Raw genomic sequence first — 69,891 nt, forward strand, 5'->3', positions numbered from 1 at the left:
GCCATCAGGTTTGAAGCAGAACTTTTCCTGGAACAGGCTTCACTCAGTAGGCTTTAAAACTGATGTTGCAATAAAGGGGCCCTGGCAATAGAATTTTACTGCAATAAAATACTGACAAAGGTCTATATTGGGATAAGTAATTTAAAAAACTTATTTGTACTATTTAGACTCTTAATTTGTTAAAACTGAAAATACTTTTGTTGATCTCACTTTCGTATTGATTCTGTTTGTTTACTCTGTACGCTCAACACAGATACTGGGGGCAATATGCTTTGTGTTCTGATTTTTCTGGATTTCCAGAACCACAGGGCTCAGGAGGGATGGGAAGGAAAGGCTTGCCAACACTAACTAGGAACACCATGAAAGCATTTCTAATCCTGTAGATGTGATGACACTTGCATTAACCCACAGTCCTTGGCTGAGAAATAACTTTAACCATCACTGTGGTAGTTGAACACTGCAGCAGGAGACAGGAGATGTTTTGTTCTGTTTTCCAGCTCCCTTACTGAAGCTGTCAGCAATGGGTAGCAGCTGGCAGAGGAAGGTTTAAATGCCTGTGTGTCTGTGGGAGTTGCCTGACACCACCAGTACTTAACAAAGCCTCTTTGCTGTGGAGCAGCTGCTGCTCCAACGCTGTGTCCTGGTGTAGTTCCTGTGAGCTCTGACAGCTCACCTGGCAAACACTGGCACAGGGTAACCTGGGGGTTTGGCACTGGCTTTGCAGCCAGTTCAGGCTTTGTGTACTTGGGAGAGGTGAAAGGAGAGTGTGGGACAGCTCTGAGGAACTGGCCACACTTCAGTTGTATCTAAGGAGTAACTGTAAATCTCTAACTCCTCTGCACAGAGGGCATGTCACACACATAACTGCCTGCATGAATATGCGTCTTCTTGGGCAGCTTGAATTCCATACTCTGAAGACATAAGCCTGTTTGGGTCTCTGTAAGCCATCAGTGGATTAAATCCAGTAGCTGTGCTTCAGTCGAGCAACAACAAGTGCAGCCTCCACCCATCTTCCTTTTATCTGGCACCTGTTAGACATCAATATTCCACTTCACATGTACTCTTCCTCTGTGGGGATCCTCACAGCCTTAACTTTTTTTCTAGGCTATAAAAAGTTGACCGAGGCTGCCAGTGACTGTTAAGTGCTACTCTCTCCCCCTATCAAATCCACCCATGGCTGGGGCTGGATACATTCCCATACAGAGCTCTGGGCTTCTCGAGGCAGCAGAAGTGGCTCTGTGTCACCACCACTGCCACACTGTGCAGGAGACACTTTTGGACCTGTGAGGGTACCAGGCTGACAATTTAGTGGTTTGAATTTTATGAAGATAGAATTCTCTTTCCTCACCGGTTTTAGGTGCAAACTAGAAAGTGGTAGCAGTTGATGTGGTTCACTAAAAACCCCAGTTGTGCTAAAGGCAGAGTTTGAAGCATTCAGAGAAGTTGGGCTCCCTTCATTGTTGAAGCATATGCTAATTACAGAAAAGACTTCTTGTGCTTGATCTTAAGGGATTTTTAAAGTCATTCTCTAGTAATAAGAGGATGATTTGGTAACTGGAAAGACTTTACTGCATCTCTGTGTGGTTAACAGTGGATCTTCTGATTACATTAAGTAAATTATTCTGGGATAACACCAAGTGTGGCCTGGCAATTACAGAACAGGGGAGATGATCTTTCAGGTGCCTCTCTTCTCCCATGGTGGTGAGATTTGTCTCTTCACATCCATCCTAATGAGTTTTCTGAACTCACTCTAACAAATTTTGGTGCCGCTATCTACTGGTTGTATATGGTGCAAAATTTGGGCCCAGATGTTGCCTTCCCTCCCAGCAAAGGAGGAGCAGGGCCCTTTTCCTTCTCAGAGCAACTTTGTGCTAGCAAGTGGATTGAACCCTGCCTAATTCCAAGGAAATGAAAATCAGATCACTGAATGCAATAGTGTAAAGTAGTTTGAAGCTTGCTTTCACTGAGAGCTGTTAATACATAAAAACTGTAGGAAACCAGTCCATTTTAGACAAACAGCTTTTTGGCTTCCATTGGTATTTCACATAAGTAAAACTCTGGGAACTCATCATCCTGGCAGTGAAGTTTAGTGGTGTCTGATCAAATGCAATCCATTCTTAATCAGACAGGAAAGTTATTAATGGTAAGAGGCAGTAATGGATAAATCTTGCAGGATGTTTCATGGCCCTGCCAAGTATTTGCCTACTACTGGCTTTGGGCTGAAGTTGCACCAGGGTGTGAGCTGGAAGGCTGTTGAAGAATGTCCTGGAATGGATTCACACTTCTGTGTGGTGACATTTGGGATGCAATGGTCGCTGCTTGTGGAGCATTGGCAGAGCTGTTGGTTGTAGTCTGGGATGAGAAATTCTCTAAGGTGGGTAATTAACCTGCTTCTGGTGAACTATTTTGTGGAGAAAAACGGGCTTTTGGGGGAGTAAAAAACACATAGATTCCCTTACATGGGCATTGTAGCAGCCTACCTCTAGGAATAATATTGTTCACTGTAAAATTTAGCAGTGTTACAACAATAGTGGGGTTTTGATACCTGTGTGTTTTAAAGGCCATCCCAGAGGAAAGCTCTGAGGTACAGAGCAGAGAGCACTTGGCTGTTTCATTGGATCTTAATAAGGCTAAAAGGCTGTAGAACCTAGAAATCACATTGTGACTGGCATATCTTCATTTATTAGAGGAGCATTTGAGGTTGTTAGGATATATTGAATGGTTTTAAGATCAATAAATAACTTATTAAATATTTAAGGCCAGATTAGAGTCCCAGTTCAATTACCAGTGAGCCGAATGTTGTAGCTGTTCATAGAGACGGTGCAAAGATCTGAGAATGTGAATGTACTGACAGGTCTGTTGCAGGCAGAACTGCATGAGAATAACCCTTCTCCTCACAGCATTTTATTGTGTGCTGAATTTGTACTGTTTCTAGCAAACTAAGTAGTTAATGAGAGCAGCTTTACATTCCACATTGAAAGAAATTTGTTAGATTGAGAAAAAGGTGTCTTTCAAAACAGTGTGTCTATTTTAGTGAGCTCAGCCAAGGAAGCCCCAGCACTGAAATGTTAGATAAGGGCTAAAGTCCCATTGCTGGGATGTGTTTGAAATCAGACCTGGATCTGTGTTTCACACACGATATGATGCGATTTCACCCCACCTAATTTCACTTCTTTCAGGTGCTCCTGAATCTTAAAACTCCCAATTTTGGGAAGAACTGACTCTAGCTGATGTGATTCTGTGCCATCTTGGAGGTATGGTTGAAGAACCACCTGGATGAGCAACCCCTGGTAGGGAAGGAGAAGAGCATGGCAGGGCAATAGCAATAATGACTCAGTGCAATACTCAGTGGAGGCAGTGAATTCTCAAGTTTATTGAGCAGGGTCTTCCTTCATGAGGTTGAAATCCCTTAAAAGCTCCCAAATGGCATTACAACTTCTGTCTAGTGTCCCTTTTTTTCTTCAGTCTTGGAGCTCTGATTACCCACATCATCCCTGCTGAAACTAAATCAATTACCATGGAAAAGGGAATATCCTGAGAAAGCAATAGCGCTGGTCTCCAGTGAGCAGTGGATGAAGTGTTGTCTGTCTGCTGGAAGGTTTCTCCCTACACCTGGGTTATTTCTGTGCCTTATTCTTGCTAAAGGTAACTTGTCTCTGGAAGGTTTTTGGTGACCATAGAGTTCTTGCTGATCTTTAACTTGGACACTTTTGCAAGGGGATGACACTTGAGAGCATGCTGGATTTTGACAATATTTGCTCTTTCAATTTCTCTCATGAATGCCACTTCTTTCTTCCTAAATACACAGAAAGGAAATTCACAGGGGCTTCACTGTATTTTAACAAATCACATTGACTAATGTGTCAGTTCTCTACAGGCAGAATCCAGAACACGCTTGCAGCAGCAGGGTCTCACCTCTTACACCAGAACACATTTACATCTTTTTTTCTGTTGCCCGTAAGCAGCAGAACAGTTCTCCCTGGTTGTTCTTCACCTTCATTTCTGTTTTTTTCATGTTGGCCAAACTGCTAATGGACTTCTCAGTTCCCTCACACAATTCGAGTACCATTGGGCTCTCCAGGCAACATCTGCTATGGTGTAGTTACGACCTTGAATATTCTGCTGTATTTCAACCATGGAAGCTGTAGTAGAGGAGACTCTGCTGGAGATACCTGTTCCCAAAGCTACACCAATGCAATGATCTCCACCCGCAGCTGCAGGGGAGATACGGGTTTTTAAACAGTGCAGATGCAGCCTTAGAATTGCCACCACTATGTCTTCAGCCTTTAGATTGCAGTGTGAGGCTGCAGGAGTGTGGATAACCCTGGTAGAGGCAGGACTGCTGTGTGTACAGGACAGTAAGAGATAATGGCAAGCCTTCTGCAATAACTTGTAATTCCATTGATCAGTAGTAAACGATGTACAAATAAAACTTGATGAAATGTATTTTATGTGAAGAAAAAAAATAATGTAAGAACTGTATATTGTATTAGCAGCTTTGTGTATAAAATGGCATTTTGGCAATCAGAGTCTAATATATTTAAAACTTTTTTTTAAAAAAAGGATATTTGATATTGTATGGAATTGACTTTGTTGCTACTGTAAGTATGAAGATGGTTTCTTAACATGTTGAAGCAATGCATAAAATCTTAAACTTTATGTAAAACTCATGCCAAAAGCGTGTTTGACAGTATTAGCACCTGACTCAGTGTCTTTAATAGAGATATTGAATTTTTTAATTTAAAAATTAAATTAAATTTCTTTTAATAATACAAAAATGCCACTGAAATTTATTGGTTTTGGGTTTGTTTGTTTTGTTTTGCTTTTTAATTGGTTTAAGTTTTGGCACTCTGTTAAATATCTCTGCCTCTCAGCTGTCTACAACCAGGGGCTGCCTAGAAGAGGAAATCTAGGCAGTGGGCGTGTGTAACCTTTTGTTTCAAATGCAGAGCTCAGGAAGCGTTTGGACAATGCTCTCAGGAACTCTTGGTTCTGCCCTGTGCATGGCCGGAAATCGGACTTTGATGATGCTTGGGGATCCCTTCCACCACAGAATATGCCGTGATTCTGTGAACTGGCGGCAGCTGGAGCTGGAGACAAGCTGGAAAGCCAAAGCTGTGCCTGCCTTCCGTGGGAGAGTTCAAGGCTGTAGCTCCAGCATTTGTTAGCACCCATCAGTACGAGCGCCCTTCTCCGAGGGCTTTTATTCTGTTCGGGGTAAAAGCTCCGTGATTCCTGCCCGTACTCCGAAGGTCGGCAGGGCTGTCCCCAGCCGGGGAGCTCCCTTGATGGCCGGCAGGGCTCGGGGCAGGGCTGTCCCCAGCCGGGGAGCTCCGTCGCGGTCCCTCCCGGGGGAGGCGGTGTCTCCCTGCCGGAGCCAACGGCGGCGCGGGGCGGGGAAGCGGCAGCGGCGGCCGCGCTGTTTGGATTCAAACTCGCCGTAAAGCGCTCGCCGGGCTCGGTGCAGCGCTCCGGCCATGGCCAACGCGTCGCAGTGTCTGGAGGAGGGCTCGGGGCGCTGGCCGCCGCCGGCCGGGCCGTACAGCGAGGCGCAGCGCCTGGCGCTGGAGGAGCTGGTGGCGGGCGGCCCCGAGGCGCTGCGCGCTTTCCTGCGGCGGGAGCAGCTGCCGCCCTTCCTGTCGGAGCCCGAGGTGCAGGACATCGCTCGGGCCGCGCTGCCGCCCGCCGCGGGCCCGGAGCCGGCGGCCGAGTCCTCGGCCGGCTCGTCGCTCGACGCCTCGTCGCTCACCTACTTCCCCGAGCGCTCGGACCTGGAGCCGCCGGCGCTGGAGCTGGGCTGGCCGGGCTTCGCCAGCGGCGCCTTCCGCGGGCTGACGCGGGTGGAGGCGCATTTCCAGCCCGGCTGCGGGGACAGCATCTACGGCTGCAAGGAGGCGGTGCGGCGGCAGATCCGCTCCGCCCGACAGGTGAGTGCCCGCTCCCGCCCTGCCCTGCCCGGGGTCCCTCTCCCCTGGGTCTGCGAGCACATCAAAAATGGGCACCGGCACCACTAAGTGTTGCCACGGGGCATCGAGCGAAGCCAAGTGGCTTTAAAACCCTTGCCGAGCAGACAGTATCTCATTAAGGAAGACAACCTCGAAACTACAGGAAAAGTGGCACTCCCTTTGTTGTACCTGCGAGCCTTTCCTTTCCCGGCTGCTCTGGAGCTGATGTGCCAAGAGCTCCCCGGCCCGCAGCGCTGCTGCCGTGGCCAGCACAGCCGCTGTATCCAGCTGATCCTGCTTTCACGCTGAGCAAGAGTCTCCTACTCAAGGTTCCCCACTGATGTGCTCTGCCAGACAGGTTCGCTTGCAGAAACCTCCTACTGTCCTTTAAAGGGTGTGACACAGAAAAAGGCTCTTCTATAAAAGAAGGTTATCTACAGATATAACACCTGGATTGTATTTCCCTTCCTTAGCTCACTAATTGCCCCCAAGTGACGTATAGAACGGCTTTCGACCGGACTTTCCTCCTACGGGAGCGGCCGCTTTTGTTCTGATTCACTGTATGGCTTGAAAATCACGTGGCGTAGGAACCTGTAACTGTTCCCTGTAACTCATTGCATTCCCGGAGTTTATAGCCTCCAACTGTAATCCCCGGCCGGGAACCACCCTTCTCCTTAGCAGCCATTCCATTGGCTCAGCTAAAATTTAAATGTGCATCTTCCTTTTTGGGTGGCCAGATGAAGCAATCCCGGCCTCTTTGTGTAACGCGCACGGCACAACCTGAATCAGCAACCGAGTTTAGTTTCTACTCCCTTGCGAGGGCAGAAGCTTGGGGAGTGTGTGAGCGTGACATGAACGACGGGCTCCTGGCCAGAAACGGTCACAGGGGAAGCTCTGTTCTCAAATAATCCCTACAGGTATATGAGACCACTCTGGTGACTCGAGTGAACACCATAAAGCTGTTCTTGTTTGTAGTATTGTTCCTTGCAACATCCTGCCAAACACCTTTCCTGACACTGGCCCAAGAACAAGGCAAGCTGCTCCTGCCTCATTTATGACTGTGCCTGATCCAGGGAGCATTTTTTTGTGGACATAAATGATATTTTTGACACCCTAAAATTTACTGAATGTCAGATTCTGTGTGATACTTCTCAGTCATTTCTGAGTTCCTCAAGTTAGTGTGAGGACTGGGAAAACTTGAGATGCTGCATAATTTCTTCTCTAACTAATGCACTCAAATGCAGTTAGTTAAGTGACTGCTGCAATCTTGTCCTTGCTATCCTGAATGCATAAATAGAAAAAAGGGTTTTCTCTCTTTCCTCTAAATATTTTGGGCAAAACTATTTCTTTTTCAGCTGCTAATTCTGGGACTAGAGCTCAAACGTGCTGTGAATTGAGCTGTCATAGGAAGGCATCAGTGTTCCCAAGGATTTAGTGTGAATTCTTTTGTTTTCAGGGGTGGTTTTCTTACTTGTCTGGTCTTGTCAAAAACATCTTATTGGTTTTTAATCTTCTTCAACCCTTAAACAAGTGATTGGGTGGCAAGAAGCTCAGGAGGCACGCAAGAAGCACTAACATAAAGTAGCTTTATCTAGAAATACCCATGTGCTTGTGCATGTTATATGTCAGAACTGAGCCAAACAGAACCAGTCCCTTAGGGAGCAGGACAGAGGTGGGAATGCAAAGTTCAGCCTGTTCCTGTGGGAAAGGTTTTCTGTGAGTACAGGCCATGCCACACACAGAGCAGCTGTGTTGCATGCTTACACACCTTGGGTGTGCTGCAGCAGCCTCCATCTGATAAGGACAGGTGCCAGGTACCCACAGTGGTTGTAGTGTCGTTGTTTTTTATGCTGTTTTAATAGAAAAGGGAAAAACTCAAGTCATAAAGCTGAATCCTTTATGCCTTTGTGTCCCTACACAGAAGTGGTTTTGAAGGGTGAAAACTCTAGCACCAAATCAATGTGTGAGTTGGCTCTGAATCAGCTATAGAGATGGTTCTTAAATGTGATATTCCCAACTTGGGATTTGCCTTTTTGAAAGAACTGTTGGGTGAGTGGAGGGATTTCCTATGAAGATAAGGAATAGAAACTCAGTAAGAATATAGAAACTAGGAAGAGTCTGGCAGTCAGCTGGGGTTTGTGAGATCTGACAGCAAGGAGGCCATTTGAGCTAATTCTCCTGTCGCTGTTTGAAACACTGAGCGAACAGGTGTGGAGATGATTTGTCTGGAGTCCAGATTCTGCTGTGATAGCTTCCCCAGTGTGGCCACATTACAGGGGATTGTGCAGGAAAGAAGGCTGTGCAAATGTACAAATGCAGCAGTCAGAAATAAAACCTCTTCAGGCCAATGCTTTGCATGCTGGGGCACAGTGAATTTACAGGAGTGTTGTGGGAATATAGAAATCTTTTATAACTTGCTAGGGCCTGTGCAGCAGGACAAGGAAATGTGCATGAGACTCTGATGATGGCAGCAGGAGAAAATGGCTGGGGGAGACAGTGGCCTTGTGTAAAATAAATCCCTCGAGTAAGTGGTGTGACTTTCCTTTCAGGTGATTGCCCTTGTGATGGATTCCTTCACAGACATTGAGATCTTCAGTGACCTTCAGGATGCCTATAACAACCGCCAAGTCCCTGTCTATATCCTTCTTGACCAGGAATTTGTACCCCATTTCTTGGAAATGTGCAACAATTTGGGAGTTTGTCCTGAGCAGGAAAGTGTAAGTACTAAATTAGGGTCAGTGTGGTTTTTTTTTATTTTTGTAGTACATATCATGTGTGATACTTACATACATACATTAGGCATATCAAAGACAGCTGTCTATAAAGCATCAGACTGCCTTGAAAGGCTAAAGCAAGCTGTCTGTTGCCCAGACGTAGGAGCTACAACCATGATGTGCACCAGCCCAGTGTGCTCTGTGCACTGAGATCCCTGTCCTGAGGGTGCAGCAATTTTAAGAGATGTAATTTTGCAGTATTTAAGTAGCTTTATTCTTTGGCTCAAGGAGCTACTTGCTAAGGAAAACAGAAACGTGGGAAGCTAAAGGGTGGTACAGCTCTGGTATCATCTGCTTTCTTTCCTAATACTTTTCTTTTAAAAGGGTTTGGATGATGTGAGCCAGGTGATTCACTTAGATGGTGTGAACATAAACGGACATGGCTGTGTTATGGCTTGGCTTGGATAGGCTTATGCTCACTTCAGTAAAAGCTTCTCTGGAGAGGGAAAAACACTACTGCCTTTCTGGGCAGTAAGTAATTGGAACTGACTGTTCTCACCTAATCCAAAAACAATTTAGCACTGCGTGACTAAAAACACTAATATATAGGCTGTATAAAAAGTGAATTTCATTCCTATCTTCTATACTGTGCATAGCTGCTTTTAAGTAGAATTGCTAATCAAAAAATTTTGGAAATTGACTTAAATTTGGTGTTACTTTTTTCCTTTCTTTTCTGAACCAGATGATGAGAGTTCGAACTCTTACAGGGAGCACGTACTACATGAGGTCAGGTGCCAAAATTGTTGGGAAAGCCAAGGAGAAGTTCATGTTAATTGATGGCATTAGAGTGGCAACAGGCTCCTACAGGCAAGTATTGGGGTCTGCTGGTGCCCAGTGAAGCTGTAGAAAGAGAGATTTGCTGCAAATAGATGTATTAACTTTGCTGTTTGCCCAGTGTTGTTGAGTGCCAATGGCACATGGACTAGCTGAGTCAAAGTGGGGCTGACACCCCACTGAAAACACCTTTGGAAAACTGGTTTATACAACTTGTTGCTAGCAGAGAGCTTGGCCACGACTAAATAGAGTTCTTCCTGCAGAAGGGAATAGTGCCTTGCTGTGCCTTGCCTTGCCTTATTTTTGAGTCTTGCTGTCTGTAGCTATACTGTTGAAATGCACTGGAGATTAACTGTGAGCCTTGGTTTGTTTTCAACAGTTTCACATGGTGTGATGGGAAGCTGAACAGCAGCAACTTGCTGGTGTTGTCAGGTCAAGTGGTTGAACATTTTGACCTCCAGTTCAGGATTCTTTATGCTCAGTCTCTGCCCATCAGCCCAAAGCAACCATCCAGCTGCAGGAACAGTGACATGTTTAATCCCGTGCTGAACAGAACAGGATCCTCTAAAGAATATACTGTAGAAGGCAATTTGAGAGCAGAATTTGCCAGACTGTCTAGCACTCCGAAAAAATTGCTGGAAAAAACAGAACAGACTGAATATACTCCTGCAGGAAAGCTTTGTAGCCTGGGGCATTCTTGCCTGTGTGAAGAGGAGTTGTTTAGCAATCAAGTGGCTACAGCGGAGCAGAAAAGTGCATCAACTCAAACTGGCCCGTGGAAAGAGATGGTAGCTGTGACCAAATGTAATGCAGCCACTCAGGCCAGTGCTGCCACAGCAGACACTAGCACTCAGGCTTCTGTCACGGCCAGAGCGACAGGCACTCAGACATCAATTTTGCTGAAGACTGCAGTGACACAGACAAAGGAAGAGGAGGGCACAGAAACACCTCTCCTTCCCAGAAAGTTGTCAAAAGAAGAGTATTTTCTGTCTGGAAAGGCTGTATCCACTTCTAGTCTGCGATCGTTGTCTTCATCATCATCCCAGTGCTCTCTTGCAAGTTCTACGGGTTCAATATCCTCTCTCAGGTCCTTTGAATATTCCAGTAGTCACAGGGCACAATATTTCCAAAAACTGCACAAAGAGAGGCAATTCCACTACTCCACGATCAGGTCGAAGCTGAGCCACATGGTGGATATCCTGTCCCGGCGGGGCCGTGTCCCTGTGAGCCACGTGGCACAGTACCCTGGCAGGTGCAGCCTAAAGCACAGGCGGGACATCAGCACCAGCCTGCGCAGCCTCCGTGATGCCTCGCTCTTCTCTCTGAATAAATGATTCCTGCCCTGGCCACACGACACACAAACCCCAGTCTCAAGTTGCTGTCACTTTGTACCTAAAGATTCTTCCCCTTCCGTCCAGCACTTTTTTGATATGCGTGTACACCACTCTCCAGCACTTTGTTTTATACTATGCAATGTAAATGATGAAAAAGAGGAATTATGTAGTAACTACTTGCAGGTTCCTCTTGTATGCGTTAGTGGTGATGAGCATTTTAATTCTGGGTATTTAACCTCAAAACTGAGCTTGCTTTCCAGGATTGCTAATGCCCTAGTTTTAATTTATATAAACTTGGAAAAATCTGAGACACATGAAACTTCCTCAGAGTGGCTTTGGAGATCTATCTTATATCAAGGAATCCTCAATCTTTTTTTCCAATATTGGCTTTTATTTCTACTTTATCTTTGACATGAGAGGAATCAGCCATTAAAAAGAGCCGTAAAGCTGATTTTATTTTAACTTCTGTGATATATATGTTACTCTTCCACTAAAGTTACAAAGAGTCTGTTGAAACAGTTGCAGGTTATCTTCACTGTATTGCTTTTCCATTGTTTAGGCCTTCTGAAACAGAATGAGCTAACTAGCCCTTTAGTTAGATCATGCTCTTGTGCATTTGTTTAGAGATATTATATATTTGTGTGTATATGTGTGCTTCCTTTTTTGCAGTGAGCTCCAAGGTGAGACAATCACTGAGGGCATGTGACAAAGCCCCTGTCCAAAAATAAACTGACAAACTCCCTACAGAATGTTATGGGTTATGTTGGGTAATGTTAATTTACAAGTAACTGTAGGAGTTAAATAAACATTTTTCCCTTTTTAACTGTGGTGTCTGAAATGTTTTTTCCTGCTCTACCATGTTTCCACTACTAACTTGGTTTGAGGAGCTAAAGTGCCCCTCTAGTTTTTGAAGATACTTCCAATATTGAGTAGACCTGAGGCCTGGCTGCTTTGCAAAGCCTTTATCTGACTGTTTGCAGATTTCTGTGCATATCTGTGCTTGCTGGGTCTTCTACCTGAGCAGTGTGTGCAGTCTCTCCCTGAGATCTGACCTGTACTGTTTTTCCTTAGACCTGCTTCTCAGTACTTCAGTGGCCAACCACACTGAATTCTGCCAAACCAAATCAGGTTATCTATTTTTTTATTTTTTTTATTTAGGGGCTTGTGTGTCCAGTAGATGGCACATTTCAGCTCTTGTCTTGAATATTGAATGAGTGAATAAAAATATCCGTAACTCCTAAAGGCTTCAAGTGTTGAGAACAACTAACTTCAGCATTTCTGTCTGAAATCTCTTGAAAAAGAGGTTTAGCTACTTTCATTATTTGGATTTCAAAGCAGCCACTCCTTCACTAAAGGTGGAGGTGGGGAAAAAAGTTCTGTCTGCACTTGTTCAAAATGATAAGGTAGTTTATTGCTTGAGTCGTGGATCTGGAACACTGGCAGCAAACCAGGCTGCAGGGAGGGAACCAAGATTACATCACTGACACCAATATCGTGTTGTATTTTTAAGAGCTCAAGTCTTGCAGTTCTTAAATGTATATAAAATCACCTTGTTCTACGCTTTTTAACTTTACAGTACCGTGTAGCCGTTAAGATACTCTACTGGGAACAAGAAACAGTTTACAAATAAACTCCTTTTTGCCATGGGGTTTTCACTTGATCATCGCCGAGCTTTGTTTTCTGTTTATTTGGCATTTTAAATCGGGATGACTAAGTGACTAAGCGTCGGCGCTTGGTGCTTTCCTGCTGGGGCCATTTGCCCTCTCCAGCTTTAGGAGCAGCCTTTTGATCCGGGCCGGGTAGCAGGTCCGGGGCTGGGCTGATCCTTCCTCCTTAGCGGTTGGCGCTGCTGCGGGCGCTTCCCTGGGCGTGGGGAAGGCTGCGGGCTGTGCCACCCGTGACTGTCCCGTGGGCGAGCGGCCGGGAGGAGCGCAGCGGGGCGGGAGGTGCGGAGGAGAGCGCGGAGCGCTATAAAGAGCCGGGGCAGCGCCGGGGCGCTCCGGCCATGGCCAACGCGTCGCAGTGTCTGGAGGAGGGCTCGGGGCGCTGGCCGCCGCCGGCCGGGCCGTACAGCGAGGCGCAGCGCCTGGCGCTGGAGGAGCTGGTGGCGGGCGGCCCCGAGGCGCTGCGCGCTTTCCTGCGGCGGGAGCAGCTGCCGCCCTTCCTGTCGGAGCCCGAGGTGCAGGACATCGCTCGGGCCGCGCTGCCGCCCGCCGCGGGCCCGGAGCCGGCGGCCGAGCCCTCGGCCGGCTCGTCGCTCGACGCCTCGTCGCTCACCTACTTCCCCGAGCGCTCGGACCTGGAGCCGCCGGCGCTGGAGCTGGGCTGGCCGGGCTTCGCCAGCGGCGCCTTCCGCGGGCTGACGCGGGTGGAGGCGCATTTCCAGCCCGGCTGCGGGGACAGCATCTACGGCTGCAAGGAGGCGGTGCGGCGGCAGATCCGCTCCGCCCGACAGGTGAGTGCCCGCTCCCGCCTGCGCGGCTTCCCGGGGCCACCTCGTCCCGCCCCGCTTCGCTTGCTCTTACACAACCTTCCTTTTTTAATTACTCTGCTGTTCCGTATCGCTTCATGTCTTTTCCACCGTGTTTTGTAGTTATTTTTAAAATAGGCTTGTTATTAGCCGGCTTCCCCCCCACCATACTGCTGAAAACCGAGTGCGAGCTCTCCGGGCTCTGCTCAGTTCCCTCAGGGAGTTGCCCCATGAGCGGTACATGCCGAGCGTGCCCGTTCCCTGCTCTCTGAAATAGCCATTGCTTCCCCATCCTCCGGTGGATCCACGGCAAGCCCTGGGATTCAGCCCATGGGGAAGATCTGTGGCGGTAGGATCTGGCTCTCGGATGTTTTACTCAGATCTTGACTTGAAATATGAGAATCTGAATAATAAGGTGAAGACGAACCTGACTTTTCTCTTCAACAGAGAGGCGAGATGTAAAGAGCAGTCAGACAATGGTGGTTTTGGGTTTTCTTACTGTTTCTTTTCATGGTTGAAAACTTGAAAGAACGGAAAACTGTAGCATTAGAAGTAAGCTCACCTTTTTCTTCTGGCAGTGCTCATGAGGAAAAGACATCTATTCTCAAGAAGGAAAAACCCTCCTGCTTAGGAAGAGATCAAATTTCCTACCATAGGGCAAAGCCAGGGTTCTAGGTCTATCTCAGTGTGAGGAAGAATACTCTGTATCATAGAAGACTGTACTATGTTCCATAACCACATGGAAAAAAGGCAGGAGGAATATTTAATTTGAAAGCCAAATTTCTCATGTACCAGCTCCCTTGTGATGCTGTGGAAACAGCCTAATGGTTACTTCTGCAACTCGTTTCAGATGATTGCCCTGGTTATGGATTCCTTCACAGATACCGATATCTTCACAGACCTCTTGGAAGCCTGTAGGCAACGGCAAGTTAAAGTGTATATCCTTCTAGATCAGTCTTCCTTTTCCCACTTTCTAAAAATGTGCAAGGATCTGGGAGTTGACCTTGAGCAGGAAAAGGTGAGCCTTGTCATATTTACAGGGGTGGGAAACTGATCCTCTCACGACTGTCATCTTTGAGCTGTCAAAAGAAGAAATTATTACACCTGCTGCTATGACTTCTAATGGGCATTATGTAGCTCCGGCTCTATTTTGGAACGTTTAATGATTCTCACCTAAGATAGCAATTAATAGAGAACCTGAAACCTTTGTAATTGGATGTTACAGCTGCTTTCTGAGCACAAATACTTACTGAATGTTCAAGGAAATGGAGGAGGAATGTCCAGTTCCTAAAGCATGACTGGAGCTGCTTGGGCTCACCGAGGCTTTGAAGGCTGAGGGAGAAGCAGGTTCTCAGGATTCCGTGGAATTTGGATCCTGATGATTAGGTGACAGGAATTTTCACAGTGACATTCTGCACATTCAGTTTATACATCTGCCCCTTAATGCCACCTCTTTGCCTACAAAAAAAGGACAAAATCCTCACTTGGTTCCTAGTGGGTGACTTGTGCCAGTGTGCAGTCCATCAGGGATGGTTATTGCTGTGTTACTCTGTTAAGTGCAATCACTGAACTCTGCAGTCCACCTGACTCTTGCCGTGTCTTTTAACAGCTCATGAGGGTTCGGATTATCATGGGGAGCACATACTGCACCAGGTCAGGTGCCAAAATCATTGGAAAAGTCCGTGAAAAGTTCATGTTAATTGATGGCATTAGAGTGACAACAGGCTCCTACAGGCAAGTGCCAATTTCTTTCTCTTGCTTTACATGATTTCTCTCTATGGAAATGAAAACCAGCAATAATGCAGAATTGCTTTCCTTATCAGATTTTGTGCCCAACATTTATCCTTAAAAGATCCCACCGCTCATCAGTTGCGTTGTAAGAACAACATAACTAAATGTGATGAAGGAGAATTTTCAGTGAATATTTTCATTACTGATTCTTTTCAATTAACTCATAATTTTCTCACTCTTCCCTTGCTAGTTTTACATGGACAGATGGGAAGCTGAACAGCAGTAACATTTTGATCCTGTCAGGCCCCGCAGTTGCGCACTTTGACCTGGAATTTCGGATTCTTCATTCACGGTCAAAGCCTATCAACCTCAAAGAGTTTTCCAGCTGCAAGAAGAACAGGGTGTGGGACCAGCTGTTCAGGATAACAGTGGCTTCCAGAGACGTGACCAGGGAACACTTCCTGAGAATGGAATTTTTGTATCTGAGAGCATTTGTAGGAGACCTGAAGAGGAAGAGGAGCTGGCTGCATGCCTCCAGGGAAGCCGTGTACTCCCCAAATAACAAGATGCACACCTCTCCCCCGCTGACTAAGAGGAATGGCTCCCTGGTTATGAGGCCACACTGGATCATAGAGAGATGAACTGTGTGTCCAAGCAGAGCAAGAAGCAGAACCTCAGGAACCATGTCCATCCATCCCTGTCCAGCACTGTCTTGCAGTGTGTTTGTGAGGGCAGCTGGGAAAGAAACCTCAGACTGAGAGAAAGTGAAACTGGAATTGTGGCTTTGTTTGAAGAATACTATAAAGCCATTAATGACTTGTACTAGTCTGTTACATTTTCATTTCTCAACCTCTTTATGCATGTTTTAAGCTGACGGGTTGGCAGTGTCATAGCTCAGTAGCTCCCTCCCCCTTTTTTTGAAAGAAATTTAGGTATTGAAATCCATATTTCTTGAAAATCAGTTCTAAGGTGAAAGCAGGCTCTGAAATCAGTCTTGGTCTTGTGTTGTACAAACTCTCCACCAACTAGTTCATGACACAGAACAGGAGTAACCCTAATCTAGAAACCTGTAGGTTGGTATCACACTTCTCTAATTTACATTTTCTTCATACAAAGCTGTGCTGGCAGGCAGAACAAGCAAATGTGTCAGCAAACAAGGCTTTAGCAGTGACTGAATTTCAAATGACCTTTACATTAGACTGTTTGATTGTTGGACATCATGCAATAAATGTATGCAAGTGATAATATTTTAAAAGACTCATTATGTTTGTAGGAGAGCCAAATAAGACCAATTCCTTGGCATTAGCAGACAGGCTTTTTGTTTTCTTTGTGGCTGCTGCTGTCTGATCTGGTGGGAAAAGCTGAGTAGATCTGGAATCTGTGAAGCTGCTGCCTCTTCACAAAGTCCTAATTCCACCAGAAATGCAAAGACACAGAAGTCAGCAACAGAATAATTTTTGAGGTCTCTTGGAAACTCAATTTTTTTATTATTATTTTTCAATCCATTAATTTCTGGAGGGAAAAAACCCCCACCCTCAAATGACTAAGATATCCTCCCAAACAGCTGCAGATTGAGGTACTGAAGTTCCAGCAGCCTGCCAGTGCAGATACTCATTAGTCAAAACAAAGGTATACCATTTCTTAATTGTTCTTGTGGCTCTTCTACTGCAAAATACTTGGGTATGTGCTTGTGTGAGTGTTTTGTGGGTTCTGTGCTTCAAAGCAGAAGATTAAAACTTGGCAGGGGAATTTCACGTGGGTTTCAACTAAGAAGCAGCAAGATAACATTAAACTGGACAGATGGGTCTTACAAAAATGGACATTGCAAAAATGTACTACTGATTAGTATGCAACTAATCTGGGCCCTCTTTCTTCTGCACTTACAATCATGGAAATGTAATCATTCCGGCTCTCCTAATCTGTAAATATTCAGTAGTTTATAGCTTTGTACTATTAACTTCCATCCAGATGTAAAGAAGTTTGAAATACGTATTTTTAGCTATATTTTCCATAAAGGGAACCCCCCTACAGTGTTGAACTCTATGCAAAATACTGTTTGTGCAATCTTGTTTTCATAATAATTATCTGTATATATTTTCTCAAGTATACCTTTTCTACTTTGTTATTAATCTCATTACTTTAATAGGCAGCTCTTTCCATGTGGGATTTTTTCTCAGCAATTACTAATATATTGATGATATGAAATACTGTGAGTTGTGTTTCTTTTTGATAGTGTGGACTTAATATCCAAAGTACGTTGAAAAATATACTAAGAACTTTAAGAACTTCATAATTATAACTTAATAATCAATTTTACACGTGGTTACTCAGCATAACAAGTGACCATGAAAGTAGAGCATTGTGAGATGCAGTTTGTGTTTAACCACCATAACAGCACTGCTAGCGTGGGAAGTTATAAGAATGTAGTATGTGAGTAGACTTTTATTTTCCCATAAACATGAATATATGACAGTATTATTAAACTTACTAGAAGCAGTTTGACCTTTCTATTTTTTATATTTCCTTTAGCTTCTACTTAATTATTAACTCAAAGCCTAGATTAGGTTTGATTCAATAGTAACTTCCATGGGCTTTCATGGGTGTATCTGTGGTTTAAACAGCCTGTAAGTAGCCTGTGGTGGGGCACATCTGCATCTATTCACTATTAGTGTGATAATTTTCTTTCCTTCAGCTGCCCTGTGTAAAGTGCAGCAGCTTGGTGTGGGTAGTGTGGAGGCCATCCTTCACTGGAGAAGGAATCAGCTCTAATTAATGACCAGGGACTTTTGGGCAGTGATTTTTTGACCCTTTAAAATCCTATGTGCTCCCCCAGGTGACCACAGAACGGGTTAGATTGGAAAAGACCTTAAAAGTTGATCTCATCCCAACCCCTGCCATGGACAGGGAAACTTTCTGCTATCCCAGGTTGCTCCAAGCCCTGTCCAGCCTGGCCCTGGACACTGCCAGGGATGGAGCAGCCCCAGCTTCTCTGGGAACCCTGTTCCAGGGCCTGCCCTGACCCCGATTCATCCCTACTCCTTTATAGTCCATTGTTCCTCGGACAAGCACTGCGGTGCTGCCCCATGCACCCACATGGTAGTTTGCCAGATGCTGGATGTCAGCTAAGTGCTGACACTAACTCCGTGCTGTCTCCATTGCAGTGTTTGGCCCCATGGAGCAGTCAGGGCACAAGGACAGATCTGTTACCAAGTGCTCAGTAAATCTGCGGTGTGTTAGGTGCAGTATCGGCAGTGTTTGGCCCCATGGAGCAGTCAGGGCACAAGGACGGGTCTGTTATCAAGTACTCAGTAAATCTGCGGTGTGTTAGGTGCAGTATCGGCAGTGTTTGGCCCCATGTAGTAGTGAGGGCACAAGAACAGATCTGTTACCAAGTGCTCAGTAAATCTGCGGTGTGTTGGGTGCAGTATCGGCAGTGTTTGGCCCCATGGAGCAGTGAGGGCACAAGGACAGATCTGTTACCAAGTGCTCAGTAAATCTGCGGTGTGTTAGGTGCAGTATCGGCAGTGTTTGGCCCCATGGAGTAGTGAGGGCACAAGGACGGGTCTGTTACCGCCGCCACCTTCCCTCACTGTCACGCGGGGGGGAGGCCGCCAGGGGGCGCCGTCTCCTTGGCAACGCGGCCGCGTCACGTGGGCGTCGCGCGCCGCTTCCGGCCGCCCTCTCACCCCAAGATGGCGGCGCCCGTGGGGCCGGTGAAGTTTTGGAAGCCGGGTGAGGGATGTGGGGGGGGGGTGCGGGGGATGGAGCTCCGCTGAGGGTTGGCCGTGGTGAATCGTGAGGCGAATGCAGCCCTGCTTGCCGTGGTGAGGGGTGTGGGGGACAGAGCTCCGACCTGCCTGGCCGTGGTGAGGGGTGCGGCGAAAGCCGGCGGCGCTGCCCCCCTCGGCTCCTTGGGGTCGCTGGAACATTTACAGTGCAGGGCAGCAGGGCTCTGAAAGGATTCGAGAACATGCCTTATGAGGGGCGGCGCGGGGAGCTGGGTTTGCTTAGCCTTCAGAAAAGGAGGCTTAGGGGTGACCTCGTCTCTCCCTACGATTCCCTGGCAGGAGGCTGCGCTGAGATGGGAGCCGCTCTCTCCTGCGGTGTCTGCCATGAGAGAACCAGGGAAAAGGGCTTTAACCTGAGACACGGGAGATTCCGATTAGCTATTATAATTTTTAATTTCACGGTTCGGGTGGTCAGGCATTGGAATAGTTTGCCCCGGGAGGCGGTGGAGTCTCTGTCCCTGAGGGCTTTCAAAGAGACGTCTGAATCTGATGCTGGGTGCTGTGGTTTAGGGATTACTGGATGGATATTGGACTGGATGATCTTGAAGGTCTTTTCCAACCGTGATGATTCAGTGAGGATAGAGGGGAAATGGCTGTCCCCTCTCTGCCAAAGCCCAGGGGGTGTTTGTGGCTCCAGCTGGGTGCTGCCCAGTATGGGATAGCAGGGGAGAGGTTGGAGTGGGTGGTTTGTGGGCTGGGTGTGTTGCCCTTTGCAGGGGTCTCCAGGGGATATGAAGTGCCCAGGGGATTGCCAAGGAGTTTCAAGGGAGGAGCAAAATCCTGGCCCTGGGTGGGAATAGCTGTGGTTATCACCAGGGAGAGCAGCTCAGTGGAGAAGCACCTTGGAAACAGTCACAGTAATTGTTGATTTGTGGGAGAACTGCTTGGTAGTTCTGAAAAGGACAGTGGGAGAAGTGCAAGAAAGGAAATCCTACAAAATAAGGGAACCCTCCTCTTTGCTCTCATACTTTCTTGGTTGAATCTGCACCTGGAGATGACACATTCTGTTATTGAGATGATTTTTGTTTCTAGTTCACTTGTGTGATTCCACAGTTTCAATTGTCAGTAGTTTTGTGATTATTTGCAGCAGGAATAAGTCAAGTTTGAGTTCCTGAAGTAAGTTCAGAGCTGAAGCGAGGGACATTATTGTTAAGTAATATTTTGATTACTTTCACAGAAAATTTGTTTGTTTTTTTTTAATATGCTGCCACCCATGATTCCTGTTTGTATGAAGCATATTTATTTTGGCTGTATTGTGATACACCAGGCAGAAGTGTGTTGTTCCAGTTAAAATTCACTCCTGTTATGTAGGCTCAGAGGGTCCTGGTGTCAGTGTCTCAGAGGAGAGGCAGAGCCCTGCTGAGAGCAGCGCTGTCACAGTCATCTACAACCCTTATGCTTCCCTCTCCATTGAACAGCAAAGGCAAAAGCTACCTGTTTTTAAGGTACAGAAGTTCTTTTTGATATATTAAATGTGTTATATGATGTCTGGTTCTTCTGGCTTTTTTTTTGTTTTTGGAAGAGCACTATGAAATCACTTTGCAGCGTAAATAATAATTTTATTACTTTGCTCTCTATTTATTGAAATTTATTGTCCTGTTTGACAGCTGTGACTGACAGGTCTAGGGGCTTTGTTGTTGTATGCTATGTGCTGTATGCTGTACATGTCATTTATAGATTTTAAAGAACTGTTTAGCTTTTGGCACTGAACTCCATGTAACAAGAAGTTACTGTGTCTGCTGGATATATAAATATTGTAATTGTAATTGTTTTCTTGGTTTTGTACAATTTGCTTTTTATGTATAAATGTCATCTTCTCTTTCAGCTAAGAAATCACATACTTTACCTAGTGGAGAACTACCAGACTCTGGTAATTATTGGGGAAACGGGATGTGGGAAATCAACACAGATTCCACAAGTAAGTGTTCTGTTTAGGTTGGTAAAACCAGGTCGTCCCTCAGGGGGTTTTACATGGAATATTGAGCAGAACCAGGTAGAAGCACAAAGTGTGAGGAACTAACACCTTGGTGTAAGCACAGCATGACCCGTGTTTCTTTTACCGCCCTTGCTGTTTGCAGTACCTGGCAGAAGCTGGCTGGACAGCTGAAGGAAGAGTTGTTGGGGTGACACAGCCTCGTCGGGTCGCTGCTGTTTCAGTGAGTGTCCCCATCTGCCCAGTCTGTTTGCATTACAACCTCCAGTGTATCAGCAGGTTTTGCTGGATAGCAGGAATCTGCACGAGCTCCTGAATGAATGGAAGTTTCTGCTTATCTTTCTCTAAGAGCTGCTGGTGTTACACACTGAATTCAACCTGATTAGTGGGTCTGGGCAAACATTCCAGAATTGCAGATGTAGAAGCTTTGAAGTAAAATTGACTGATGTCAGCAGAACTGTGTACAGAAGTTAGGGCTGAGCTGTGATTGACTCAGGACTAGAACTGTGCTCGTGTGACCCCCAACTTCTTTCACAAGGTGAAGCAGTGATGTAAATCAGCGTGTAGTGATGCAGGGGAAGAAACAAGAGGCTCTGTACCTATTTCTTGCAATTCATTGCTAGGGTTTTAGTCTTTTTTTCTGTGTTTGTTTTTTTGTTGTTAGGGGGTGTGGCTTTTTTGGTTACCCCTTGTAAAAATGTCAGGTAGAAGTAGAAACAGTTTTATTGTGAGAAATATTTGCATGTACAAATTATATCCTGGAGAGCATAACATCATCTGGATATCCTGTCAGGGGGAAAAGGAGATACTGAGGGCAACCAGCATCTCTCTGGTAGCAGCACGCACAGAAAGCGTCCAGTGTTCCTTGGTCTTCACAACTGCTGCCAGGCACTGACTTGGGTGAAGTTTCTGCTGCAGCATTCTTTTTATACAGAGAACTGAGGTGCCATTTTATAACCCTCATTTTGCTTGTTCTCTGTAATATAGTAAATGGTTTGTACAATATACCAGCATCTACCTCAGTAAATACTGTAGAATCCAGTATTCTTTGACCAAGTCCAGCCTGGTTAAGGCAACAGTCTCTAGCAGGGCTCTGCATCTTGTTCTTTGGGCAGTCTGCCTGCAGTGTCCTCCCTTTTCTCCTTCATAGGGCATCCAGCTGACAGCACAAGTTCTACAGGAGATGTTGTGAGTGCTGCAATGATCTCTCACAGCAAACTCACTTCTCTTTTCCCTTTCATGTCTTACTGCGTCATTTTAATGCCTAAAATAGAAAGATTAGTCCATGGACACAGCAGGGTTTTTCTTTGAGACTGTTGTTGCAGACTGCCTGTACTGTGGCTGTTACAGGAGATGAGAAATGTAACTGATGATTTATTGCTTTGTCGTGAACTGAAAATGATATTTTATTTTAATATGTGCTTTATCTGCTCTCCCATCTAGAACATAGGGGCTGTTGGAAATAAAGATAGGTAGTTCCAAAGATATAAGGCATAGTTTACAAATTCCTATACTTCTGCTTGCATTATCCAGGCTGACAATTATTCTGAATTCTTGGGCTGAAAATGATGGGGTTATAAGATTCCAACTGAAATCATGAATTCACTGCCTGTAGGTATGGAGTATAGAATGTCACTCAAATGACTGACAGTAACTTGTTGGAATTCTACACGGACTAATTTATGTTTTGTGGAGTTTTGTTGTATCTTTAGATGTCTTTGTAGTTTGTAATGACCCAAGGCTGAGGTGTGCTGAGCTTATGAGGATCTCATTTCTCAGGTTGCAGGCCGAGTTGCAGATGAAAGAGGTGCAGTGCTGGGACATGAGGTTGGATATTGTATCCGGTTTGATGACTGCACAGACCCACAGGCTACAAGGATTAAGGTGAAACACAGCAGTGTGTGGTTACTCTGAAGGGATGAGTTGAAACACTTCAAGTACTTTTGCAAAATTAATAAGAACCTTGTGATGCCCAGTCAAGAGAATAGGTAACATTTCAGTTTCCCAAACAATTCCAGTACCCCAGAATTGTGCTTGAAATGGCTGTGGCAATCCAACCCTTAATAAAATGAGTACCTGTTCTATTCTGATAGTCTGACCAAGCACCATTTTAAATCTAGAGGACACTTCCAAGGTATGGCTAGCTGTTGGTACAGTACTGGTGTGACCTGTGTGTCCCTCAAAGTCATAGGGAAAGGCTGCAGTGAATCACAGATTAAAAGTATCCTCCCCTAAAAATAGATTTTGATTAAAAGCACAGATAAAACTCAAGATGAGTAGGCTGAGAGATAATTTGGTGGATTAAATAGCATTTTTGCAGCTGTTCTTCAGTGCTGTGAGCAGTGTTAGTGTTGCTTGTGTTCCTGCAAAAGAGGATTTGCTTAGTTATGCTGAAATAACAGTGATGATGAATGAGACAATTTGCTTTGTGATTTCTTTTCAGAGGCTGGTGTTCCTTTTACAGTGAAAGAATTTGAGATGTTTGTTCATTAAACAGAGCTGAATTTAATTTTTTTAAGGATGATGATTATTATTCATTTAGAGTTGGAAATTTGGAGGGTTTTACCATCCATTCTTGCTTCGTTCAAGGCCACAGTTGCAGTCACAGTCTAATTTGATTGATCATTAGAAAATTAAAGGCAAGGAAACATTCAGGCAGAAGCCTAGAGCATCATCTTTAAAAATCACAGCTAGCTGAGACTATATGATAAGGATGTTTTTCCTTTTTTTTTCATTCACTTCTAGTTTCTGACTGATGGTATGCTGGTGAGGGAAATGATGGCTGATCCTTTATTAACAAGATACAGGTGAGAAAACATGGAATGAGTGCTTGCTGAACTGCAGTTTGGTAAAACTTGCTTTTTTCAATCTATTATGATAGCAGTTTTTATAAATTATTAGTGGCTATTATAAATGAAGTACTAATAATGTGAGAATTATTGTAGAAATCTGACTTTCTGTTGTGAAAACAACATTGTTTTTAGCAACAAGTTATTGCTGTTAGTTGATCATTGCAACACCAAAACCAACAGGATTTGATGCTGTAGTTTTGGGACAAAAGCTAAGGTATAGAGTTTGAATTGTTTCATTTCCTAATTTAAAATTATTTTTTCTTCCTTATACTAATAAAATCAACAACAAAGAGGTTTTTCTGATATCCAGAAAACCTATGCAGTACTGTAAACATAGACTTGATTTCTTCCACCCCTTTCCAAAAACTAGCCTGAATAGGGAGCAGTGTGAATGTCCCATGTGATGGCAGGTACATTTTTATCCCTGCTCCATTGCTGCAAGTTTTTTTAACTTCCCCAATTCTGTAAGTGTCTGTGAACAGTAATAGTCCAGCAGCAGATTTCAAATAATGGTGTTTCTAAAAGACAGGGAGACACTGATTCTAGTGTCAGTCAAGTAATTTCTGAAATCCTACTTTTCTGCCTTTTTCACAGTGTCCTCATGCTGGATGAAGCTCATGAAAGGACTCTTTATACAGATATTGCCATTGGCTTGCTAAAAAAGGTAATTTTTAAAAATTCACTGTAATTCTGTAATTTTAATTTGGTAATTTTAATACAGTTCTCTATAGCTGTTTTAATTTCCATCCTTTTCATTCAACCTCTGATCTTGATGGCTGGTAATTGAGGGAGTGTGATTGCTGCTTCTTCATTTAGAGAGTGTGATTACTGCTTCCTCATTTATCCTGCAGCCCATTGTACAAACCCAGCTATTTACTTTGGTCATCTGACATTCAGGATCCTCTGTTTCTTCCCCCTGATGCTGAAATCTCTCCTTAGCTGATAGTACCAGAAATGTACTGTTGATTCTGCTGCTGCTGATCATGTGAAATGGTCTGACAGGGGCTTGTTGCTGACTTTCTACCTACTAAAGATCTGACTCCCACCAGAAATAAAGAGTGGATTAAAAGAAGTGACTGAATGCCCTTAAAATGAATGCCTAGAACTCCAAACTCTCCTTGGGTTCTTAGACCTGTGGGGTGATACGGCCGTTTCATTCATTATCTGTCTTGTAGTTTAAAGTGGTTTTAAGGACAGGTTTCTGGTCATCTGGATTCTCTAAATCTTGGTTCTAGTCTTGTATTTCAGAGAACAGTTTTAACTCTGGGTGTTGTTGGTCTCTTTTCCAGGTTCAGAAGAAGCGTGGGGATCTTCGGCTGATTGTGGCTTCAGCCACCTTGGATGCAGAGGTGCAGCTCAGAGATTTGGGTTGAAATGAAGTGACATTAGTGGCAGCTCCACTGCTATTTATGTACAGCTTTCCTCTGTGCTGCTCTGTGTGCTTGCTTTCCTCATTGCTGCTGCTGGAGTGGTTGCAGGAAAAAATTTGCTGTAGTTCAGTTGCTCTGTTTGGTTTTCATGTACTATTAGCAAACTGTTTTGGATGTGAATTGAAATATGAATCTGCTTTTTATATATTAATATATTTTTTTCTCCATATTTGTGTTCTTTATAAAAATATGTTCTCTTGGCTTAATTTATTAACAGGCACTGATTTAGCTCAGTTTTGCTGATAGAAATAATCTGAGGCAGCTACAGATAAGTAAAAATAGGTGATAAATGAATAGATTTTATTTCAGTGCAATCTTACTAGATTCCTGATTGACTCGTGGCCTGTGGACACTTACATAAACTTAGCAAAACCATCGTTAATTTAATTTTGAGTAGGAATAGAAGAGGAACTCTCCTAGAGCTGAGTAGTGTTTCACCCAGCCCTGTGTTCTGCTTGTAGCAGCAGCAACAGGAGATGCTGTTTAGGGAGAGCACGTGAGCCTGTGCACCTGCTGTGGGTCTGTCCTGTTTGAGCTGCTTCAGCATCTGCAGTAGCTGTAGTACAGATATTAGTCAGCACCTTCCTGCTGTTTCCTTCTACTATGTGTTTATGGACCTGCTGTTTGTTAATTTGTCTTTGAATCTGCGAGTCTTCAGGACACCATGAGTAATTTTCAGGAGTTTGCCACCTGCTATATAATGAAGTACTTGGTCTAATTCTTTCAAATCTTAGTTTCATCAAGGACCTCCCAGTTCTTGTAGTGGGGATTTGTGTTTAAAAACCACCAGCCTCAAAACCAGTTTTATATTTACTTTGTCACCTTTGATTCTATAAACCTCAGCTGTGTCTTCTCAATCTTGTGCTCCCCAAACACAGCCTTTCCAGTTTTTCCTCATATGGCAGTTATTCCATCTCCTATATCATGTTCATTCCTCTTCTCCACTTTTCCTAACTGCTCTGTCCAAGACAATAAATGTGTTGGTGAGAGCTGGCACGTGCCACTGAAGATGAGGGCACGTGGAGATTTCCTTTAGTGACAAGTACCAGATGTCATGAGTGTTGGTGGTATGCTGTGCTTTGGTAGTGTTTGCACTGCTCTGTGTTCTGTACATTACAATGCAAAATTTTAACTGCCAGAGGCCACATTTCAAATAGATGACAGTTAATTTAAAATGAGTTAATATTGGCAAAATGACTGGTGAGACTATATAAACATTTTTTTTTAATACAGAGAATTGATGGTTATCTCTACAACACTCATAAAAGTTGAGATGAATTATATGGGTTCTTGAGTTCTGTCTTTTGCTGTTATTTATTGAAAATACTTCATGACAATAAATCTAAATTTATGAAGGTGTCTTACAATGCATAAATCAAAAACTTTCATAAATCATAAAGCCTGACTGTGCTTTTACAAAGTGAGATCTTGGTGTTCAGTAAGGGCTGTACAATTTACTTACTTGTTCAAAAATGGATGAGAATATGCAGGCCCTACACAAACCTTTTCGCACCAATCATTTCAAATTTCTCCTTAGCTTTGACTTTGCTAATGTGATAAATCCAGTTAAAAGTTTCTTCTTTTTCCAGCTGTATCAGCTGATATAATTAATTTTATTTCTCTTTCCAATTTTCACTTCTCAAAGTAATAAACATGCAGCACTATTTGTGCTAAATGCCTGAACCCCAGACAGAAGGCGACAAAATCAAACTTTCACATTTTTTAATTGTCACTGTCAAATTGATGAAGTAAGCATCCAAGTAGTAGTAATTTAACTTCTTTGTGTCTTTAGTTTTTGCTCTCCATTCTTTGAAATGTCAAACTGAAAGTGTTTGTTTTTATTTTAATGTAGAAATTCAGGGATTTCTTTAATCAAAATGATACCGGTGACCCCAGCAAAGACACCAGTGTGATCCTTACTGTCGAGGGGAGGACGTTTCCAGTGGACATCTTTTACCTCCAGAGGTGTGTTCCTGTCTGCTGTTGGCAGTAGTGAGACTGTGCAACTGTGCTGTCATTTTGTCTGGGTTAGAGCTCTGGTGTCCCAAAGCTGCTCTCTATCTCTGCTGGAGGGGAGGAGTTTGTACCTATTTTTCTGCTCACGTCTCTGCTGTTTTCTCTCCTCATAGCCCTGTTCCTGACTATTTAAAATCAACTGTGGAGACTACAATGAAAATTCACCAGATGGAGAATGATGGTGATATACTGGCATTTTTAACTGGCCAGGTATAGACATAAGCAATTTTTTTTTTTTTTTTGCTTTACAGTGCTGTATTGTGAGCTTTGCAATGCTGCCTGTCTCCTGAGGCTTTCCTTAGTTGTGCTTACTTTACTCTCAGTGAAAATGAAAAATATTTCTGTATTGATGGGAGCAAAACAAGGCCAGTCCCAAAGACGTGAAGACAATATATGGCGTGAATTTATCAAATCTGCTAATGGATGATAGCTTTTTGTCATTTAATGCTGTATTTTCTCAGCCTTGTTAGTGAGTGGAATATTATGTGGTTTGCTGGTGCAGGTCACACATACTCAGCTGTTAAATTGACAATGAGTCATCATTAATAGTTAAAGCAAATGGAATTTCCATTTATTAGGCTTAATATCTGAAGTGTTTGTTAGAAAAACAAATTGCCGTGAGATCAAAATGTCCTGGTCTCTTCTGTTTATTTATGCTTGTCAGCTCACTTTGCAGCTGGGAAGAGCAAATGGGAGGCAACTCATTTCTCCAGTGAGGAGCTACCTTGAAGAGCTTCAAAAACATCTTGCATATTTTCAAAAGCAATTCTTCATCCCCTCTATTGATTTAACTTTGGAATAATGAATTTGGTATTTCATGAGGCAATGTTTGAGCATTTTGTTTTCTGTCTTCTAAGAGTGAGATGCCACAGCTGAGATTAAAGATGAAGTTGAGCAAGAGGTGTCAGTGCTGTTTCCTGTGCCATTCCTGATCCAGGCCCACAGCATTCTGCACTGCCAAAGTATTTTGGCTTCCCATTCTGCTCTCACCAGTTGAGATAGACAGGAAAATTAATCTGCTTCTTCCTGAGCTTGGTTCAGTCCTTCCCCTGTGTTTTTACTCACGTGTTTGTGGGATGACATTGACTCAAATAACAGTGAACACAAACATGTATATAAAGATTATTTATTATTAATAGCAATTTATATTGAGAATATTACAGCATGGAGTGAACTAGTCAAAGTCCTGGTGTTTGGACAGTTACAGTGGTATTATTTGGTGCAGTTTTTGTATCTGGGTGACAGAAATGTGCTGTTAAAGTACAACCTCTCTCACTGTGTGCCCTGTGCTGCTCTGGCTCCAGGAGGAAGTGGAGACTGTTGTTTCCATGCTCATAGAACAGGCTCGGGCCCTCGCTCGCACTGGGATGAAAAAGCACCTCCGTGTTCTCCCCATGTATGCTGGGCTGCCTTCTCCTGAGCAGCTGAAAGTGTTTGAGAGAGTCCCTCACACTGTCAGGAAGGTGAGCTCTGCTGTCTGTCTCAATTCCCACCACCCAGAGAGGTGTCTGCAACACACAGGTTGCATTTATCAGTTTCACATCATGGGACTAATTGCAAATATTGCAAATGTTGCTTTGAGGGAGGCTTTCTGCATGTCCCATCAGTGCCTGTCAGCTTTCAAACTGGGAACCTGTTTGAAATGTTTGAAATGTTCCCTGGCTTCCCTTTTCATCTTTCATCATTCCTAGACATGTCAGTTCCAACTCTTCTGTCTGCCTCATTAACTCTGCAATTTTTAAGTGTCTCCGTACAGCTTTGTATTTGTCTTCATTCAGTTGCAGCTTCTGACACTCTGAACTCCTCTACTTTTACCTTTTTCTTTCTTTTTGTGATCTAAAAGTCCATGGCTGTTTTCTACCAGTAGTGGAAAAATGAGTGACAGAGTGGGTAAGTGCTGTATTTTCATCCAAGGAACAAGTTCAAACTTACTTGATATTGGTGGAAAAAAAAAAGTTTTGTTTTGACTTCTGCAGGTCTTGTTTGGACGTTTAATGTCAGAGAAGTATTTAATTTGATGTGATTAGTGTCTTCTGCATATGCAGAGCCTGTGTTGGGGCTGAAATAAGCTGATAAAACTACACAAAGGTGACTTGTGATTCTTGTACCTGCTGGAGTTTGAGAAGTGAAATTGTTCATCTGGCATCGGAGAACATTTCATATAAATACTTCTCTCCAGGATATGACATTAGTCGGTTAACTTCCAAAATTTTCTTTTTAATTTCAGGTGAAATAAGCATTAGATTTCCTACTGTTGTGTGGGAACAATTATTTTTTAATATTTTAGGACATACTTATATAAGTGAATCCCTGCAGGACTGCTGAATGTGGAACTCTTTATCAACTCTGTTCCCCTCCTATTCCCCGCCTCATTCCAGTGTACAAAGAATAGTTCAGTGTAACTGAGAAGCAAAAAGAAAATATTCTTAGTTTGCTACATAAGAACACTCTATCTGCAGTCACTTGATCTTTTTTTTTCTGCAAACACTGCCAATGATTTTCTCTGCAAACACTGCCAAGCTCTTCTTTTATGAAGAGAGAATAAATTTGAATTGTTAAGCTCTGAGAAGTGCTCAAGTCGACAGCTCCTCCTGCTGCTTGTACCGTATGTTTTAGTGCTCCTCAGCGTGTCCTGGGCTGTCAAGGCCGGGATCACTCACTGGCTGGTGTCTGGCCCAGGGGGTCCCTGAGGCTGGGGCGCTCACAGGATCGATGCTCTCTGTACCTGTGCCTGCAGGTGATCGTTGCCACCAACATCGCTGAGACCTCCATCACAGTGCACGGCATCGCGTTTGTGATCGACTGTGGCTTTGTGAAGCTGCGTGCCTACAACCCCAGGACAGCCATCGAGTGCCTGGTGGTGGTGCCCGTGTCCAAGGCCTCGGCCGCGCAGCGCGCGGGGCGCGCCGGCCGCAGCCGCTCCGGCAGGTGCTACCGGCTCTACACAGGTCAGCAGCGCTGCCCGGCAGCTTCCTGCTGCTGTGAGCTGTGGTGCTCGTGTAGTGGGGGATTAAGGAGAAAAAGATGTCTTTGTTCATTCGTGGAAAGGGAAAAAAAAAATCCCTTTGTTGTTCCTCTGGCTTGCTTAGAAATAGCTCGTTCTTACGTGCAAGGTGTTAGAAACGGAATCTTTATGTGAAACTGGCCAGAGTCAGCAGATGCAAATGTGAAATGTTAATGCAGCTGTTAAAGTGGTGAGCTTATTAATAAGTTTGTTCTTTAAGGATTTTGGTTTCTGAGCAGTTTCAGTTTATAATACTTACCAGTGGTGCTCTCGTCTCTGACTGAGATGAGAAGTCTTCGTAGACCCTGCATTTAACAAAAGGGCTCTGGAAATCCTTTAGATAACTCAGAGAAAACTTTGTGTCTCCTTTTTTCTTAGGAATAGCTGCCAACCCCAAATTCTTGCCTTGAATCAATGACCCTGGCAGTGCACAACAATTGCTGTTATAAATAAATCTGTTGGCCACCTCATGCTGTCCAGAGAGCTGCAATCAGTGTCTGTTCTCAGCAGCTTAATGAGAAAAGGCTTTGCAGCTGGACACTCCCATTGCTGATGGGCTTGAGTTGCCCTCTAGTTTTACTGGAGCTCTGAGACATTTGAGATGAAGCATTTTCCTTTAAAATGTGTATGTCCTTGCCAGCAGTTGCCACGTTAAACCAAGCCATGATTTATGCTCTGGATTTATACGTATCCAGTAAGAATTGGGAGACGATATGTGCTACACAATATCCCAAGTTTATGTAGCTTTGTGAGTGTTTTACTGGAGAAACCATGACTACACTGAAGATATTTTTGTGTGCTCAAGAGCTGGTTTAGGGAGTGCTTTAAGAAGTGTTTTAAAGGAGGAAAACATAAAAAAAGAAAAGAAGACAGTGAACAACAACAGAGAAACAGCACCGGCTTTGTCCTAGGGAAGGTTTGAGATAGTAAAGGATTCTACAGAAATGAAAATAGTTTGGGTGAAAATAATGTAGAATGTGTCCTTTTTTTATTGCAGAACAGTTGGTTAGTGGAAGGTTACAGAGGTTTTATCCTTATATGGAGTATTTTTCCAGACTTGGACGTTATAGTGGACGTGATTTTAAAAAGGCAGTGTTAAATAAATTGTTTTTCCATCCTTAATCTTTATTTAAAATATATATTTTAAAACTCGGTTTGTTTGAGTAGTTACAAAAACAGTGTTCTTGTCCTGAGAGCATGCTGCTTTGGAACTTTTCCTTGTCTCTTTAAAAAAATGCTTTTTTGTAGTATTGCACCTTGCCTTTTATTTTGTGACAAAAAATGTTAAACAGAAGAGAAACAAAACATTTCCAGATTTCTGTGAAGAATTTATAACATTTCAAATTGAAATGTAGGTGGATGAACTACAGAATCAGCGCTGGAGCTAAAACCTTTGAATTTCTGTTTAAATAAAAGTAAAGTCCAGTAATTGGAGAAAGATCATCTTTGGGTTAGAGATCATCTTTTAACACGTGTTAAGTATCCATATACGATAATTAAAACTTGAACTGGGTATGATTCTGTCGCGGTGACTGCTCAGAATGGGAGTTGAAGCTCAGTCCCCAGTTGGTTTTCTCTCCCCCCACAGAGGAGGACTTTGAGAAGCTGCCCAAGTCCACGGTGCCGGAGATGCAGCGCAGTAACCTGGCCCCTGTCATCCTGCAGCTCAAGGCTTTGGGCATTGACAACGTGCTCAGGTTCCCCTTCCTTTCGGTGAGTCCCACCTCTAAAGGCTGTCACCTTTTCTTGGGCTGAAGAGACATTAGGAGATGACTTGGTGGTAGCCCACAAAACCATTCAGCATTTCTCTGCTGGTTTGGAAAGCTTTGTCCCCTGTCAGGCAGCAAAGTGTGTTCCTGGGAACCGATAGTGCACATGATGTGTGTGGCCACTTAGAAACAAGCATTTATATTCCAGAGTTTGCTGTTAAAATTGTTGAGAATTCAGGAAAGTCTTAAAAAGACAAACTGTGAGATTCTGTAGAATTGTAACTGCAGTCCCTTTGCACTGAATTTATGAACAAGGAAGAATGTGAGAGCTCTTTCTTCATTTTTGGAGCAGAGAGTAGGTAGTTAAGGATTTTGCAAAAGAGGAAGATCTACGAACTCATGTTCTACGCTGAACTCATGATCTCTGCTGGTAACTTCAATCAATGCACATTTTCTCTTCACAGCCACCCCCTGCACAGTCAATGGTGCAAGCCTTAGAGTTGCTGTATGCCTTAGGAGGTGAGATTTATGCTTTAATGCTTTACTTTACTTTACTTTATTTGTAGCTATATTACAGGAGTTGTGAAACACAGCTTGCTGGCTTTTCATGCTTTTAAGTGCATGCCGCTTGCAAAGACTCTGCTCTAGTTTTAGTATTGAACTTGCCAGTTATGGACAAGTCAACAGACACAAACTGGTGATGAAAGGACTGACAGATCTTGAGAGCATAATTCAAAGTACTTTTGTACTATTTAGCTACTAAAAAGAGTATATTTTTAAAAATTCTGTTTTCTGTGTTGCTAATCACAGCTTATTCTCCAGTTCATTGGAGTCTGAACAACACTGGTGGCATATGGTTTAGTTTTAGGTGGTTCTGTGAGGAGCAGGGACTTGGACTTGAGCCTTGTGGGTGGGTCCCTTCCAACTTGAGATAGTCTTTGATTCTAAGTGTGTTCATTCTGGTTTTATTCATTATGCTGCTGTTGGATACTTTTAACACTCAGATCACACTGCAGTAATATGTTTTTATACCCAGTTTTCAATTCCTTTTTGTGTGGTGAGTGGGATGCCTGCTGCCTAATTTTGTTTATAGGAAGAACTGTTATATTGTTGAGTTTTTCTGACAGCTAATTCATCTTTTTGAATGCAACAAACTAAACAAAAGAGAAACTTGATGTGAGGCCAAGTAATCAAAACTATGCTCTGTTTGACTTTAGCTCCTTGCTTGTAGCTAATTCAGAGTTGACAATATTTGCTCCAAAACATAAACATGAGGCAGCATAAAGGAGATTGTGTAGGTTTTGGAAGCTTCCAGAGGTTTGTGGCTGTTTTTAGACCACTCACAGATGCTGTGCTGTAACTTGTGGCAGTCTGCTCTCTTTTTATTCTCGTGGAACTGTAACTCTGCTTGGCCAGGATTTTACCCTGTGCTGGTTTGGTTCCATCTTGCACAGGAGGGTTTCACTTAAGGCACTTGGTTCTTGGCACTTGGTTCTCTGCAAACTTCACAGTGGCTCAGGAACATGTTTGCAAGGATGAATTCACAGCCAAAACCACCTTAGGGAAATGGAGAGGAAAGTTCAATAAACTCACTGATTAGCTGGGTGATGTTTTGGCAGAAGTGTTCTGCTCATGTAGCTTCAAAGAGCTCTTATTCTCTTGGCTGCACAGCTTTATAGCAGTACAGAGAAGTGCTGATCTTGGTGTTTCAGATTGAAAGAAATGTCTGTGCATGTGTCTGATACATGGATTCACTCTTCAGTTTTTGCTGAAGTTTAAGGCGAAGTTAAATTTTAGGTGATGTATTACAAAGATTTTATAGAAGGTGCAGAGGTGAAGCTGCCCAAGCGTTTGCAGGTGCAGTGAAGACTAAATTTCTTTTATGCAAGTAGGAACATGAATTTCATCACTGGCATTGCAGTCACATGCAAAAAGGCAGTTTGGGGTCAGGCCCCTGCTGTGCCAGCGTGGTGCCAACTCGTGCAGGGCAGATGCTCCTAAGGCTGATAGCTGTGTTGAATAAACACATCAGTGTTTGTAGGATTATTTTTACAGTGGTGCAAACTGATTACATCAGGAGTATCTCTCCTCGGCCTTCTCCTTTGATGCGCTTTTGAGAGTCTGAGTTGTCAGTTTGAGTTTATTGGTTTTAAGCATAATTTAACAGAGAAATAAACAGGCAAAAAGTGGCTTTATTTTTAGTGTTATTTCAGGTCTTTGTTGAAGATTTGTTAGTGAGTTGTCACCTATCAGAAATAACTACCTAAGTTTAAAAAGGAAAGTTTTAATCCCTCAGTCTGTCACACACTAGTGGTTGTTACTTAAAACATTTTAGTGCCATGGTATTGAATAATCTCTCCTAAGCATGCTTAATTAAAATCTTTGTAATATCTTTTGCTAAGATCTTTAATTTCCTATGCATAGGTGGATTCAGTGGTTGCTTCCAGGATAATTTGAAGGAAACTTTCACCTATTCCAAACTAGTATCCATTGCAGGCTATATTCAAGCTTATTACTACAAATCTATGCACAGCCCCTATATAGATCATGTAAAATTGTATTGACATTTGTAGGATGCAGCAGAAGCCAAAGGATTTTGGCTTGATGCACCTGTAGAAAGTGGTGCATAAATATATGGAAATTTCTCCTTTTACCTACTTAGGAATGCAGTCATCTTTCTGTAGATGAAAGCCTATCTAAAGTATTAGTTGTGGTAGAACTTCAACTTCTCATATGGCACTAGTCAAATGAAAGATATCATACCTTAATTTCTCAAGATGCTGTGATTTTGTGTTTCAATATATTAGTTCACCATTGCACAAAAGCTGCCTTTGGTACCTGTTTCTGAGGAAAACACTGTGACAGTATGTGAAAAGCCTGGTAGATTTTGTTGGAGAGTGTAGGAGTGTGTGAGTGAATTACTGCATTGTCATGAGTTGATAACATATCAAATAATAAAATAAACACTGGCTAGAGGAATCTGTGGATTCAGAAGTGCTGACATGAGTTACAGGAGATCTCATTCCTTGACCTGATGTGTGGTTTTGCTTTTCTCTGTGAAACAGAGCTGTAGTGCAGCTGTGGCTTTGTTACCACCACAGAGTCTGACAAATAGTGTGTTTATATCATGGGAGAGCCATGGTTGTGTTTATATCATGGGAGAGCCATGGTTGTGTTTATATCATGGGAGAGCCATCTTTGTGTTTCCTCAGGTCCCTTTGCTGTGGTTGGTTATGCAATCTGCAGTGCCCCAAAGTCCCATTCTTGGGCTCTTACTCACTCCTGCTTGGGTAGCCTTTCTTTTGTGCTTTACCTCTTTGTCATACCTCATACAACTTGGCTTCTTGAAGTTTGCTATTTAAATTTTTATTCATTGCTGCCTTTCTTAGCAAGCTTTTTTTTTTTCTTATTATTGTTCCCTGTGTATTATATTAAAAAAATTCTGTCCTCTTGCAAAGGAAAGGCTTTTCCATTTGAATCTTTCCCTGCAATGTCAGCATAAAGCTCAGGGTTTAATAGGACCTGGTGCTTTGCATGGGTCACCCCTTGCTGCAGGGGTTTGACTGGAGGGAGCCAAAGCTCTGAAATGGTAAATGTGCAGGGTTGCTCAGGGAGAACTGGGCATCACAAATCAAGTTATCAGGCCTCCCTCCTGTGCCATCTCCTGGGAAAAGGCCACAACTGGAACATGACTGGCAGTTGAGTGGTCGATTCACGAGGCAGACTAAACTGTAGAAAACCTTCATCAGCTTTGTATCTCTTGTTTAGATAATAATCAATTCTTTTTCTCCATGACCTAATTAGATGTGCTTAGAAAAACCTACTGTCAGCAGAGCTTCCTGTTTCTGCAATAATGCCTGTTCCATGTTTATCCCCATTTCCCATCTCTTTCTTTACATCCCCATGAACAAAGATGTTACTAAATATTTAAAAAGGGGATCAGAGGTCTAACAGCTAATATTCCCTCTGGCCATGGCATTAACTTGGACTACAGGTTTTTTTAAATTACTGACAGTAACAGTGAAACTTGGTCAAAATTAAAGAACTTGTGTGTTCAAGTACTTTTGAAAAAAAATTCTGGTGACCCATGGGAGAGTGAAGGGGTATCATGGATCACCTTTAAGCTTAGTGTAATATACATTCAGCAACTCTCAGGTGCATTTGTTATATTTTAGCTTATAATTATGCTCTTTAGTACAATCTAAGTCCAAAAGAAGCCTTGCTGTGCTATTTTGCCTGTGTCCCAGCTACATTTCTTGATGTGCTGCAGGTTTGGATATGCACTGCCGATTAACAGAGCCTCTTGGAATGAGAATAGCAGAGTTTCCTTTGAATCCTATGTTTGCAAAGATGCTTCTGGAATCAGGTAGGAGAAAAAAGATCGCTTTCTTCACAGTCATGTAATTGTAATGTATTGCTAGACATTTGCTAAACTCAATCTATACTTCATCTTGGTATGGTCTGCAGTGAAAAGAACTAGTTAAAATCACTATTAAATAATTAATCTAAGACATTTCACAGTCTAATAAGTCTAACGTTTGCCTCTTAAGTTTTCTATTGAAAGCATTCACTCTTATCCAGGAGTTTATATATTTTTGTTTTAAATACTATAAAAAACATATTCTGCTTATTTTTCATTTTATTTTCCATGGGGGTAAATTGAATGGTAGATTTCCTTTATTGAATTTCTCCATTTACTCTTCAGGAAATTTTGGCTGCTCCCAAGAGATTTTGACAATTGCTGCCATGATGCAGATTCAAAACATCTTTGTAATCCCTCCAAATCAAAAAAACCAGGCTGTAAGTTCAGTTGTGTCTCTTCTTCTGGTTGTTGGTTTCACATTTCTTGACTTCTGGCAAGTCTTACTGGTGCCTATTACAGACAGCAACTTTGTATGAAATAAAATAAGGTCCGGAATGGTATCTCTTTGTTGTTGGTAAAAGAAGCAGCCAAATAACAGGGGAACCTTGGGGTCTTTTAGTAGTGCTAAAAACCTCCTTCTGAGGGCCAGAAACATGAAAGGTTATAAACCAATATTGGTCAGTGTAAAGGTTTGCAAAAAAATCCCCCAAAACCTTCCCACATACCACTTCCTTTTGAGATGAACAAAACAGGAAGGATATAGCAAATTCTGAATTGACAGCAAGAATTAGGAGCCTCATTTTAATGAATAGATATTCTTTATCTGTTAATTTTTCTAATTTCAGCTTTAGAAGTGTTCCTGAGTATAGGGGGGCTAGGAAAGTATTGCTGTTGCCCAGAAGAGCTACCCTAGATGGTAAGAGTTGTAACAGTCCCCAGGAAATATTAGGGTGAAGGGAACTGGGCACATCAAACATGAGTTCAGCAAAAATCAGTCTGCCTATAAAATGGTATTTCTTGTTCTGCAGGCCAGGCAACACAGAAAGTTTGCTGTGGAGGAAGGTGATCATCTGACCATGCTGAATGTTTATGAAGCCTTTGTCAAAGTAAGTCAGTTCAGGTGGATTTGCAGGAATGGGAGGAACTTGAGGTTTTCACTTCTGAGTCTGGAAGTCCTGGGTTCAAAACATCCTCAAAGCTTCCCAAGTCTATCAAGTGATAATTCTACACTGAAAGACTCTGGTCACCATTTACCACAGACCTTCCACAGTTCCTGTGAACAGGGAGTAGAAGAGAAATTTGTTGGGCTACAGCATGGAAATCTTATGGGTAGACAGCTGTATTTTCAAGGAGATAGGGATTTTGTCTTGGGGTTTGGGGAAAACAAATGTCCAAATTTCCAAAAAAAATAATATTTTCTCATGTTTTACTGATGATAATCTGCATTTAAATCTAGCAGTATTTTTTCTGGTGTTGAATTAACTCATTGATCATCATATCATGTTTTCCATTGGCCTTATATTTTTGGCCTGAGGTCTAACACCAACCTTAATACTGCTCTGTAAGCTGAGGTTTATTTAATAGTTTTGAAGTTGCTACACCTACTTGGGAGAAGTATATTTTGCTGGTACAAAGCACTTCTGTAGTAAAATACTTGCAGCAGTGCTGAATTGAAGCAATGTAACCACCCAAGTGTTTAAACATGACTTTTTTTCCGCAGCCACAAATCAGCCAGGCAGGCAGCAACTGAAATGTTGCCCTTCACATTTTGTATCTGTGTAATCCTCTTAGAAAAAGCAAAAGCTCTTGGAGGGAGTGCTGACTTCTGGAGAAACAGCTCTTTGCAGAGAGAAGACCCATGAAAACAGCACTGAAAAGATTGTTTACATTTTGAGGTTGAAAACAGATGAGTTTATGATCTGAGAGAATTAAATGGAATGACTGTTGCTCTTCTCTTTTACCACATATGAAGAAATGAAGCACATCTGACCCATAGTATTTGATCTGCTGCTATTTACGAGTTGTTTGAGATGTTTTTTAATTATTAGCAGTACATGCTTTTGTTAGTTGCTCTGTAAAATAGGTAATTTTCAGGGAAAACCACAATAAATGTGTTGTAGGAGACCAGAATTAAAATAGAACAAGGCTATCCAAAAGAGATGGAGTTTGCTTTGCTGATGGTATCTCATTGAGATTTTTTTTCTCTTCTCGTTGTACAGCACAGCAAGAGCTCCCAGTGGTGTCAGGAACACTTTCTGAACTACAAAGGACTTGTGAGGGCTTCTGTTGTAAGAGAGCAGCTGAAAAAACTTCTCGTCCGCTTTAAAGTGCCAAAGAAGTCCAGTGAAGGTGATTGTTTTTAAGTTTTTGTCCAATACATAGTGAAGGTAGTTTCCAAACTGATAGTCTGCTCCCTGCTTTTCTTGTAACCTTTGGAGTATTTTTATCCTGGCCTCAAAATAACGTTAATTTAGACCAGATTTTTTTTTTTGTCCTAAAAATGCCTGCAAAAGAGCACTTTAGCCTATTTGAACGATTAAATTTTAGTCCAGTCTTCATTAGTTGAAATTTGCAGCAGAAGTTATAGCCACTGATTATCTGTTTAATGGACAGACTTTCCAAAAGATTTGTAAATAGGTCACCCTGTTCCCTCTTTGAAAAAGGGCAGTTTTGTTCAAAGTGCTCTTCAGTCTGTGGGATGGGATTTCCAGCTGTGCTGTGTGTGCACGGGTACCAGGACTGGTTCTTGGCACTTATCTCTACCTGCTCTGACAAATCAGCCTTCAATGCTCACCTGTCACACTGGGCTGCTTTAGGGACTGTGAAACTCTTCATGGAGACACAGGTGGCAACATTCATTTTTTAGGCAGCAATTTTTGCTTTGCTGTGAAATTGAAATCAAAAGGAATTGCAGGGTTTGTCTGCTCTCCTGCCTTTGCTATCAAAGCCTGATGCACTCTGAAAAGTTGTTTGAGATGATTAAGTGGTATTTTAGGGATTTTTGCCATTCTGTTGACTCGTCTTACAGAAAGATTCTTCTTTCCAGGTGATCCAGATCCTGTTTTGAGGTGCATAGTTTCTGGATTCTTTGCTAATGCAGCTAAATTCCACTCCACAGGAGCTTACAGGTGACTATATACAGTTTCACTGCAACTGGTGCTTGGTTGGAAAGCTCCCCTGATGAATAAATCTAAGTTTAATTAACAAGCGGATGTTTCTCCTAATTTGCAATGAGAAACATGTGGCAGTCGATACGCTAAATATTTGAAGTTCTGTATTTGCAAACTGCCTCAGTGTTTATCTCTTCTCTTTGGCAAATATAACTAAAATTATTAATAGTGGGAAGTTTCCACTAGTAGTCATTAGATTGCATTAAGTTAAGCAAGTACAGTTGTAGTGCAGTAGGGTTGTAGCACTCCCAGAGCACTGAGTAAAAACCTGAAATGCTAGTTTTTCATTTCATGTAGATAAAACCCGTTTAGAACATCAAATTATTGATTGTTCCTTTGGCCAGCATTTAAGCCTAGTTTCATCCATTCATTAAATGCAACTGTTAATTTACTCCAGCCCTTTCATTCTTGCTTTTATTAACCATTCATACTGGGGCCAAAAGGAGCCAAATGTTAAGCAATAAAGAGAGGCACAGCCTGAAATAGGATCTTGCTTTCAAGGACTATCCGTGATGACCATGAGCTTCATATCCACCCCAGCTCAGTGCTGTATGCAGAGAAACCTCCACGCTGGTAAGTTAGAGCTGCTTTCTCTTCTTTGGGGATTTTTAAAAGGGTTTGCAGCATCCAAATTGAATTGCTTCTCTCCATTAGTGAGGAATAGCTGTAGAAGGTCACAGTTCCCACAGGAAGAATCCAAATGGCATTTCCTTTGCAGCATTTTGTAGGGAGTATCCAAATAAGTGAGGGAAATAGTGGTGTTTAACTGTCAAAGAAACCTGCAGGGGTTGGCAAGCAGACCCAGGTGACCCTGTTTAGTGGGCACATCTTGCACTGCAGATTGTTCTCCAAGTAGTCTCTGTATCTAAACAAAGCTAGGCTTAATTTAGTTTTATTTTGCCTATTAAGGAAATACCCTGTCAAACAGGTGCTGCAGAAAAGGCAAATGGATTGCAGGGAATGGCTTGCACATGAAATGCATGATGTGCAAAGTTATGGCAGCAGATTGAGGGAAGAACTGGCTGTACTTACCCCTAGCTGGGATATGATCATTCCATTTGCAGGTCAAAGGTCCTCAGAAAGCAAACAGAAACGTGTGTCCAGACCTCAGGTCAGCATGATCAGCCTTGAAGTATTTGGACTTTAAATCTTCACTGCCTGCTGCTGACACTTAGATGGCCTGGTGTCATGGCATCCTGTCACATAGGAGTTTAACTTAGCAACCTAAATTTCAGTGCTACTGCGGCCTGGGCAGCTGTCCTGTGTTGAGGGCTTCAGTTCTCTGCTACAGGTGTATAGGAAACTTGTTTTCATGCTGATTTGTTTTCCTCTGATTTATTTTTAGTTGTGTTAGTTGCCATGTCTCAGGATGCATTTGGCAAAGAGAATTTTGGACTCTTTCCTCTTTGCTTTTGAGAGCCAAATACCAATTCATGAGAAACCACAAACCTCAGGTGTTTGCAGCTCTGCTGTGTGTAGAAGGCAGATAGTGACTTAAGGATTTGGTAGCTGCCCCTTCAGTGCAAGGGTTTGCACTTCCTTGGAGAAAATGACCTTGCCTACTGAAGGTGACCTCAGAAATTGATTGCTCATTCTGGCAACCTGACTGTGCTGCAGTGGGGATGAGTCCACATGGTTGGATGTTCCTAAATCTCTTCCCAGGAGATGTTCTGGCAGGAGTTAAGCTGATTTCTTCCTCTGATGCTTATCTCACTTGTCTGCAGACTGGCGCCAGGGATAGTCATACTGGGGTTCGTGCCCTCCTTGTTGTGGGTGCAGGGTTTTGGTGCTTTGGACATCTTCCCTTATATCACAGAGTAGTTCATATTCTGTCTTCCAAAGCATCAGTTGTGAGTCCCCCTTGATCCTATTATAAGAAACACTCTTTCATATATACCTTGCACCCATATGGTCTGTTAGTATGTGAGGTTTTTTTCATGGCAATCAAAGGATTTTCTTGATGTGGAGAACTCTGACCAGCCAGAGAGGAAGAGGCAAGAGGCTGAGTGACAGCTTAAAGACTCTCTTGTCACTCTGTAAGTGCCACCTCTGGCAGCATGTACGTGAAACTGTCTAAATATGCTGTTAATCAGCTCTCCCTCATTGTTTGCCAGCAAACACTATTCATTTTTGTCTCCTTTCTCATAGGGTAGTCTACAATGAAGTCATACAGACTGCTAAATACTACATGAGAGACGTGACAGCTGTTGAATCCTCCTGGCTGTTGGAGCTGGCACCTCACTTTTACCAGCAAGGAACGGTACGGAATCGGCATAAAGGCCAAACGGTACCATTGCTGCACGAGCAGCTCTTGTATCTGAACTTTCTAAGGGTTTCTGTTTTGCTGTGATCTCATGGGACAGAAATTAAGTTGGCTCTGTTCATTGTAGTGGTTTTAATATAAAGGAAAAGGATAATAAGTTGATGCATGAAATGTTTTTCTGTATTTACAGCCAATGGATCTCTCAAAATGAGATTCATTTGCTGGTAAAGTTACGTTTGCCATCATATCACTTTGGCAAATGAACCTTCAGCCATTCTACACTTCAATGTAGGCACTTGGTAGCACTTCCCTGAGCAGCACTGTAGGTAGGTAGTGGTCACACTTAGCGTAATAATTTTAGGAGAGCCTTTACATGCTTTGCAAATGTTTGTGAAAATCCTGAGCCTTTTTATTTACGCATTAATTATGTTTACTGAAGAAAAATCAGTTCTCATCTGTTCAAATGTGAAATGGCAAAAGAACAGTTGCTGTTTGTGCAAACCCTTATTGCAGATTTCTGTGTGTGATACAGTTACCTTTTATTTACAAGTATCTTTTAATAGTTGTCACCAGCCTGTCCCATGTGAATCTTGTCAATCCAGACTTATTCACTGGTCATTCTGAGAACTGAATTGGTAGGAAATATTATCTAAATGTTAGTTCAGCTGGAGCTGTTGGTACCACATAGCCTATAAATACTGTACAGATTACCAAATTGAGCTTGTATTTGAATTTCCCATGGGACATGAGTATCTACTGAGCTTTATATTTTAAATTAATAAAATATTTCCAAAATCTGAGTGAAAAAATGCTTTTGCATATCAGACCTGTGAAAAAGGTGAAATGTTTGTCATTTATACATCTGCTTCACTGTTTGACTTCCTGGAGAATCTGGTGTTTGTTTTCTTTCACTTCCTTGGAGTTTTGTCAAAATTGAGACTCCTGTGGTGCACGGAGCACTTTAGGACACCTCTGTGGTTACAGTTCTCAACAGTTTGGCATCTGTTCATGTGATTGCCTTGAGAGAGGGTTTTTTTGTGCTCATGTTGGATAATTCATCTCAATTATCCAGACAATTCCCTTCTATAAATGGACTTACTAAGTAGCTGAGTATTTTCTGCCTTTTTCCTATAAGACATTTGACAAAGGCAGTGATGACCCCTGTGGGGCAGAGCCTTGAGCCTTCAGCTGCTGGGAGATGATCTGCAGACATGATGTAAAAAGGAGCTGAGCCAATGTTGTATCAAATCTGTTCTTGCAATAATTAGTCCTTTGACTCACATATTTACAGTTGTCACATAATTTACATTTAGCAGCCCTCACCAACACAAAATCCTGTTGTGACTTCTCCATGGGCTGAAGTTTGGGATGAGGTTTTCCTTTAGGTAGGTGGTAGCAAAGAGGACTTGTCTTGAATTGTGCCTACCTGACTGAGGGAATATGTTTTTCAGGGTAGTGCTGCTACTGCTGTAAATATTCTATGAAATTACATCAAAACCTAATTTTTACCATTGCCATCCTTTTGATTTGATCAAGTGAAGTCTGTTTGCAGTATGACCTAATAATTGCTTTAATCCTAAAGTAAATGGTAGCTCTCAAGGGTGGTGCTGTTTTTGAGGAAAATGCTCTCTTCCAGCCTGGTCAGTTATCCATATCAGCCAAAACTCTTGGGTATCCTTATAAAATATTTGAAGATTAGAAATATTTCTCTTGTTTAAAACTTGGAGTCATTAATGTAAAATTTGAATAGGTGAACTGTTGCAAATCACACAGGTTTATGTTAATATACAAATTTTAATTCATTAATTTGTAGATAATTGAATTAATTTATAGGTATTCAGACCCTTTTTCTACTGAAGGATACATCTTTGTGCTAGGAAGGAAAGGTATTATTCCTCTGTGAAGTTAAAAACAAATTACCACTGAATAGGATTCTGCTAAAAACTGTTTTTCTACAGCTTGATCTTGGTCAGTTATTTCTCATTCCAAGCTTTACAGAACTCTTTACATATTTCATTCCACATTTGTAGGTCTTTAAGGGCACAGAGATCCCAAAGATCCTGTGCAAGTTCAGGATTAGTACACTTGTTAAAATCTTGTCTTTCACGTACATTCTGGTGTTTTTTGTAAATGTATTGTTGGGAGTACATCTTTCTGTGCATTTTTACACCTGGAAAATTGCTTCCAGTGGGAAATTGTTCCTATGCTTGCAACTAGTACAGAAGAACTAGAAGTTGTTTGATTACAAGCCAGAATATCACTTTGGGGTACATATGGGTTTTTATTTAATGGGTTTACTTTAGTTGTATCAGTAACAAGCAGAGCTTGGATGGGTGTGGATATTTGTTTTAGAATTCATTTAAATTGTGTTTAAGGATAGAAAGCATTTTTGCTTTTGACTTTTTTTTAAAAATTTTTATGTATCTGCTAAACATTTTTTTTCCTTGTCTTTTCTTGCAGCATCTTTCCTTGAAAGCAAAAAGGGCTAAAGTAGATGACCACTGACATGAACTCCATTGTTGTGACATCAGAAGCAGAAGCTACCAGTGATTTCAAGCTGGCTACAGTCCATTCAGCAGTCAGTTCGTTAGCAATTTGATCTTCCATCAACCTAAATGCTTAAATGCCTGCCTGGATCTGTAGGGGTTTATGCATGACCAATACATTGTAAACCTAGAGCTTGCGTTGTGGACATTTTAATCTTGCCTACTTGACCTCTGTTGTTAATCTGGGCATGTTGCTCCTTTTAAATAGGTAGAAAAACAACTTAAAAAGTAAGAGGACATACAGGACCACAAAAAGCTGAAACCTTCAAGAAAGAAATGGATTTCCTGGAGTGGTACTGCCTTATGAGTGTGGGGAGTAGGGTACCCTGTCTCCTGTCACCCAGAGCACTGTGACTTACGCCAGCCAAACTGAGCCTGGCTCCTGCCAGCAGGAGCTCAGGGCAATCAACTACCCCTTGAAATGCAAGGTGCTGCCATGGAAACATTGTTGGACCATCCCAAACTGGTGCAGCTTGTGCTCCCAAGCAGTTAAAGTGTGCTGCCCGAGGCTGAGCTGGCCTGGCTCACGGTGAGAGCAGTCCCTGGGTACTGAAATGTCTGCGTTCTGCACATGGGAGTTGCTGTTTGGAGAGGGGGAGAGAGAGCAGCTCAGTATTTTTAAGATGGATTAATTTTCTGCTCAGTCAGGGGACTAAAGATGTATGTTCACAATCAATCAAGTTCACAGACAGAACTTTTTTTTTCTCTCATAGGATGAAAAAGAAACTAACCTTCCACTGGTTGGAAATACCAGTAAATTTCACCTAGGGAATATCATGGAACTCTGGTTTTTTAGCCTCTGTTGATCAGCACAGAAGGAAACGTTCTGTGCTTTCCTATAAGGAACAGAGTCCTTTATATTTCTTTTATTACAAATCTGTTCTTTACTGCTTGGGACTCCTTTTCCTCTGTTACTGAGGTGAAGGATGCTCTGAACAGTTGCTGCTTTAATCGGGATTCCATGGCTACTTTTCAGTAAGGAATTATGCTTCTTTGGGTTTTAACAAGACAGCTTGGATACATGTATATACTTAGTTCCATTTTCCATTTTTACCTATTGATATTTATTTTAGAAAGACATTGCTTGAAAATTTTATTTTTATAATTCAACTGATTTGATTAATGTGTTTTTTGGCACATTAACTTTAATTTTCTTCTTAAAAAAATGTAAATAGGCAAAAATTTCTACGTAGAAAAAATGCCTTCCTCATCACAGGACTGCCTTGAAAATTTTCTTGAGAGCTTCTTTACCTTGTCCCTTCCAAATACCTGCAGAGAGAACACGTTGTGCCGTGTGCACTGTGTGGTCTCCTCAGTGTGTCTGTCCTGACTGCCAGCACAAACACATGTACCAGTCTCCAGGAATGGCACCAGCAGCATGAAAACTGTGTCACCTTCCTCCTTGTTGTCCCTGTGACCCTCACCTTTGTATCACTCTCGTAGACTGGAAGCTCCTCGGGGCAGGGACTGTCTCCTAGCCAGAGCTGAGAGCAGTGTTGGAACTCACTAAAAAGATTCAATTTGCAGGTTTTTTTTCTCTTAAAGGATCGGAGAAAGAGCTGAATATGAAGACTTGTCAGTTGTCTGTGTTTCTCTGTCCTCTGGAAGTATTCTTAAGAAAAATAAAACTGTTGAATTGAGGAGTTTGGGAATGCATTACTTTGGTCTGAGCAGGGGGTGATTCCCCAGGGTGCTGGGTGGGTGTGTTGGGGCTGGGCTGGCAGTGGGTGGCCACTGCATTTGCCAGCTCTGAGAATTTTGGGTGGCTCTAGAGATCTGCTTTGTCCCAATGTTCTTTTACCTGGCTGCACAGCTGCAAAATTTCCTCTGGGAATGATTGTGATTCCTGCTGAGGTCAGAACCCAGGGATGTGCAAGCTTTGTCACACGCTGCAAACCATCGTAGTTATGTATGAATGAGTGCAGTAGGTCTTTATTGACAAAAAGAAATTGAGACTTTTCTTGTTAGCAGTTTTACAAACTCTTGAGGTATCACCACACCCAGAACAGGCAGACCTTACACTAGAGATGCAGGCTAAGTGTTACTAGATCCAGACTTAGGGTCACCTTTAGAGAGAAAACTCAAAACCCCGCATCAGAGATGTGGGCCCTTGGAAGACAGAAAACTTAAAGAATCCCCTGAAAATATTTTGTAAAGCTTTGGCCTTCAGCTCCCTGCTGGATTAGTACAGAGCATTCTGCTTTAGATAGCTTTGTGTAAGGAGGTGCCTCACTGCCTTGGTGGTGGCTCTTGGCTGCATTAATAGGCTGTTGTGGGGGAGGTTGGAGTAGTTTGAAGATGGTTGTCACGAGTTTAAAAAACATTTAAGGATTTGCACCCTGGATTTTAAATAAGGTTAAAATGTAAGCCTGTTGAATCAAAATACTGCTTGGAATAGAAGTAATTTCACTGTTGGGAAGGAGACAGATTTTTTAAAAAAGTAAATTTACTACCCACTGACATCAAATGACTGGGGGGGTAAAGAAAAGGTGCATTCCTTAAGCCCCTCAGAAAGTGCTTTCTGGTTTCTACTCAGGACTTTGGTAGTGCCAGCTCTAGAAGAAAATGAAGTTAAACTAGAATAAAGATTCAGCTGAGAAAATATTAATTGAAATATATTTCCCATCTTGTGGATTAAAAGTAACTCTGATAAACTAATGGGAAAACAGTCACAACCCTTTCTGGTTAATCTGAAGAAAGAGACAGGTAATTAAAAGCTGGGAGTCTTGGTTGCAGGGAAGCAGAGAGTCTTTCAGAATCCTTTTGGAAGCACCAGTGTCATGGATAACTGCTCATCCTGGGACTCTGGTAACTCTCATTGGACTCAGGCAATTTCACTGAGAGCAGTGTGGAAACAGGTTTATTACTCTAATTTCATAATATTTATCAAGTGATCAAACAAGTATTGGCAAAGGGAGTTGACACCGCAGCTCAGCATTTAGAGTAAGTGACTCTGCAAGATGACTGTATCTTGTGGAAAAACTGTTCTATCCAGTTTTTGGCTTAAAACTCGCTGCATTTTGAGAAAAGTGCCAGTAGATGGCAGGCACCGGTTTGAAAAAGTATCTTGGGGAAAACCTGATTGGCCAATTCTTCAAAAGTTTCCCTTATTCTTCAGTTTTAACATTTAATCAGTTTTATGGTAAGTGGGATGAGAAAGGGTAAAGGAAAAAGCTGTTGGTGGCTGTGGGATAAAGGTAGTATTTGAGGTGCCGAGATCAGTGAAAATCCCTGAGGGATGAATGTTTTAAAACATGCTGGTTTAAAAGCAAACACAGAAAATGCCCTAAAAACCCCCCAGAATTCCCAACCAGGACATTTCTGTAGTGGTTCTTTTGCTTACACCCTGAGTCATAAAAAATGGCAGTTTGTCCACACTTCATATTCACTACAAAGGAATCTTTGAGCTGTGTTGGATTCTAGCCACTACTGTAATAAACTAACAATTTAGTGCAAAAAACCCCAAACCCCAAACCAAACAAACAAAAAAAAAATCCTCCTGTTCTGTTCGTGGCAGCATGGCAGATGTGATTTATCTCAGAGGATGCGGGAGTATCTTCCTGCTCCATTCCAAAATTGGCTTTTGCAGGGCTGGGGATGTGCAAGGCTGTGAGATGCAGGGGTTGTATTTGGCTGTTACGCCAATTATGAACAATCAAAAATTGCCTGAAAAGAAAACCCCTCTTTTCTCCTTTCTAGAATAATAGGTAGAATTTAAAATGCATTTAAACTCGACTTTGAGATTTTTTTGAACTCTCCCTTACAGTTCCTGGAGTGCACAGAGCATCAGGAGAACCACTCAAGGAAATCCCTGGTGATGAGTTCACTGTGGGACTGGGAGATGGCTGCAGCTGCACATCCCACTCTTGCTGTTTCCTTGCTTTCCCAGGTGCAGGGTTGCTCCCTGTGCTCTCCTCCCAGGCTTGGTGCTGCAGGCAGAGGCAGAAGGGGTGGAAAGCTGAGGTAGAAGCAGCAGAGGAGGAGGTTCCTGTCCTTGGGGTGTTTCTGATGTCCTCCCACAGATGCCTGGGTGGGTGGGTGGGTGTCCCTGCTTGGCTTGTGCAGCCTCTGCCTGCAAGGCTCCCTTCAAGGTCTCCCACCTGAGCAGGGATCACTCACCAGATCCCGGTAGAGTTTCCAACCTGTACTGCTTTGCTTGGAAAAGTCAAAACTTACAGGAGGGAGAGCAGGACAGAGCAATAAATCACAACAGCTTCTTGGTTCCCTTCAGCCAAGAAATAGATTGTTTATTGCAGACGCCTGTTGGCAGAGAGAGGATCCCATCAGACAGGGAATGTTTTGATGTCAGGAAACATCTTCCATGAGCCAGGTTTTATGGAACTCCTACTGCTTCTCTCTTTGTTGTCTGGGGAGATATCAGGGTTTCATAAGCTGTGCAAAGATCCTGCAGCCAGGGCAGGGAAAGGACTCTTGGGGATGTGCTGGGACCTGGAAGAACCAGGATCATATTCAGTCCTGCCACAGGGAGCAGCATGTGCCTGGCCCTGCTGCTGTGCTGGCACAGGCTGGGGCAGTGCTGGTGGAAGACATCCATCACAGAGGCAGCTGTGGATGTAAATACAGCCTGGGACAGTGTGAAATAGTGATGGCCATTAGGAGCTGTCAGAGCAGCCAGGACACCAGGAAGGCTTTTTGCAGCTCCCTGGGGATGCTGGGCAGCCTGGCACATGGAGGGGGGTTGTGTCAGAACTGCAGCATTGTTTGACAAATCTTGTCTTACTCAAAATCTGTCTTTTTGGAAATTGCAGCTGCTGCTGGTTCAACCCTTTGCATCGCACGGGTGGGAAAGCAGTGTGTTAAGTGGTGAGGGATTGATCAGAGCAGCCTTTAAGCCTCTTGGTTTAGATAGAGGAGCAGAGAGTGATTCCTCCTGCAGCTGACTGCAGGGGACTTGCTGCACTGGAGCGTTTCCAGAGGAGGTCGTTCCTGGCTCTCTTGCAAACCCTGCCCTCAGAGCTTCCCTGTCTGAACACCGTCATGGCAGGGAGTCAGTGCAGGGTTTGGACACCTGGTCTGCCTTGCAGGGCTCACCACGGAGAGAAGGAGACAGTTCTGGTGGTTTGTGTGTGCCTGTGCGTGTGCTTCTTGTTGGCAGCAGGGCACATCTCCCTTGCTGTGCTGAGAACTGGGCTCCCCCTTTGTCTGGCCAAGGGTCCCCACTTGGTGATGCTTGGAAGGTGTCCACATCCCCCAGCACTGATTTTCCAAGCAGCTATCAAGACTCACGTTATGTTCTGTTTCTCATCCTGTCCCCAAAATATATATGGAAAAGGCTAATTTAAAGTGAATTCTATAAATGGCAAATGGCCCTATTCAAACCTCATGAAGCCCTGCTCAGAAGGTCCCCACTGGTGCCATTTCGTGGGCAGTGTGTACCCCACTCTGTGCAGGGTACTCTGTGTGTGATGTGTGACACTGTGCAGGGTACTCTGTGTGCCCTTGGTGTGATTCATCATTGCACCTTTCAATTTCAGCACCATTCGGAGGCCTCCTGAGGATGTGCTGTACCACAAGGAAGGCTTGTGAAGATGATGAGGAAATCCAAGTGGGAAGCACTCATCATTGAACAGGGAATGAAGGCAGCAGGGGTTGGTACATGTTGGTAAGAGCAGCTGCTGCTCTGGATCTGCTCCATATCCTCCTGCTGCTCTCCATCCAAAAGCTTTTCACAGACACCTCCTAACTCTCGTCCCTTTGTCACAAAGTCCTCTTGAGTCTATTTAAGGGTTGTCTTGTGAGTGTGAGGAGTGGAATACAGAGGGAAGATGTATTGTAGAAGGAAATCTCAGGGACTGGGGAGGCTGAAATATGTGGGAACCTGCTACTCAGTCATTTGAGTGAAGTTCCCATTAGGGTTTGGAAACTTTCCAGGAGCCCTTGTACCTAAGCAAGCAATTACTTCTGGCAAGACAGGAGTTTTAGGCTTTGCCAGAATTTGTGCATCAGGTGCAGTGAGAGTGGACAGAGCCTGACAGAGCTTTGCCCAGGGCACAGCCACAGAGACAGGCACAGTACCTGTCACCATCACAGCTCTTCCCAAGGTGTGTCCTCCAGGGAAAAACACCTTCAAGGACTCCAGAGTCACTATTGACCACTTTGGAGCAGGCTGCTTTGTGTATTTTTACCGAAGTTAGTAGATAAGTACTGAATATTCACCTCTTCCCTCCAGAATTTAATTCTGGAATAACTTTTTGGCTGGAAACAAGGAACTGAAACATGTGCATTTTGCTGTTGACTTTGTCTCTCTCTGAGTAAATCCACTTGTAGTTCATTTTACTGAAGTGTAAATATGGGTGAAATTTTATCTCCTACAGCAGTAGGAGACTGCAGTGTCTGTCAGATTTATTGACACCCACAAACATGATGCTTTCTGGAAGGCAAAAATGGTTTTGGCAAGCGGGTTTGTGTGTTTGGAATTTTGTCACCAAAACTGGCGGAGATGCTTTGAGAGAAAACTTTCTAAAACTGGAAGGAGTAGATTGCTGACATCTGATATTTCTCACTGCTGACTGATCTTTAAATGCTGTGCTTGATTTCAGTTGCACTTTTTTCCTCACTTCACTCTCTTTGGCTGAGTGGCAGAAAGTATTTTGCCACATGCACTGTGCTTTTCCACTGCAGAAAGATGCAGACCTGCAGAGGAAGCTTGTTTCCTCTCCCTTTCTGTTCAAAAACCTCTGAAAGAAGCAGGGTGAAATCTCAAACCATGGATAAAGGGTTAGAATATTCGTTGGGAAAAAACAACAAAAACATTTAAAATGAAGGTTTTCAGTGAAAAAAAACACAAATTAAGATTATGGCTCTATCACTGCCCAGGTGTTGAGGTGTGTCTCTCCAAGCTGAGCTTTGAACACACACAAACACAAACACAAACACACACCAGTCCAACTCACTGAGCCTTTGCAGTGAAATGAAAATGTCCTTCTAGAGACTTCCATCATCTCACTTGCTCCTGCAGGCTGGTGCTGTTTTGGCTGAAGGGTTGGTGTGGCACAGTCAAGGTGGGAAGCGTTGAGAAAGCTGCAGTCAGCGGGCTGCTGTTAAAATCTTGCTGCTTACGTGATGCTGAGCAGATGATATGGAGCTCCTCATGGAGCAACACTGGGCAAACACGTCAGGAAAGATGGCAAGTGAATAAAAATTAATGACTATGAGGAGCAGCTTTTCCAGGCTGTGTCTTGTCTGTGCAGCCAGGATGGTTTGGTGGTTTGGAAGCTCTTTTAACATCTTTAAATCCCTCATCAGTGTAGTGTAAACTTGCATAAGTTATTTACAGCTACATGCATGAAAGGGCTCTGAGAGTGAGTCAGGGAGCTGTCAGGGCTGAGTTTGGGTGTCTGGCTCCTGCAGTGGACACCACAGCCTTGTGTGGGTGTCTGATCTTCCATGCACTGCAAAGGGACTGCTTATGCCAAAGGATAAGGGGCATGGCACCCAGTTTGCTAACTGAGATACTTGGGATAGCCAGGGAAAAGTGAGTTAGAGGTGGTAGTACCAGGGCAAACTCAGCTCTTTGAGGTACTGTGAAACCTCTCATGGAACTGGGTTTCTAAAATTGGTGCAGAGAGAGGTAATCCAGTTCTAAAACTGGAAGCCCAGAACTCAGACACCAGTGAGATGCTGATGGCCAGCAGTGATTTGGCACTCCCTTTTCTGAGGGAGAGGGACACAGTCCATTTCGTTGGCCTGTGATAGTAACTGTGCAAAGAACTTCAGGATGGTGAGTTCCTGCAGCACACTGCTGCAAAATGTAAAATTGCAGCTGTAGGAGGAGATAAGTGATGAATTCCTGCCCTGCATGTTGGCTCAGGTGCATTCACTCAAAATACGTGGGACTTCCAAGCCCTCTTCAGTTGCAAGTGGTAGCACTCAGCAGCTCCAGGAGAGGGGTCAGGGGGCCAAGAGGGGACTGGGCACCTCCTGAGCACAGATCAGCTCCCCCAGTAACAGGGAACCGATATCAAAGACCCTGTGGCTGCAGCCGGGCAAAAGCGCTTCACAGAGAGCCCCAAATCCTTCTGCAAGAGCTGTGGTGTGTTTGGTGTGCTGGGCAGAGCATCTGGCTGGGGGTTTGGGACAGGGCAGGAGCTGGGACCAGAGCCTGGCCCCACGAGCTGGTGCAGACCCGGGCGCTGGGGTTAATGGGGAAGGCTGGGGAGCCCGGGATGCTGACAGCAGGGCCAGCCGGGCCCGGAGGCACTCAAGTAACAAATTGAACGGTGAATATCTTAAGATGACTTTGGTTTATTGTCCAGATCAGGTCAGTGGAAAAAATATTGGGAGACTGAACAAAGAGACAGGCTGCTTTAGCAGATAAATGGACTGATCATTTCGTATTGAGGAACAATCTCTAAAACATAGTTTACTGTGCAGCTGAGGGCTGAAGCATTTGCTGATGCCAAGAGCTCCTTCTCTGACCCTCGGCACGCGTGGAATTAAATGGCGCGGTGTTTTTTGATGGTTAAACTCCCCGAAGAAGACACTCCATTTGTTACCAGGGCTCTGATGAAGTAAAGTGTGGTTTATATGTACGAGGCTGGCCTTCAACTCATCTCAGAATGAATGGAGAGGTAAAATTGAATTTTACACTCCTGCTGCTATGATTAATGTTCGGGCTCTGGGAGCTGGTGCTGGCCGCGGGAGGGCAATGCAGGCTCGCTGTGTGCAGGATCCTCCTGCCTCACTCATGCTCAGGGAGCCAGCGAGAGGGGGCTCTGCATCAATGAATAGCTGCTGTAGGAATAAACCCGTTAGCACCATAAATCCTGCTGTGCCCGTCCCAGCGCAGCACTCCGACGTGAGGCCGCACCTGACAAAGGAATAAACTTGTTAGATGAATAAAAGAGCAGGTGGACATTAAATCAGGGTCTAATGGCAGGGACTGAGAGGGCTGGGCAGGGGTAAAGCTGCTCAGGGAGGGGCTCAGTGTTGGACAGGGACCTGCGGGTGACCCTTCAGCCACCTCCAGGCGGATACAGCTCCATCCTCTGGGATGGCTGGGAGGAAGGCACGGGAAGATCCCAGGGGTTTGAGAGCTTCTCATGGGTGGGACAGGGGCATGCCCCACGGTCCTGAGTGGGTGTGTTGTTCTCAGCCACCACAGGAGAAAAGGACAAGGTGGGACCTGTCCTTTGGGACTGAGTGGCTTCTGTAGAAGGGAGCTGGGAGGATCTGTGGAGCATCCTTGCACGGGTGGGAAGTGGTGGCAGCAGCACTCACCTTTGCACTCTTGTTCCGCTCCCTGGGACTCTGCTTGTCCTGCTGGGCAGAGTGTGCTGTGTGCCTCTGACTCCTTTCCCACAGTCCCAGTGGGGAAACAAGCTTCTGGGAAAACCTTCACTGGTCAAAATTGTTCCCCGGCTCTCCTGCATGTTCTGGGCAGTCTTGCTGCTTCATCAACATGGTGGTGATCACCTCCTTCACCTCGACCCCCAGCTGCCTTAGTGATGGCTCACCAGAGTGGGCTACAAATAAATTCTCCCTTCTGGCTAATTCTTGGATGTGGGATTGATCCAACCCCATTCACTGCTCAGTGCCCCAGATTTCCTTGGCAGCATTTGAACCTGTGGTAGGATACTCAGCTGTTAAAGGGTGGTGTGTTCATTGAAAATATACATTTCAAAAGGTATAAATTAGGAAAATGGGCTAAGTACTGCAGAGGACAGTTCCTATGTTAATTCAGGTAGTGGAATAGTTTTCCTGAGATTTACTGTACTATGTGACTGAAAATGGAGCAATTCAAGCCAATGACACACACTAAAAGTAGAACAAGGCAAGCAATTCTCTTTCACCATCTCTCCAGTCCTGAGCTCAGGACTTTGAAAGGCTAAAGATCAGAGCTGGTAACAGGGAACAACATGGAAACTTGTTAGATCTGCTCTGCTGAAACCAACAGACTCCCACCTATGTGATTGTAAATAGAATGATGTAAATCATTGCTTCTTTTTCTTTTTCCTTCATAAAATTAACTTTTACATGTCAAGTATTGGGTAAAACCTATTTTACTTTTTATTTTTCTGTTGGATTGCAAAATCAGGAATACTGGTTTAGATCTTATGACTTATTTTTTGTTTTTAACTCCAGATGAGTTACTTTGGTTTGCTTTTAGCTATTTCTAAATTAAGGTACGTTTTGAAGGTTCTCTCACTAGAAATGATTCTCTCAGACTCATCTTAAGATGTGAACAGTACTCTGCCCTTACCAAATGTGAAGTGCACAGGGCAGAAAGTCTGTTTGCAGGAATGGCTCTTCGTGGGTAAATTTCTCAGCTGTTGAGAACGAGTGGATTCTTTTCAAGCAGCACTTTGCTATTTTTGAAAACAGTTCCCTGCTTCCAGAGGCATGACTGGAGAGGCTTCTCCATCCTGTGTCCAGGTACAGTGGAATTAAACACTCCCTGCCCTAAGGAGGGCTCTGCTTTCCAGCGCTCCCCAAAACCAGCTTTGGTCTTTAAGCTGATATCATTTAGAAGCTATTAAACAGTGCTGTTTGTTCTACCTCACTGTGCAAAAATAATTTTGTTTTGCTTTCTGCACTACGGAGCTGAGAGGAAAAGTTCTGTTGGTGAGGGAGACGAACTTTCTATGGTAAATCTGAGCCCTCCAGCCCAGGCTGGGAGCAGGGGGCTTTCAAACATCTGCTTCAACACAGCCCTCTCTGAGCCCAGCCACGGGCAGCCGCTGACAAACAATGAACGGCTGAAGGATAACAATGAGTCAGGTGAAAAAAGGAAATTGTTTTTTTGACAATCTGCTGTTGGGTGGGAGAGGGGGGCGAGGTAAAAAACCCTGTAAGAATGAAAAGCCTAGGAGGAAGGGGATAAGTTAACATTAAATGGGCATGTGGTGACAGGGAGGGAAATGGTGGGACAGCTGGAAATGCAGCGGGAGCCTGGAGAAAATCGATATGAGATAAGCGTTCCAGGGGTAGTGCTGTTCATCAGGTGACAAAGTTAAAGGCAGCGAGACACTAAAAGTGAGAAAATATCACTGACCCCCTGCAGTATTGATCAAACAGCTGAGACACTCAAGGCCAAAGTCACTAATAAAGTGAGACGTATCTGCAAGGAGCCCATGAGAGCAGATGAGCTGGCTTCCGAAGGTCTTGAAAATAAAAATAAAACATATCTGCAAAAGTTCTTGTTAACCATCTTCTTTGTCTTGTTAAGTGCAAAGGAGACAAAGCAGCTTTGTTGGGAGGCGGAGAGGAGAGGCATCAGGCTTGCTGTGCTATTTGAAAACTGCCTGGATTTTTTAGAGAGAAGAAAAGGAGCCTGTGATGCTGGGGAGGGCCAGCAGCTCTGCTAGGTCACCTGCAGAAGCCACCTGAGCTTTGGGTCATGGCCCAAGCCTTAAATGGGTCAGTCTGGTCACCTGAGCACCTGTGGTGACACCTGTGCACATCTGCCTCAACACCCCTCAAGGCACAAGCCTTGAATCAACTCTCACAGGCAAGTTCAGGTGATTTGGGCTCCTTGGTTTCGTCTAACTGCACGTGGCTGAGGGAAGCAGGTGAGGACAGGCCTCTGCCAGGACACGGGCACTTCAAATAGGAACAATAATTAAATTAACAGAAGTTTATCTCCTGCCTCCTCCCCCTTGAAATGCCTGAAGTTGTGCCTGGAGGATTTGATGCTCTCATTTCCTGTTTGAAGTAGGCTCAGGTCAGCTTGTTGTGTTGGTGTAGGCACAACCTGCAGCTATCCTTGGCCATCCCATGAACTAAAACCTGCCCCAGAGCTGGATGAGAGAGTGTTTGGGCACTGCTGTGTGTTAGGAACTGTCCAAATGTTCCAGCTCCAAGACATTTCAAGAAGACTTTTTTCATGGTGAGAGGACAGTGTGAAAGGAGAGAGGTAAGTAGCTGTTAAGAGAGGGAATGTGTTTAAAAGTGTTGCCTGGATAAAGCACCCAAAGAGATGAATGAGGCTGTGTGGTTGGCTACGGGGGGAACGGAGTAATTTTATTTTTGGGTCTTGATGTTACATGTTAAATAATAAGAACCCCCCTCTCCTCTCTTTTTGAAATTAAAGGGACCAGGAGAGCCTTTTCACCCCCCCTGTTTTTAATGGGTGAAGTTCTTGAGTGGTTGTTCTCTGGGAAACACCTAATTTAAAGATTTGACACAGGTCCAGCTAATCCCTTGCACGTATGTGGATTTTAAGTGAATAATTCTTAGATAAGTGAATCTGTGCAATGAAAACCCAGTACATTAGAATAGCTTCTTTTGTTTACTATTTTTATCTTCCAGCAAAATCTTTGCTGTTTCACACACTTTAGAAATAGGTGAATTAGAAACTGAATGTTCTTCCTGACTTCTTCAATGCTGAAATGCCCTTTTATTCCAGTTCTTAGTGTGTCTAGGAAGGGCAGTGTCCCAGAACTAGTCAGAAACAACAGAGAGGGTCTGTTTAGGTTATTCTGTTGAGCTATTTTAGTTATCCCAGCATTTGCACCGTTATCTGTTCACATGAACTGTTATCTTCGTGCACTTTTACCTGCCTTTATTGTGGTTGAATACTGGGAAAACAGAGCTACTTGGGAAAGAAAAGGAAAAACTCCACCCTTTTGTTAATTTATTTTATGAAAGATAACTTCCCCTGGCTCCTGTCTTTCCTCTGGCTTTTGCCCCTCTCCCTTGTGGAGCAAAGCAGGAAAGGAAGATGAAATAAATACTGACTTGCTAACTGGAGGTAGACATGAGATCCCTGCAGAGGTGAGGATGTAGTGCCCTAAAAGCATCTGTGCTGTGAGAAACTCTAGCACAGGAACTGGCAGCTCCCCCAGAGGAGGTATTTTGGGGGGAAGAGAAGAGTCCACAAAGGAAGCTGACAGAGGAGAAGGGATTTATGTAGCTCAGCTGTAGGGAAGAGAGGTTAAAGGAATTGCTGGATTCATCAGGTTTCTGTGATAGTAAAAACAACTGCACCTTAAATTCCTGTCTGAAGACCCTAAACCCAGAAGACTGGTTTTGTTTGTTTGTTTGTTTGTTTTTTTTAATGGATAGGGTTACCATTGGAAATGCTTGTAGAATTTAACTGAGACATTGACCATTTTATAGAGAGCAAGGTCAGATCAGTAGGCAAAGAGAGATTAATTTAATGAAATCAATATGTGATTGCTAAGCCTCATAATAAAATCTTAAATAAGAACTTTGGAGAGAAAAATGGATTACATTTGCAGGGTATAAAATGGAACAACTGTTTGTTCATGAAATACATTTGCAAAGGTTTAGAAAATGATTGACTTCTTCCTCTCCCCATTTCCTCATCCCTTCATGTGACAGAAAAACCAGTAACCTGTTTTGGGATTTTTCTTCTACTGTTGGGTCTTCTGGCCTTACAAGTTTGAACATGTAGTGGGAAAAAGAGGAAAACCCCACTGCAACCCTTTGCACCTCTGTCCCTTCAGAAAGGTACAATTATGCTTCTTTTGGTGTTTTCAGATGTTTTCTTTCAACCAGATTTCGTTACCTAAGTCCAGAGCAATAATCAAGATTTTTAAAAGCTCACTGATCTTGGGCACGTGACTGTGGGGTGCACAGATGTTTCTTGCACACCCTGTTGAGTTTCATATTCTACTGAGTCTGTTAAATTTCATAATTTCATTTCCTAGGAAATCAGGTGAGATGCTTGGGCAGACAGGGAAAATTATGAAGGAGATGAACCTGAAGCAGCTTAGGTGCAGGAAGGTGCTGATGGCCTCCAAAGTGCAGCATTCCCCTGCAATAGGCTTTTCTCCCTAAACATCTGAATTCACTTGTTAACTTTGCTGGCAGGATCCCAAAGGGGTTCAGTTACATCCACTCTTAAAACAAAGAACTTTCACTCGCCTTTCAAGGAATGTTCTTTGATTTAAGAGTAGCTCCTTACCCACTTTTTCATGCAGCTTGGACATCCCACTTAGCTTGTCTGCAGGTGTTGAGGAATGCAGTGTGGCTGTCCCACACCCCCTTCTGCACCCGGGCTCCATCCCATAGCTGCTCTCCCCCTGCCTGCACCCCTTCCCAAAGCTGAGCCACCTCCTAATGTGCTGCTCACATGGAGCCTTTCCCAGAGCTCCTTCCTTCCCGAGGAGCGCCAGTCCCAGGTCAAACTGGGGGGACAGGAGGAGCTGGGCAGCGCCACCCCAGCAGGGGGATAGGGGATGATGTGCCAGCCCTGGAGTGTCTGTGAGCACAGCCAGGGCTGTTGGTATGGAAACTGCCGGCTGTTTAGGGGCAGGCACATCCCCAGCACCACCCTGCTATTTGTACTTGTCTCATTAGTATTGCTCCTTGCATTTTCTTCCAGTGCATGGGTAGTGGAGGAGGGCTGGAGGGAAGGGCTGGTGCAGGGGGAAGAAAGCAGTGATTTGTGGGATGGGGATCCCAGCCTGGAGAGGAGGACACTGACCTGGCTGAGCATCCAGGGGCAGCCCCGGCTGCTGCTGTGTGCTTGGGTGGGGACCGTGGTGGGATTTAAGATTGTTTTCACCTCTAAGTGCCAGTTATTCATATTTTAATTTCGAAATATTCCCCAACAAGCCCACAGTTGTATTGAAAGCAAGCCATTTCCTGAGAAACCTGAAGAGGTGTTATAAGACTTCCGAGACTGTGATCCAAGCTGTTGTGCTCATCCTTGATGAGGAAAATCTCCTGATCGGTCCAAAACTTTTTTATTAGCAAATAAAAAAGTATTAAAAAAAATAGCAAATAAAACTGTTTGAAACAGTAACAAACAGTAACTTCTTTTTTTTTTTTTTTTTTTTTTTTTTTTTTTTTTTTTTTTTTTTGAGGTAAAGAGAATTCTGGATTTTTCAGGGCAGAAATCTTTACCCAAACAGCAGATGGAGCTCTATAACCACCCTTCCATTGGTGGAGCACGTTGTCCTTGAGGGATGATGGTTTTGTTTGGATATTCCATGGTCTTGTGTAGGCTGGGTGTAATTATGGTGGGGAAATTGAACCCTGATGCATCTTTTTTATTTTGTGTGTCTGTGTATGCAGTAACCTGCCTTCTGAGAGCATTGCTTGTGATTTTTTTCCCCTCTTGATCAAGAGGTTCCCAGAATGGTCCTGCTGACCTCCCAGAGGGATCCTCCCTGTCCTTTCCTGAGGTGGAATTTGGGGTCACAGATCCTGGTCTAGTGAAATGCAGTTATTTTGGCCTCCTGGAGATTTACAGGGGTGTGGAGAGGACAGGACATTTGGTGAGGGTGGAGAGTGGGGTATTAATTCCTACTTCATTGAGGAACACACAAATAAGAAACCTGGATGGATCAAAGGAGAAGATTTAGCCCAGTATCAGTTCAGACAAGTTTTTGTTAATTGAGTCTTTTTGTTTGTGTTTCATCAAGTTCATTGTGATGTCTTTAAACACTTTCAACCAGCTAAATTCCTGAATCAGTAAGGGGGGGTGCGGGGGGTGTGGAATTCTTCGGCCATATCCAGGTAGCAAAGAACAGTTTGTACCTTCTCTAGTAGAATTTGTATGTGATGCCACAAATCTTCCCTTTGTTTTGTGTGATACTTAAACATCTTGGACCAAGAAAGCTCCACAACTTCTAACCTGGCTCTTGTCTCACTTGTGAGTTATATGTGGAATATTTATAGGTGCAGTGAAGGAGTTCTATGGGATACTTTTAGATGCAATTCAGGAATTTTTTCTAGGCTCATTTTTATTCTGTGGAGCACATGGCTTTATGCAGTTTTTCTATTTTGTTTTTATTTTTCTACCTGCTTTTTTTTTTTTTTGCCACCTGATTCCCAAGACGTGGTTTCTTGACATCTGCACGAGCTCATATCATGCTCTAACCTGTGCCTATGGAGAATTTCATGCTTATAATTGCCCTCTGGGGCTGTTGTGGCTTCCACAGAGTCTTCCACTGCTGATCAGAGCTGTGTTCAGTGAGGTGAGGCCTTTGCAGGACAGTCCAGCACTTCTGACTCCCCAGGGAGCAGCAGTGAAACCAGAAGCTGAGGTGCCACCCTTTGGGATGCTCTTGGTTCCCGTGAAAGCACAGCATCTTCTTACAGTGAATAAACAGTTGGATCAGAAGGAAAATGCTGGGCCTGGATCAAACCCAGAGAGGTTCCTACCTCAGGGTAGCATAAATTTGTTGTGGTTTTCTCTCAAGCAGAAGCTTTGGAGGGTGTTTGGAAACAAGTAGAGCCAAGCCCAATGTGACCAAATAGAGGTTTTCCACAGTGAAAACAAACCCCTTACGGACCTCTCCCTGCCTCCCCTCCCCTCTGGAGGTGTGCACTGTGCTCTCTGTGACACCCTGATCTCTGAGAACCATAAATCTACCCCAGGGGAGGCCACTGAGCCACCGTGCTGGGAATTTGGGGGTGGTTGGGAAGCACTTCTGTTCTTTGTCCTCTGGCAGAATGATTGAAATTCGTGGTGGGTAGGCATCAAGTCAGCATTTCTTTCCCTTGAGCAGCTTGTTCAGTTAACTGCTAAGCCTTGTAAAGCAAAGCCATCCTTTCCTCTGAGGGCGGGAAGGGTTTTGAAGCTCCAGAAGAGTGAAGGTGTATTGTCTCTCACAATCAAAAATCAACATGCTCAAGCATAAGATCTGCTTGTGCTTGAGCATTCCTTGGTGAAGGAATTCAAGACTGTTGGCTGAATTTCCCAGCCATTCCAGCTCGTGGCTGAGCATCCCTGCTCTCCCCTTACCCTGGTGTGCAGGCAGGTCCTGGTTCAGAGACCTCTGGGGCCAGGTTAACCTCCCCCTTCAGTTACTTGACCTGGGAGGGAAAGAAACAAAAGATCTCAGCTCTAAAAGGCTCCAGCTCAAGCCAATCCGAGGGCACACGATGGTAACAGCCAATTATGATGGGATTATAAAAGATGGCATTACAGCACTGGAAGTATTGATTGAACCTTTAGCCATAGAGACACTGAGAGAGAGAGAAGAAATGAGTAGGAGATCAATATATGCATCTTGAGGCCTATTTATCTCTGGGTGATTTTTCCATTCCCCTTCCTGTTCGATATGGCATAATTTACCTTCATAAAGTGTTCAGCGTCAGGGCTCCATTATCAGAGTAATCAGTTTTGATTAGTAGAGAAAGGGTACAAAATTGTTTAGCCTCTAGATAGAACTGTGAAGAGTGAGTAAACTATGCTTGACAGCACCTAATGCAGTTAGAATGTAGACTTAATTTGATTCCAATTCTTTATGGCTTTCCATGATTTCAAGCATCTATTGGTTTGTTAGAAAAATATAATAGGAAATGGGCTGTGGCAGGTGGGAGGGGAGAGGGAGGAGAGAGATAATTTAAGTTTGCAGGATGCAATTTTCCTCAGTATAAACATTCTAATGCAATTTGATGCCTGTTGTGTTTTGGTGCTCCCAGCAGGAGCTTTTATTTTTCAGATTTATTTTTAGCACTTTGAGGATACTCAGGGGGTAACCCAATCTGCGTGGTTGGATGTTTAGTCCCAATGCCACGAGCTGATCATCAGAAACTCTGACCTGCAGCTCAGAGCTGGGAGTCAGGGCTCTTGCCTTTCCTTCCCAGCTCTTTCCCTTGAATGGTGCTGCAGCATTGTCCTCCTCCTAACTTGTGTTTGCTCCTTTTAAAGTGGAGTGGAGGATCCTGTGAAATGCATTAATGGTGGCAGAGTTCTTGGGGATGCTCTAGTGAAGGAGCTGCTTTGAAGTCAGTCATTGATCAGGAGGTGATTAATGCTTCTGAGCACACCATCAGTGTCAGGGAAAAGCCTGTGAGGGTTTTATTGGGCAATGACTTCACTCTGTTCCAACTCTCAGGACAGCCAGCAGAGCAGTGTGCTGGAAAGGATTAGCTGTTTTCCCAAACTTCTGCAATCAGTTTGTTTGAACCCTCAGTGTGTCTCAGTCATGCCTGAGCAGCTGCTTCACAGTGATTCCACCTCTGCCAGGTGGACACAGAGGTCAGCCAGGTAACAGCTTGACAGGAGGGGAGTGGGGACAGTCCCTTCGCGTGGCTGGCTCCTGGCACATCCCTGGCTGTGGTGGGAAGTGATGCTCAGGGCCTGGTGCCCACCACACCAGGGTGCAGAATTTAGTCCTAAATGCACATCCCAAATGGAGAAATCCTCATCCCTGCTGCCCCCTGCTCTTCTCTAACAGTGAACTGACACGAGGGGTTGAACTCAGCCCTGAGTGAGGTCAGTGATCACCTGTGGAGAGGCAGGAGATGTGGGAGCAGAGTGGGCAGGTCACCTCCTGCATGCCCATGGCAAGAGGCACAGGGCACATGGCTGGGTCATCTGCAGCTGTAAAACTTCATCTGAAGGTAAAATTGATGATAAAACATGAGTGTGCCAACTCCCATTGCATTTAGCTGAGGTTTTTAAATTCTTCCCAGATACCCATCTTGTTCTAAATCCTCTCTCAATTTCCCCCTCTGTCTCCTTTTACTTTTTTCTTGTTTTTCAAGAGAAGTTGAGCAGTTGGAAGAAAACCAAACAGAATTCTTGAAGTTGGCCAATGAAGTCCAACAAAGGACCAGCTTGGATCTTTCACCCCAAAGCCAAGCTGAGACTCTGGAGCTCTCACCCAGCTGGCACATCTGCCTCTGCCCATCTCTAGGGTTCCTAGCCCTGGGTGAATTATCAGTAACACTCTGCAGGACATATTTACTTTTCTAGTTTTAGCTATAAAATTAGAGCTGCACAAACTCATTTGAGTAACAGGATCTCCAGTCAGATCCTGCAGTGTTTTGTTTATACCCTCTAGTGACCAGGGCTTTTAATACCTTTTAACACTGTAATGGAGACAGTGTTGCTTGCTCCTGTGCTTTTAGTGAGTCTTGGGATGTTTGGGCTTGTGTTTATTATCCCAGCTCCTGGAGGCAAGGGACTGCAAGAGAATCTTGGCTTTTGTTGTAAGCATTTCTAGCAATTGCGTTTTGTGAGAATGGCTTTAAAATGTGATCTGACTCTACTATAAAGACTCCGTGACTAGAAAATGAATAAAAAGTTAAAAAAAGCACAACAACCCCAATTATTTTTTCAACTATTTATGTTCTTTTTTTTCTTTTCTGGAGGGTGGACAATATACTCACCATGCATGTCTATATATATCATTATATATATGGAGGTGTTCCCTTCCATTTTCTTTTTTCATTTGGAAAGCTGTGTGTAGTGTAAAGAATTGGCAAGCAGCTAGCATCAACTAAAACAGAAACATTTGAAACTGCTTTCCTCCTGTGCTGCTTCACTTGCTCCACACCCCATGCAGGTCAAAGCAGCTGAATGCTGGGCTTGGAAGTGACTTTTCATGGTGAATTCATGCCCAGCTGGAAGTGGCTGTAGGAACTTCTGCTACTGGAATTGGGGGAATGTACCTTGGGATCTAAAGGGATGAGCAAGAGGTGATGAGACTTTGAGTGGTTTGGACACGGTGGTGGTTGGATGGTGATTGTGGTTGTTATGGGTTAGGTTTCTTTTCTTTTATTCCTTCTTACCTATAGAATATTCCCCATAAGTTACTGGGAAACGCTAACTACTGGTACTTATAGATACTTGAAAAAACAAAGGGTTGGCTGGGCCCAAGTAAAAGGAAGGCAGAGAGACAGCTGCTGGTTCTCTCTGCTCTGCAGCTGCAGAAGACACCTTCACAAGCTGCTGTTACTTGGAAAAATGAATTTGCCATAACCCAACTCTTCCCCTCCTCTTCCCGTCGTCTTCCCCTCCTCTTGCCCTCCCCTCCTCACTAAAAGAGGGACCTGTCACCACCTGCTCAGTGCCTGGGAATCCTGAGCTACCTCTCCCTGCCCTTCTCAGTTCCTCACTGCTCTGGGTCTCTCTGTGCTGCAGCCTGCACCCCCTGCCCTGCCAGGACATCCTGCAGCTGCAGTCACTGCTGTGGAGTTTGCTGATACATCTCATCCACCAGCCTGGGATTTCTGCTCATTCCTGCCATTCCACCTTGGTGCTTTTCAGAATCCTGCAGGGGCACCGGGACCGACTGCCCCAGGGCTTTGTGGAGCAAAGCCTCTCCTCCATCCTGTACCATCTCAGCCAAGAAGGCTCTCCCGGGGTCCCTGCTCCTGTTTGTTATCAATTCCATAGCTGTTGTTGTTTTATTCTGCCTTTTTATACATACTAGTAAAGAACTGCTATTCCTATCCTCATATATTTCCTTAAACGTCTCTTAATTTCAAAATTACAATAATTCAGAGGGTGAGAGTTTACATTCTCCATTCCAAGGGAGGCTCCTGCCTTCCCGAGCGAACACCTATCTTTCAAACCAAAACTCTGGTCAAAAAAGAACTGTTATCCAAAAACTCTTAACTGTACCAGTGCTAGTTTTGAGGTTGGTTTGTTTTCTTTCAGGCCTGAAAACGGTATAAATGAATTTTTCTGTCTCTGTTATTTTGTTTTTGTCAGCCATGTTACACTTTATATGGACAACCAGAGGTAGCTGAAGTCTTGCAGTGTGTCAGAGTAGCCTGCTGGATTGTAAATACTTGTGAAAAAAACCAGAATTGGTGCAGTTAATTGTTCACAGAAATTTCTCTGTGAACTGTTTCTGTTCACAGAAGTGCTGCTATGCTCTTGCACGTGGTGAGAAAGCTGTGGTACCTGCCATCTCTCCAGAACAGTTTTTGATCTCTAAAGTTTTGAGTTTCTAAAGAGAAACAGGCTGAACTTGGGGGGCTTTGCTGGAATGAGCATTTTCCACCACCTTTTATCTGCTCTATAGCAGCTGGCTTTGCCCCACCATGTAAATGGGAGAATTTAGTGGTGAACATTAACTCTGCTTTTGCAGACCTCTGTCAGAAATATCAGCCTGTGTGTGGATGGGCCAGAAGTACTAAAACAAAATTTCAGAGCAAATAAGAAGGATTCCTATGACTGGATTTTTGGTCCATAGCCCAGCAGAACCCTTAAACACACGTGCAATCTGAGGGAAGTGTGTAATATCTTAAGTGAATTTGTTTCAGCTGTGTTCACGCCTCTCTGTCAAGTACTTCCCATGAAAATTAGGACTATAAAACTCTGCTGGTATGAAAGTTTTTTTCTTCTATAAAGTTTAAAGTTGTGTGCAGCAGTATTCCATATCCCAAACTAATAGTTTGCATGTGCTAACCAAAGTATTAAGTTCACAGTTTTTGAGCAAAGCCAATGTTTATTATGTGACACATTCAGTGTGTCACATACCTTTTCAAATCACAAAGCTGCCTCATATATTGTGGAATTGGGATCTGTGGAGTAGCAAGACTTGCTGATGCAAAGAAGTTAAATTAATCTAGTTGTTTGAATGGGATAAATTATTAGCTGATTAAAATATACAGCTCATTTTTGTAATAAATTGAGGTGGATGGCTTGCTTATCTCAGTGTCCACATGCATATATTCCTGGTCTTCTAGGAAATTCATCTCCAGTGCAAATTCACAGATTTCCTTTCTTTGAGCAGGGATATTTCAGATTTCTGGCCATTAAAGTTATTCCAGACAAAGAAAATGGATCCTGTCTAATATCTGAAAGTCATGAGCTGTGCTGGGGAAGGGTCAGCACGTGTTCTGTCAGCAGTTACCAGGCTTTAAGCAGACACATATATCTGGGGCTGCATGATTTAAAGGGGTAACATTTTCAGTAGTTAAAGGATGCCAGCTGGGTAAATAAACCCAGACCATCATGTACGAGTCCTCCTGCTTCCCAAAGTTCATTAGTGATAACAAGACTCTTGGCATTTGGATAATAAATCCACACTCTAAGGGCTGCTGTGTGCAGGTTGGGGAGCTCAGATGGTGACATTAATGGTGCAAATACAATAACATTTGAAAAGAAACTTCTTGGAGGGGAGAGGAGGGAGCAGGAAAGGGCAGCCAAGTGTTGGAGCACTGGGGGGAATTTCATGGTTGCATCCCTCTGTGCAGAGCACCCACCACAGACCTGCCACACTCTGCTGGTTATTTCTGTGTCAGCTTTCTGAGCCAGCACAGAGAAGAGTGTATGAGACAGTGAGAGGTGGGGATTGGGGCTGTTCCTTGCCTCAGGGAACCCAGAAATCTCAAATTGGTGAACCAAAAGCACTAATGAGCTGGTTTGTCTGGCCTCTCAGCTGGGCTCAGTGAGCTGCTGGTGTCACTTGGGCTCAGGGGCTGTCACAGATGTCACACTCAGCTCTTCCTTCTCACCTGTGTCCCTACACTGATTTGCTTTGCACCGAGTTACCTGCCTACCTGCTTGGGCTGTGGGTATATGTCTGTAATCCCAAAATACTTATTGAAAACTCCATGCAGGGGAATGCTAAAACCTCCAGGAAAACAGTGGTAGACTGTGAGATACTCTGGACCTCACTGAGGCAGGGATTACCTGTGATTTTTGGTAAAAACCCCCTTTCTGTCGCTTTAGTACTAATTACCAACTCCTCCATCAGATACAGAAACTGTATACATCTACAATCTGCATTGGTCTGGTAACACCTGACTCTGCACCAGTGTTCTCCTTCACTAGCAGTGCAGAAAAAGAATAATAAAAAGAAACACAAAAAAAAACCAAAAAACCCCCAAAACAAATGTAATTTTGAATAGTGTTGAAACTTTCTTTAGTGAGAGAAGGGTGTGGGCTGAGAAGAGTGGAGGAATCAACACTGCTGCCATGCCAGGGCTCCTCACAGGCCAGGGCTGGCTCTGGGTATAAAGCCAGCTCTCCTGGCTTTGCTAAGAATGGTGAAAATATCTTTAAACCTAATTTTTTATCGTTCTAGACTTTAATTTCTATTGTTCTGGAGAGCAAGAGACATGCTAGCATGGACTGATTTGTTTTCAGCCATGAGAAAGAGTGAATTTACCTCTAAAATGCTCCAAACTGCTTTATCTCAGGAAAACGTTAATTGTTTGAAAGCTTCATGCTTTTGTACAAGGAGATTTATTTGGCTTCATCTGCAATTTAGCAAACGTTAAAACCAAAATCCTTAATCCAAAATCAAAACCATCTAAACGTAATGAAAAAAAAAGAGCAAAACAGTGGGTGTGTAAATGTCTCCTTTGCTTAGAAACAGTCACAAAATAGGTCCCCTATGCCTGCTAGCTGGACAAGGATTTTACCATGGCAGGATTGAAAGTTTGGGAGGGCCAGAAGCTTGGTTCACTGAGGGCAAAGAAGATGTTTTTATAAATAGTTCTGGAGTGTTTGCAGAGTACCTGGGAGGATATCAGCTTCACCTGGACTCATCTTCTGTGGGCAATACTCAGCTTTTGGACTTTTGCCTTCTGGGTATTGCAGCTGAATTAATAATCATAAAAATGATGTCTGTTCACCCCTAAATTTTAGAGCAAGTGTGATTAACGTGTGGATGGCAATAAATACACCAGCCAGCACTGCAGGCCTCCCCTCCAGTTTATAAGTCACTTTTGACAAAAGCAACCCATGTCAAGTGTGATCTGCTCTCTGAACAGGTTACAGCTGAGGAAGGAGCCTCAATTAAGTTTTCATCTCAGAGGACTACGGTGGAAAATAGAATCAAAATTAGCAGATAAATGAGCAAAATGTCAAGGACAAAGACAGAATAAACATGTCTGCCAAGCAATTTGGCAAGAGGGAAATCTGGTACCTCTTATTTAAGGAGAAAATGAGAGGAGGAAATGCTTGCAGTCCTTAAGTGATGGAAGGAGAAGCTCTGGCAGAGCCAGGTGTGGTGCTCCTCAGCATGGTTTGGTGGTGGATTTGGCAGAGCTGGGATAATGCTGGACTTGGTGTCCTCAACAGGTCCTTTCCAATCTTAATGATCTTGTGATTCTGTGATTCCAAGCTGGCTTCAGTTGTCAGACACCAGATTCTCTGTCTAAACAACTTTAAGCTGTGCCCAACAGAATGTATTTTCTCAACCTGCTATTGGTGATCCATCTCTTCCTGCCACTCCAGTGGAGTTGGCTCTAATGCTCTGCTGGCCATGGCAATGCTGAAATGACCAACATGAGCCCAAAGAACAGACTTTAGGAGAAAAGGAGGTGGGTGCAGTGCTCTGGCTTTACTTGGTGAGATGCCAGGAGATTCCCTTCTCCTTGTCCTCACTGATTTAAATGGAAATTGGAGAAATGCTAAGAGCCATGCAGTACTTAAGGACAACGTGTGTTCAGGCTGGTGTGCAGGGCCTTTTCCAGAGGCAGTGCTGATGTGAGACAGGTTCTGCATTTCCTGAGCTTCTGATCCCACATTTGGAGTTATCCCCAGACCATCAGCCTGTAACCAGCCACGTTCAGCTCGTCCAGAGCCCCTCTCAGGAGCTCTTGGCAGGATTTGGAGGGACCCATGAGAAGTTATGGGCCAGGAGCAAATAGCAGGATGTGCCCTTCATTTCTGGGGACTGAGGGCTCATAAAAAGGAATATATTTAATAGCGCAGAATGAAACAACAAATTGAAATTGTGCTGAAATCCAGTTCTGGGGTTTTATAATCCACAGAAATTTATTAACTTCAGAGACTTGTGCAAGCTGGGGGGAAAGAAGTGAGCTTTCTACTCCATCCCCAAAACAGAGAGAATTTAGAGCACTTTTATGGTGCATTTTAGGACAATGACCTGGGCAATGTGTTCAGCTGCTTTGCTTTCCTCATAAAATCCAGTTTATACAGTCCTGGAACCAATCCTGTTCTCATTGGGGCTTTCCAGAGCAGGGACTGCCAGCAGAAGCTCTTTATGGTACAGAGTTGAAGTGTCAGTGGGACATAGAGCAGAGCCATTATGCTCACCTCTGTGATCAATAAGAAAGGGATATTTAGACATAAATAAACCATGCTGTGGCATGGACAGCCTAAATGCTGAGGTAACTTCTCTGCTCTCCAGGACCTGATTTTTAAAAAATTTGCTTATACTAGGTAGCACAGTTGAAACGAGAGATTGCCCAACAACAACAACAAAAATAAAAAGGAAAAAAAAGGAATGTGAAGATGACACTCTCAGCATATTTTACTTGATTGTGTCAAGGATTTCAACTTCCTTGTGCTGAACTTTCTGTAGCTGTGTTTGAATTTTATTGCATATCCATTCCCCCAAGAATTTTTTGTTTGGAAATACTAAATGCATTTTATCATTGCTTTGTACTTCACATTGTATCATTTCAATTTTGTTCAGGGGATAAACCTCCTTCCCCTGTTTCCAGATCTAATTCTGAATCTGTGCCTTAATGAGGTTTTCCAGCTCCCCATTCCAGAGCAAAAAGGGGTAAAACATCCAAAGGTTTCAGGGTGCGAAGGGGTTGAATAATGCACAGTTTGAGGTGAGAAAAAGGTGTGGTTCCTCAAGACAAATCCCTTACTTGCTGCTTGCATCTTCACTCAGAGTTTTTTGAAGTCTGCTTGTTTTTCCTTCGAGCTTCTGGAGAAGCCTAAGGAGGAAAACATCTGGTCCACAGGAGAGGTTTGACTTAAAGAAAAAAATGGATTTGGGAGAATTAGCTCTATTTCAGCCACACAAATAGACCAATTTTTTGGGTTAACACTTGAACACTTACTTATTTTAGCCAAAGGTGTTTACTTGTAGTTAACATTTCTGCAGTTTCGGTGGGTGTTGAGCTCTAAAGAACAGCCCCTCTTGACACTTTTTTCCATGACACTGTAACTGGCATTGTGGCCACAGCTGTCACTGTCCCTCCAGCCAGTGTGCATGTTACCACAGCAGAGGGAAAGGAGAAAAATCAGAATTCAAGTCCTGTCTGAAAAGTAAAAGGGACAAATTAGTTTCTTGTCACTGCGCTGCAATAAATACATTGTCATTTTTATACCCCAGTGAATCATATTCTCCATTTCCCCCGTAACTATTATACAGTCTGCTGGCAGTACATCATT

At 43.6% G+C, this 69,891-nt stretch overlaps 3 protein-coding genes across 5 annotated transcripts; all 3 read left to right on the forward strand.

Moving 5' to 3' along the window:
• Positions 1-5,477: 5,477 nt before the first annotated feature.
• LOC134051450 (protein FAM83D-B-like) lies at positions 5,478-10,827 on the forward strand. The gene is made up of 4 exons (XM_062505187.1): positions 5,478-5,927; positions 8,495-8,662; positions 9,402-9,526; positions 9,873-10,827. The coding sequence occupies exons 1-4, from the start codon at positions 5,478-5,480 to the stop codon at positions 10,825-10,827; spliced, it is 1,698 nt and encodes a 565-aa protein (XP_062361171.1).
• A 2,005-nt stretch (positions 10,828-12,832) lies between these two features.
• LOC134051534 (protein FAM83D-B-like) lies at positions 12,833-15,669 on the forward strand. The gene is made up of 4 exons (XM_062505330.1): positions 12,833-13,282; positions 14,148-14,315; positions 14,907-15,031; positions 15,279-15,669. The coding sequence occupies exons 1-4, from the start codon at positions 12,833-12,835 to the stop codon at positions 15,667-15,669; spliced, it is 1,134 nt and encodes a 377-aa protein (XP_062361314.1).
• Positions 15,670-18,720: 3,051 nt separating this feature from the next.
• On the forward strand, positions 18,721-45,743 carry DHX35 (DEAH-box helicase 35). Of its 3 annotated transcripts, none has more exons than XM_062504947.1 (22): positions 18,721-18,760; positions 20,128-20,261; positions 20,642-20,734; positions 20,895-20,972; positions 22,529-22,633; positions 23,495-23,556; positions 24,196-24,265; positions 24,891-24,950; positions 26,884-26,996; positions 27,161-27,257; positions 28,352-28,510; positions 29,785-29,995; positions 31,640-31,764; positions 32,225-32,279; positions 36,031-36,126; positions 36,466-36,560; positions 37,152-37,229; positions 38,343-38,472; positions 39,170-39,251; positions 39,795-39,866; positions 41,442-41,580; positions 44,017-45,743. In XM_062504947.1, the coding sequence occupies exons 1-22, from the start codon at positions 18,721-18,723 to the stop codon at positions 44,059-44,061; spliced, it is 2,139 nt and encodes a 712-aa protein (XP_062360931.1). In that variant the 3' UTR covers positions 44,062-45,743. The 3 variants fall into 3 exon arrangements, with proteins under 3 accessions (XP_062360931.1, XP_062360932.1, XP_062360933.1); XM_062504948.1 differs by having other exon boundaries at positions 41,442-41,553; XM_062504949.1 differs by lacking the exon at positions 20,642-20,734 and having other exon boundaries at positions 41,442-41,553.
• The last annotated feature ends 24,148 nt before the right edge of the window (positions 45,744-69,891 follow it).

Source organism: Cinclus cinclus, chromosome 18 (genome assembly GCF_963662255.1).
Source record: "Cinclus cinclus chromosome 18, bCinCin1.1, whole genome shotgun sequence".
NCBI lineage: Eukaryota > Metazoa > Chordata > Aves > Passeriformes > Cinclidae > Cinclus > Cinclus cinclus.

Bases quoted from the DNA above. Each gene is read 5' to 3' on its own strand.
- LOC134051450 (XM_062505187.1), top strand. From the start codon at position 5,478: ATGGCCAACGCGTCGCAGTGTCTGGAGGAGGGCTCGGGGCGCTGGCCG. The intron at 5,928-8,494 runs GTGAGTGCCCGC...CTTTCCTTTCAG, and splicing joins AGATCCGCTCCGCCCGACAG to GTGATTGCCCTTGTGATGGA. The intron at 9,527-9,872 runs GCAAGTATTGGG...TGTTTTCAACAG, and splicing joins GTGGCAACAGGCTCCTACAG to TTTCACATGGTGTGATGGGA.
- LOC134051534 (XM_062505330.1), top strand. From the start codon at position 12,833: ATGGCCAACGCGTCGCAGTGTCTGGAGGAGGGCTCGGGGCGCTGGCCG. The intron at 13,283-14,147 runs GTGAGTGCCCGC...AACTCGTTTCAG, and splicing joins AGATCCGCTCCGCCCGACAG to ATGATTGCCCTGGTTATGGA. The intron at 14,316-14,906 runs GTGAGCCTTGTC...GTCTTTTAACAG, and splicing joins TTGACCTTGAGCAGGAAAAG to CTCATGAGGGTTCGGATTAT.
- DHX35 (XM_062504947.1), top strand. From the start codon at position 18,721: ATGGCGGCGCCCGTGGGGCCGGTGAAGTTTTGGAAGCCGG. The intron at 18,761-20,127 runs GTGAGGGATGTG...CCTGTTATGTAG, and splicing joins GGTGAAGTTTTGGAAGCCGG to GCTCAGAGGGTCCTGGTGTC. The intron at 20,262-20,641 runs GTACAGAAGTTC...CTTCTCTTTCAG, and splicing joins AAAAGCTACCTGTTTTTAAG to CTAAGAAATCACATACTTTA.